We start from the raw sequence: 72089 nt of genomic DNA, 5'->3' as shown, positions 1-72089 counted from the left end.
TAGTCTGGGTTACGTCTTAGGTTTGTTAATATGTGTGTTTCAATGTAAGTTTGACCAAGTCAACCATCCTCCTGGTTTGACTTGGCCAAACAGTTAACACACAGACTGTAAGTTTGTTGTGTCGAAGGATGTCATCGAAGGATTGTTTGTATCCTTCGATGAGCTCGAAAGATAGCCTTCGATGGATATGGATGGACCTCGAAGGATATATCATCCTTCGAGGTATATGTGGATCTTTCGGTGAGATTCTGGTCGATAGATGATCTTTCGACCAGACATTCTGATCCTTCGACCAGTGTATCTGTCATGGGTATATATAAACCCATGTAGTGTGTTTATCACAGCAAGACAGAAACACACAAGAGACAGAACATAGACACTCGAGAGATAGAGAGAGTATTCTGTCAAGAACATACACACACTTAGAGAGTTTGCAAAACAGATTTGTGAACATTGAGCTTGTAACCGAACCTTTCATTCGTATTAATACAAGTGGTGTTAATCGGTGAATATTGTGTGTCTTGTGTTTGCGCTTGTTTCATCTCGGTTTGCACTCTAGCTTGGATTCCGCACTCGCTGGTGTGTTTCACATAAAAAGGTTAAGGTTTGACCTCATCCTCCGAGGGACCTACAAGTGGTATCAGAGCCGTGGCTCTTTACCTTGTTAAAAACCGGGTTTGTACAAGACTTTGGAGTGTTTGGACACTTGGTTTAGCACCTGTTTTTAGTGTTTTTCTTGCTTTTCTTGACATAAAAACGTGTTCTAAACCAACCGGGTGTGTTAATAGACGGTTTGGGTAACTTAAAATCTTGTTCTAAAAGGTTTGGTAATTTCCGGCCAAAATTCCGGCTTACTCCGGTGACCGGTTTCTGGATAAGAAGCTTCCTTTTTGGGCAATATTTTAAAAGTCAAATCTGAGTTGGTAGAAAGTTGAGGTCTGAACATACCTTCTGCCGAAAGTTGTCTACCAACCCCATCACCTTTTCACCAACCTGTCTACTTTGTGTCAGTGTGTCAGTTGTGTTCGAAAGATATCCTTCGAAGTCGAAAGATCATCTTTCGATCAAAGGAGGTTCGACAGATATTGATCCTTCGAACATCCTTCGAAGTCTGTGATTTATCTTTCGAGCCAATGAATCTTTCCGAAGGATATATCGTTCGATCTACTGTTACTATTCGAAAGATAAGGATCCTTCGATTGGAAAATCTTTCGAAATCGTTGTTCGAAACTCAACAGTGATCTTTCGAACACTGTTGATCCTTCGAACAAGTACTATCTTTCGACCCTTATCTGTTTAAGTTTAACAGTTTGTGTTTTTCAGGTCTTTCGATCAAGGATCTTTCGGCTGTTTGTTATCATTCAAGTTTTTAACATAGTTTGTGAAAATTAATTTTTCAAATTTTAAATCAATTTTCACTTAATATATTAATTTTCATAAAATGGGAACAAACGGTCAGTGGGATCCAACCGCGTGGACTACAACAACTTTGACTCCACAATCATCAGCTACGCAATCTGCGTCAGATTTTGACAAAGCTGCATGGATGCGAGCTATTGGCCCACCTCAAGCTGCAATGATAACTGCAAATCAATGGGCATTGGTCACAAATCAAAGCAGCAGCATTCAAGCAATGATGCAGAACGACATTGAAACTGGTACAAGCACAAAACCGCCAAAGCTAAATCACATCAATGATTGGGGATGGTGGAAAGAAAGGCTGAGAACTTATGTTCAGGGGCAAGGTCAAGATCTATGGATGTGTTTCTTCACTCCATTTGAAAATGAGTTGGAAGTTGCAGGATCTAATCCAGAAACTTACAGCACTATGTCTAATGATGATAAGAAGAAATATGAGTTAGAAAAGAAAGCATTCATGATTCTGACACAAGCTCTTCACAGAGACATTTACCACCAGTTTGTTTACTGCACGACCACTAAAAGCTTGTGGGATATGCTCACGTTACGATGTGAAGGAAATGCTCAATCTAGAAAGATCAAGCAAGATTTACTGAAGAAAGAGTTTGAAGGATTCACGTGTATGGAGAATGAGACTTTGGCAGAGTTATCTACAAGGTTCCATCACTTGTTGAGCGAGATGTTTGCCTTTAAAGTCACTGCCACTCCACGAGAAATGGTGCAGAGATTCGCTGATAGCTTACCAGCAAAGTGGAGCAGTTTTCTTGAAATTCTCAAAGAAAATGGTGTTCTAGACACAATCACCGTTTATGAGTTAATTCAAAAATTGGAGAACAAGGACGTGGAAGAAAAGCTTAAGGCAGAAAGAACACTAACTCCTCAAAATCCAGAGATGTACTTTGGGATTGCAGGAGGTATCAGTGGAGAAAAACCAGCCTCTCAACACGCGAAACTTCAAACAGCTTTCATCTCAAACACCGGACCTTCCACAACAAATCAGTTTGATCCTTCAGCATACACGAAGATGTATTCAAGACCAGATTCTTCTTCTCAACAACAGTATGTGCAACCGCAACAGCAAGGGTTTTATGGAAGCTCTTCAAACTTTCAAGCCACTTCAAATCCGAACACAGTCAGATTAGACACTTCCAACTTTTCAAAAGTCACTGTCGAAGTAGCCAAGGAGCATATGGAGATGTTGAATACCTTGGTTAGTGCTTATTGTGGATTAGTTGCAGGTCAGATTGGGAATATCAATCTAACCAATGAAGATTATCAGCAAGTGGATAAAGAAGAGTTTGAAATGATGGATATCAAATGGGCTCTTGCTAGTGCAATACGAAGAGCAAAGGAGTTTATGGAAAGGACAGGGAGAACCAACTTGGAAAGCAACAACAACACCAAGTATGGTTTTGATAAGAATGCTGTCACTTGCTTTAACTGTGGTGAAAAGGGTCACTTCAAGCGGGAGTGTCAGAAGCCACCTAAGCAAGGAAATCAGAATCCCTTCAGGAATCAAGGACAGCCACAACAGCAACAGAACAACAATTCTGTCAGATCAATAGTTCCTGTTGGAGGAAATGCATCTGGATCCACAAACACTAATTCCCACAGAGGATTGGTTGTTCAAGCTGATGAAATCTGCAACTGGAATCTTCAGCTTGGAGAAGGAGGAAATGGTGGAACAGCATGCTATGCTAAAGTGGTTGAGAAGGTAGTAGAACCCGTGTCTACTGGTGAATCTTCAGAAGATGAAGATAGTTCGGGTTATAGTGGGAGCATGAATGGGGAATCAAGTGATGCTAGTGATTTGTCAAGTGATGCTTTGGATTTGGAAGTTGAAGAGTTTTTGGCTGAAGCTGAAGCATTATGCAAGAGGAGATCTATTCTCTGCCAGAAATCTGCTGGAACTTCCGAGAAGCTTGCTAAGTTTTTCTCTGAAGATGGATCTTTTTCTTTTCATACAGCCTTTATGGCTCACGTAGAAGGTCAAACTTCTCAGGTATGTGATACTAATTCTGACTCTATTTCTGTTCCTGTTGAATGTGCAAAGTGCTTAAAATATGCAGAAAAGGAAAGTCAGTTTGAAATCACACAGAAACACAATCAAGAATTGATTGTAGATCTTTCTAAAGCAACTGAAGCTAACTTGTTTTTAACCAGAAATGAAAAGGAATTTAAAGAAACAATTGCGTCATTAAGACATGATGTTTCAGAATTACAAAAGGCTGTTTTGCGAAAACAACATGCTAACAATAATCTTATTGACACAATTGAAAAGCAAATGGTAGAGTTAGCAACAGCTCGATGTGAATGTGAGACAATCAAGCAGAAATTGGAAAGCTATTCCAATTCCCGCTATGTATTGGATCACATCATTGATGTTCAAAAGAAAAAGGGGGATACAAAATGTATTGGATTCAACTCATGTCCTCCCCCAATGAATCACAATTACTCCAAATTGCCTGATGACGAGGATATGCCCCGTTTTGAACCTACTGTGCCACTCGGTCTAGATGACTTTGCAGCAGGCCTCGGGTTCACAACTGGTACATCATCCTCCAGTCAATCAGAATCTGAGAATGTGACAGATCCATCGTATGTTAAGGAACAGAGTCCTCCCATTATTGAGGATGCTGATTCTTCGGACGATGAATCTGAAGAAATTGTGAAACAACAGTCTGACTCGGTTACTGTCACACCCCGAAATATCAGAGCATTGGCGTGACTGGACTGGTATCTTCATTGCACAGCGGAAGCAAATAATCTAAGTCTTTCTAGAAACTGAACGCCCACTAAGTACTCGAGTCTCCAATGGTCCTCCTATTCCAACCGTGCCTTGACTTTGAAAAGCAACCTGAGAAAGAACATGCGAAAAAGTCAACATAAAGTTGAGCGAGTTCATAGTTTGTTCGTAAAAGATTTGAGATAAATCTTTTGAGTTCTGAAAGGTTTGAAATAAATCTTTGGTATTGTGAAAGATTTGAAATAAATATTTGAATAACCGGTTTTTGAAATAGTATTGAGAAAATGAATTTAAAAATCATTTTCTTGCCAAGTTATATGGAAATGTTGTGTTTGTAACATGTTATGTTCATAAAACCATGTATTTGTAAAGCCTTGTATTTGTATAAAACATGGTAGTTAATTTGTATGAACAAGAAGTTTCCGTAAGTATAAAATCCCTGGTATGTAGCAGATAAGGAAAAAGAGATGACCAATGGTGTGCAAGGCCATTGATATGTGTGAAGTGCAAGTAGGAAGACTCAAACCTAGCGGATTTATGCGTCGGGCACTAAGTCACCCCGAGGTCCGTTATGCTGGACCTGGGGCTGGGCTCGCTACACCCAGATAGATCTACCGCTCCTGTCCCTCGGTCCTACCATGAGGATTAATGGCCTCAAGTTTCCGCCTACCCACTCACATGATCTAAGTAGTAAACCTCCTTACGCTAACCATACCATGTATAAAGTACTCGTAATTACTGTAACATATATTCCACCCCAGCCACCCTGGCTGAACCTCCCCAGCCACCCTGACTGAGCCTTCCCAGCCACCCTGGCTGAACCTCCCCAGCCACCCTGGCTGAACCTACCCAGCCACCCTGACTGACTCCCTAGTTACGAAAAATCATTCACATTTCGAAAATACGCATTTGTTTTGTGAAAACCGGTATGTTTAGTATAAACCTTTCGTAAATCATTTGAGTTCCTCGAAATCCATTCGTGATATGATTTAGAAATACGAGTTTTACGTTTGTTCAAAACTTTGTATGTTTCTGAAAACCGTGCATGTCTTTCCACCCCGAAAACATTTACAAAAAGAATGTAAAACAGTAAAAAGTGGGGGTTATGAACTCGCCTGAATATTCCTGTGCAAGCTAGCTAATTACGACTTCGTGATGTCGCTTCCAAGACTTGACTTGCTAGCGTGCATTCTACAATATTCCTAACATGGAATATCTAATAAGTTTCTAAATAATGTGGTAACAAATCTACGTGTTACCGAGCTCTACCGAATCGTTGATCGAACGATTTGACGGTAATTTGTCAACTTAAAAGAAGCGAAGGAGTTATACTCGTTAGCTCGTTTTTGAGAGGTCGTATGCAACTAATATATAATAATTTGTATTATATATCACATCTTGTGTATATTTGCCAAAAATATACGTATATGCCGTTTAGGCGTTTTCAATAATGTAAAAAGTTATATTTATTCTGCGAAAGTATGATCGCGTTGTTTGAAGTTTGAAATAAATATACAAACTATATTTATTTTATAAAAGGATTCGTGTCGTATATAACTTCAAATAAATATATAAACTATATTTATTTAGCAAAACAATCGTCGTGTCGTTTGATATTTGGAATAAATATAAACTATATTTATTTTGATGAAACGACTTCGTGTTACGCGATGCTTGAAATAAATATATATACTATATTTATTTATAAAAGATTCGAGTTTGTTTGAAATAAATATAATAATAACTATATTTATTTTTGTTGTCAAAATAATCTTCGTATCGTTGTTCTCGTAGGTTGTAAGTTGTTGATAAAGAAACTTTATATTTGTATCTCGTTTTATAAAAGTCGCTTTATAACAATAATCGTCGTTTTACAACCAAGACGCGTTTTGTTTTATAATAAAAACTCGTTTTATTTTACGGGTTCTCTCGAAAAACGGACAGAGTTTCCTCTGTTTTTGGACGCCCCGGACAACCAAGTTGTTATATTTTCAAGATTCAATTATAATATATCAACTTTGCTAAATATTTCCGCAAATGCAAACTATAATCAGTATGAATCAGTTCGAGCTCGTTATCACGAAATTATATAAAATTATATAAAAGTATTTTAACATAACGAAACCGCATCTTTAAACCATTACCAAAACTCTTGTGTCGAAAAGCTGAGTTGACCGAGTCAGCTCTCGTTGACTGAGTTGGGCCGAGTCGACTCGCTGAGTTGACCGAGTCAACTCAAACCGCTTCTGCCACAACAAATCTGACCGCATCGGACCCGTTCCGAGCTGAACCCGAACCACACCAGATCTGACCCATTGACCCGAGTTGACTCGGTTTGACCGAGTCAAATCGAGTTGAACCGAGTCGAGTCGAAATGCACCGAGTCGAACTGAGTCGAGCACAGATCTGATCCGTTAAATCCCGAACCTGAAAACCGAGTCAAACATAGACCGAACCAAACTTTGAATCACTAAAACTTAACCGAAACAGGTCAAAAGAAAATGGTGGTTAAAGCCTGTTTACCGGTCAGAACCCGTTGGTCCTGCAGCTCCGATTGCCGCCACACCACGCCGTCACGTGCCGCCACGCGCCACCGTCTCTCTCTCTCCGACATCTCTCTCCCTCCGTCTCGTTTCTCTCTCATCTCTTCAGCTCTCTCTCTTGTTTCACCGTCGCACCACCACCAGACGGTGGTGGTGGTTGTTATCGTCCCCGGTTGCACACCAGCGGAGGGGAGAGAAGAAGGGGGGGGGGTTGTTTGCCGTCGTGAAGATCCATCGCCACCGCCGCCGTATGCCGACGGTTCTCCGCCGTCGGGTCGTCATCAGAAGGGGGGGGTACGTGTATATCAGCGGTGGAGGTTGAGTGTCTGCAATTGTGTGTGTCGTCGGAGGGACTCGTCGCCGGTAACACGACCGGCAGCCGGCCGTGTGTTTGTCTGGACAGGAAATCGAGAGAGATGAGAGGGTGAGGTTTGTGTCTGTTGCATCTTTGAGGAGATAAGGTGTGGTCATATGAGTTTTGAGAATTAGGGCTTCTCTTATGTAGGAGATAAAGGAGAGTAGGAAGTGTTTTTATTTGTTCTCTGATGTTAGATCGAGGGAGGGAGATGGGAGTTGTGTGTGTATTGTTCTTGTGTGTAAGTAAATAGGGTGCAACACCCTTTATATAGAGTTTAAGGTTTTTATTGCCTTTTGAGTATTTAAATGACATTTAGGTCTATTGTTTTAACCGTGGAGCTAAGATCTTTTGTATAGATTTTCTATAGATTTGCAAAGATTTTCAAATATTGTAAGATCTAATATGTCATGTGCAGGATTAGGCTTGTGTGCTTTGGGCTTGGGCCCAGGGCCCACAAGCCCATCTCACGTATAAGTGGCCCGTAATTCCTACGGGACCCGATATCGCCAGTCAAACTCCATAAGCTTAAAAATTTTCGTGTAACATCCATATTTGTCGGTGTCGTCAGTATTTTGTACGGTTCAATCCGTTACCGTTTAACGTTTCACAAGCTGCTCTGTAAACCACCGTTCGCTCACTGTAAAGTCGGATAAACGTTCCTGGGCATTCCAAATGCCTAATTACATTAATTTGCTTTGTAAACACTAATTATTATTACGTTAATTACCTATTAATCACGAAATTAAGAGCCGTAAATCACGGGTTGTCACATTCTCCCCCTGTTACAGAAATTTCGTCCTCGAAATTTAGATTATGTTATCTCTTCAGAATTGTGTTTCAAGAGTTGATGTCAAGGGAAACAAGATGTATAGATACAGTCACTAGTGTGACTAAGTTAACAGGATCCAACAATGAACAGGATCTTTGACCAATCGAATTCCATGTGAACGTTTATAACATGTAAACGAGTTCTAGAAGCAATAACATCCACTGGATGAACTTAGGATCACCAATCTCAAATATAATGGTTTGCATGAAACGCTCGATCGTGATCAGCACAAGCTGCAAGTTATACCGACGCCTCAAGGTGTCGTAATGAATGAAATAATTCAATAATACCGGTGATCGAACAAGTATCACCTGTGTTTTGCATGAAATGATCGATCATCATTAGCCCATGCTACAAGTTTGTACTGACACCACAAGGTGTCGTAGTGATTTAAATAATCCAATAATAGCGGTGATCAAACAAATTCACCGTGTTTGAAGTCAAATGAATGCGCAGTAAAGGGAATCTGAAAGTTCGTTTCAAATGACATCATAGAACTTTCAATTGAAAATGAAACATCAAAGAAATAATGTTCTCGATCGAAGATGAAGAAGCAATGAATATCGCAAAACATTCGATCAATGTTGAAAGGACCGTTAGAAGGTACACCGGAACATGAAACGAATTTTGTGTACCCTTGTCTTATCACACGATTGTGTTAAGACTGTTTTAATTATGATAAATCAAAGCGGATTTAAAGCAATCAATAAGTAATATTTAAATCCGTGCATGAGATGCCGAAATGAGTTTAGCGCAAGCTTTAGTTAAGTGAAAACACCACCACAAGGTGTCGAAATCAACAAACAATTTAATGGAGTCGAATGCCAAACAAGTTCACTTCGACTCGGAACAAATGAAACGCTTGTTAATACGAATTTGAATATGATGTTTTCAATACATCATATGGTGTTTTGAATCGAACACGTGTAATGGACAAGTTCAAACAATTGAACCTGGTTTTAGCGCAATCCGACAATAAACATATGTATCAACAAGAAAACTTTCGGCATGGTCACAATGAAAAACCATGTATGTAACTTGCAAAGAAATGATCGTGATACAATGACCATTAAGTGGAGTAGAGATGCGAAAATCTACTCAGTGAGCGTGAAATTCGAAATTTCAATAATAGAAATTTGAGGACTTTACCTGGGGTTTCGTGTGACGACCAATTGTTAGGTGACATTACCGTCGTTAACCGAAATAGGGGGGATGTGGAGACATACGTCTTTTCCTTGGAGTGATTCGTGTCGTTGCAGGATCGCGTGACAAGTTGTCGTTTCCTGGCCGTTAGTTCTCCTGCTGACAGGAATCTAGCGTCATCGTTGAATTGCGCCATCGCGTCTTTTCAAAGGCCTCGCCTCGATAGTCGTATGTGACGTACTTCAACCTCTGTTGATGTAAGCTTAAGTTCCACGTATACCTGTGCGCTAGCGTCGTGTGCCATGTAGAAGGTGATGTACCCCGACATCTGTGGACGTAAAAATTGAGTTCCATGTATTCCCGTGCGCTAGCGTTTTGTTATGCGTAGGCTGCCTGCTCGGGGAGTTAAAATATCATAGACAATGTGGATAATAGTGTGTACCCGAGTTAATATTCGCGATTCCTACGTGATGTCCATGCACAAATAATCGATCATATAATCAAATACGCATGTTAGTCACCAATAAGCAATCAAGTAATTCCCCTAGTCCCACTAGTCTATCCTCCCAGCCTCTCAGACTGAACTTCCTAGTCCCACTAGACTATCCTCCCAGCCTCTCAGACTGAATCTGCTAGTCCCACTAGACTATCCTTCCAGCCTCCCAGACTGAATCTCCTAGTCCCACTAGACTATCCTTCCAGCCTCTCAGACTGAATCTCCTAGTCCTACTAGACTATCCTTCTAGCCTCTCAGACTGAATCTCCTAGTCCCACTAGACTATCCTTCCAGCCTCCCAGACTGAATCTCCTAGTCCCACTAGACTATCCTCCCAGCCTCTCAGACTGAATCTCCTAGTCCCACTAGACTATCCTTCCAGCCTCCCAGACTGAATCTCCTAGTCCCACTAGACTATCCTCCCAGCCTCTCAGACTGAATTCCCTTTTCCGAAGGTTTTAAATGCATGTTTCCTAAACTCTCAGAGTGTTGTGTACTGTATGTAATTGTTTTATGCACCGTGTATGAAACACCATAATAGCGTATGTTTGAAAACAATATTTTGACTGTTTGTTTTTCGGCAACGGTTGGAGACCATATTCGAGTACTAGGCGTTCTATATGTGTTCAACGTCTCAATGATCTAAGTTCCCAGGGGGAAAGGTGAGGTTAGAGCCTAGGTATCACAACAGAAACCTAATTCGCTGTAACCTATAGCTCTGATACCAATCTGTCACACCCCGAAATATCAGAGCATTGGCGTGACTGGACTGGTATCTTCATTGCACAACGGAAGCAAATAATCTAAGTCTTTCTAGAAACTGAACGCCCACTAAGTACTCGAGTCTCCAATGGTCCTCCTATTCCAACCGTGCCTTGACTTTGAAAAGCAACCTGAGAAAGAACATGCGAAAAAGTCAACATAAAGTTGAGCGAGTTCATAGTTTGTTCGTAAAAGATTTGAGATAAATCTTTTGAGTTCTGAAAGGTTTGAAATAAATCTTTGGTATTGTGAAAGATTTGAAATAAATCTTTGAATAACCGGTTTTTGAAATAGTATTGAGAAAATGAATTTAAAAATCATTTTCTTGCCAAGTTATATGGAAATGTTGTGTTTGTAACACGTTATGTTCATAAAACCATGTATTTGTAAAGCCTTTTATTTGTATAAAACATGGTAGTTAATTTGTATGAACAAGAAGTTTCCGTAAGTATAAAATCCCTGGTATGTAGCAGATAAGGAAAAAGAGATCACCAATGGTTTGCAAGGCCATTGATATGTGTGAAGTGCAAGTAGGAAGACTCAAACCTAGCAGATTTATGCGTCGGGCACTAAGTTAACCCGGGGTCCGTTATGCTGGACCTGGGGCTGGGCTCGCTACACCCAGATAGATCTACCGCTCCTGTCCCTCGGTCCTACCATGAGGATTAATGGCCTCAAGTTTCCGCCTACCCACTCACATGATCTAAGTAGTAAACCTCCTTACGCTAACCATACCATGTATAAAGTACTCGTAATTACTGTAACATATATTCCACCCCAGCCACCCTGGCTGAACCTCCCCAGCCACCCTGACTGAGCCTTCCCAGCCACCCTGGCTGAACCTCCCCAGCCACCCTGGCTGAACCTACCCAGCCACCCTGACTGACTCCCTAGTTACGAAAAATCATTCACATTTCGAAAATACGCATTTGTTTTGTGAAAACCGGTATGTTTAGTATAAACCTTTCGTAAATCATTTGAGTTCCTCGAAATCCATTCGTGATATGATTTAGAAATACGAGTTTTACGTTTGTTCAAAACTTTGTATGTTTCTGAAAACCGTGCATGTCTTTCCACCCCGAAAACATTTACAAAAAGAATGTAAAACAGTAAAAAGTGGGGGTTATGAACTCGCCTGAATATTCCTGTGCAAGCTAGCTAATTACGACTTCGTGATGTCGCTTCCAAGACTTGACTTGCTAGCGTGCATTCTACAATATTCCTAACATGGAATATCTAATAAGTTTCTAAATAATGTGGTAACAAATCTACGTGTTACCGAGCTCTACCGAATCGTTGATCGAACGATTTGACGGTAATTTGTCAACTTAAAAGAAGCGAAGGAGTTATACTCGTTAGCTCGTTTTTGAGAGGTCGTATGCAACTAATATATAATAATTTGTATTATATATATCACATCTTGTGTATATTTGCCAAAAATATACGTATATGCCGTTTAGGCGTTTTCAATAATGTAAAAAGTTATATTTATTCTGCGAAAGTATGATCGCGTTGTTTGAAGTTTGAAATAAATATACAAACTATATTTATTTTATAAAAGGATTCGTGTCGTATATAACTTCAAATAAATATATAAACTATATTTATTTAGCAAAACAATCGTCGTGTCGTTTGATATTTGGAATAAATATAAACTATATTTATTTTGATGAAACGACTTCGTGTTACGCGATGCTTGAAATAAATATATATACTATATTTATTTATAAAAGATTCGAGTTTGTTTGAAATAAATATAATAATAACTATATTTATTTTTGTTTTCAAAATAATCTTCGTATCGTTGTTCTCGTAGGTTGTAAGTTGTTGATAAAGAAACTTTATATTTGTATCTCGTTTTATAAAAGTCGCTTTATAACAATAATCGTCGTTTTACAACCAAGACGCGTTTTGTTTTATAATAAAAACTCGTTTTATTTTACGGGTTCTCTCGAAAAACGGACAGAGTTTCCTCTGTTTTTGGACGCCCCGGACAACCAAGTTGTTATATTTTCAAGATTCAATTATAATATATCAACTTTGCTAAATATTTCCGCAAATGCAAACTATAATCAGTATGAATCAGTTCGAGCTCGTTATCACGAAATTATATAAAATTATATAAAAGTATTTTAACATAACGAAACCGCATCTTTAAACCATTACCAAAACTCTTGTGTCGAAAAGCTGAGTTGACCGAGTCAGCTCTCGTTGACTGAGTTGGGCCGAGTCGACTCGCTGAGTTGACCGAGTCAACTCAAACCGCTTCTGCCACAACAAATCTGACCGCATCGGACCCGTTCCGAGCTGAACCCGAACCACACCAGATCTGACCCATTGACCCGAGTTGACTCGGTTTGACCGATTCAAATCGAGTTGAACCGAGTCGAGTCGAAATGCACCGAGTCGAACTGAGTCGAGCACAGATCTGATCCGTTAAATCCCGAACCTGAAAACCGAGTCAAACATAGACCGAACCAAACTTTGAATCACTAAAACTGAATCGAAACAGGTCAAAAGAAAATGGTGGTTAAAGCCTGTTTACCGGTCAGAACCCGTTGGTCCTGCAGCTCCGATTGCCGCCACACCACGCCGTCACGTGCCGCCACGCGCCACCGTCTCTCTCTCTCCGACATCTCTCTCCCTCCGTCTCGTTTCTCTCTCATCTCTTCAGCTCTCTCTCTTGTTTCACCGTCGCACCACCACCAGACGGTGGTGGTGGTTGTTATCGTCCCCGGTTGCACACCAGCGGAGGGGAGAGAAGAAGGGGGGGTTGTTTGCCGTCGTGAAGATCCATCGCCACCGCCGCCGTATGCCGACGGTTCTCTGCCGTCGGGTCGTCATCAGAAGGGGGGTACGTGTATATCAGCGGTGGAGGTTGAGTGTCTGCAATTGTGTGTGTCGTCGGAGGGACTCGTCGCCGGTAACACGACCGGCAGCCGGCCGTGTGTTTGTCTGGACAGGAAATCGAGAGAGATGAGAGGGTGAGGTTTGTGTCTGTTGCATCTTTGAGGAGATAAGGTATGGTCATATGAGTTTTGAGAATTAGGGCTTCTCTTATGTAGGAGATAAAGGAGAGTAGGAAGTGTTTTTATTTGTTCTCTGATGTTAGATCGAGGGAGGGAGATGGGAGTTGTGTGTGTATTGTTCTTGTGTGTAAGTAAATAGGGTGCAACACCCTTTATATAGAGTTTAAGGTTTTTATTGCCTTTTGAGTATTTAAATGACATTCAGGTCTATTGTTTTAACCTTGGAGCTAAGATCTTTTGTATAGATTTTCTATAGATTTGCAAAGATTTTCAAATATTGTAAGATCTAATATGTCATGTGCAGGATTAGGCTTGTGTGCTTTGGGCTTGGGCCCAGGGCCCACAAGCCCATCTCACGTATAAGTGGCCCGTAATTCCTACGGGACCCGATATCGCCAGTCAAACTCCATAAGCTTAAAAATTTTCGTGTAACATCCATATTTGTCGGTGTCGTCAGTATTTTGTACGGTTCAATCCGTTACCGTTTAACGTTTCACAAGCTGCTCTATAAACCACCGTTCGCTCACTGTAAAGTCGGATAAACGTTCCTGGGCATTCCAAATGCCTAATTACATTAATTTGCTTTGTAAACACTAATTATTATTGCGTTAATTACCTGTTAATCACGTAATTAAGAGCCGTAAATCACGGGTTGTCACAGTTACAACAGATATTCCTATCGAGAATCACATTCTGTGTGATCCACCAGTGAAACTGAGTAAGACTGAAATGTCAAAAGCAATGGAATCCCTTGTAGTTAGCTCTGAAGGGAATAACTTGTTGTATACGCTCAAAGGAGATAGCAAAATCTACTCTAACAAAGATTTTCCAATTAAAAATGTAAATCAAGATTTAATTGAGCAAATTTTTGAAGGATGCACTGATAAGTTTTTGGGGAACAAAAGTGGCAAAGTAACAGTCACTCAATGTGATCCAATTCCGTGTGAACAAATTAGAAAACAATACGGAAACCAAAAACTACCAGTTGAGCGAAAACAACAAGTCAATTCAGGAAAGGGTAAGGGTCAGGTACAGGGAAAGAAAGCTCAGAACAAGAATGTTCATGCACCGAAAGTTCAGCAGCCTAAGACTGAACAACCAAAGGTTCAACAACCTAAAGTTGAGCAGTCTAAGGCTTCTCAACCTAAGGCTGCACAACCTAAAATTCAACAATCTAAGGTTGAGCAACCTAAGGTTCAACAGCAAAAGGTGCCAAACAAAAGAGCTCCTGTTAAGAAACGAGAACCGAAAGTGAACTTTGTTGGATCCAAGGGTACAGACAAACTTGAAACATTTCAGAATAAATATAATGTTGATTTTGTAAAACAAGTTAGAATTTTAAAACGAAATGATCAGAACAATTATACCCAACACACCAATGGATGTGACTTAGGTCCAAGCACATCTAGATCACAAAGTTCATTGTCTGGTTCTCCATCTGGTCACCAACATGTTTCTTCAAGGTTTGTAGAGCGGAGAATGTGCTTTGAATGTGGCACAATTGGGCATATTGTAAGATATTGCCCATACCTGCAAAAGCTGAAGTCAAAAACGAGTGCTCCCCAAGAAATCAATTACCAAAAACGACCAGTTTCCCCGGAACAGGACCCACGTGTCTTGAAAGAAAGGGAAAAGAAGCTAAAGCAAAAGAATCAAAAGGTAATTGAAAAGGCCTTAAAATCAGAGGTCAAAGAAGAAAAACCTGCACAAGCAAAACCTGAAACTGTAAAACCAGTAAATGCTAAAACAATAAATTCAAATACTGGTAAACGACAAACAGTTTGGAAGCAAAAGCAGGTAATTCAATCAGGGGGAGCACCACAAGTTCTTTTTCCTAATCATCAAGTGATTGAGATCACTTTCCTTGATGATCAAGGACGACCCAAGTCCACAAAGGCTTGGGTCCCCCTCTCCAACTAATCTCTGAATGAGTGTGCAGGATGTTCCAGGAGAAACTATTGATAGTCTTAGGATTGTTGATAGTGGAGCGTCCATGCACAAGATTGGCGACATAAAGATCCGAAATATTGTTACAAACTAGGAGAATGTTGTTGCCATTGGTGGAGAAAGGGAAAAAGAAAAAGAAGACAAAAATGTCTGATGAAAGAATGCGGTTGAATGAAGTTGCGAAATTCGATCAGATGAAGAAAGTGCCAAAATTTGGTTGTTATGGTTTTTGATCGGGTCCTCAGGAAAGATTCCAATGCAATGTACGCACCTGCACAACGTCTGAAGTTCAAAATCAACAAAATGGATGTGTAGTGTACATTTCTTCGCGGTGTGATTGAAGAAAATGTGTGCCTTGGGGTGGATTGAACATCCGCACACTACTTCTGAAAGAGAAAGACAAAGACCTTCGCTGGTGGAATATGGAAGACCAGCCGGACCCGGAGGTTCTTGATCTTGTTGCTGTCAAGAGTTTTCTCAGTAGCTGCAAATTCGACTTTGAAGTCCACACCGGGTGGATATCCAATTTGGGAGAGCACTCAGATTCCTTGCAATGCATGAAACAGTTGCAGGATACGGTTTTAAATTTCTAATCTCTCCTATGCTTGTCGATATTTAAGCTGCTTTATGAATTATTATCATCTCATACAACACTCTTTGACCTGACACATTGATCTCGAATATCACCTTACACGTGATTGTTTCACTATGAAACTCGTCAATGTTGTCATGGTCCGCACCGCTTACCGACATGCCAACTGATTTTTCCAAAATTCGATAAATCTTTTCTGATAAAAACTTAATTTTGGTAAACGGCATTAAGGTCAAGCAAGAGTAAAACCAACATCGGAAAATCATTTTTGTATATATCTTTGTGTTTTATATTTATCTTAGTTTGTTGATTTTAGGGGGAGTAAATCCAAAATCTGAAAATCCAAAAACATCGAAAAATTTCAAAAACACAAAAACAATAGAAAAACAAAAATGAGTTTCCTGGCGAGCAAAAGAGAAAATGATAGTACATCAGTGGTCTATCCAAACCTCTTTAAACCTTAAATGAAAAACAATAAGCAGCTCTATATAAGATGTATCGGTAGGCTCACAATCATTTTAAAGTGTGCAGGGTGATATAAATCTTAAATCGACTGAAGACCAGGTGGGAACCATTCATTGGCATATGGTCTTAGTACCGAAATTTCATTTGATAGATTGCCGAGGTTCTGAGATATTCGGTCTTTATGCTGCTTATCATCTGGGTATCATGGTTGTATCTTTTACCGAAAAATAACGGGGACGCAAGTCTAGATCTTCCATGATACTATACATACGTGTACATATCTCATACTGCATTCGACCTCAATAAGTGATAAACAATCACATGTCCAAACAAAATAAGTGATAAAATATCACATTTATCCGGGAATCAAGTTCGTCTCTCTGCTGTACGGAAGTACTGACCTGTTCACGGACTTGCTCCTGTGCCCTCATGCATATGAAAATCAAGTTCCTCATCAATAAGTGATTTATCACATAGGGCTTGTTTTCAAATCAAAATAAGTGAGAATCTCACATCATATACGGTCAAACAGATGATAATCGGTATACTCACCGGTAAGATGAACCCTCGTGCATACCTTGATACGGGAATGTGTCGTGATGTGGATGAACACCGGTCGGTAAGTATAAATCATACCTTAACGTATCCCCTCGCCATGATTACATCTGATAAGTTGAGCTTAAGTGGACAACAATACCGATAATTGTTATAGGATGCTTATCTTAATGTTAACTAATTGAACAACAAGAGTGTTTTGGCATGACCGTACACTGATATGATTCTCTTACCCTCGAAACTCGTAAAAAGAATGTCTGTATATATTTATTTACTACTTTCGGTTTTTACATTTGAAAAATTCAAAAATACCAAAAAGATTTTAAGTATGTTTTAATATAACCTTTATAAAAGTCAAAAAGATTTTATGTCTATTTTATTTTCGATCGTACGATGTTGGAACTCGAGTCTTCGTTGCCTGAAACCTGACTGAAAACCGAATTGACTAAATCTTCATAAACGGTCGAAACTTGCAAGTTTTTGAAAGTTAAATCTAAAATTGACAAATTTATTAAACTTTCAAACTGTCGGACGGTGTTTGATTGAAACATGGTCATACGTGTGTCATTTGTTTATGCTAACTATATTCCAAGCAGTTGTTCTCATTACGCGTTTAGATTTCTTGCATGTGCAGATTCTAAAGGCAAGGAGAACATGGTCGATGACAAGCTTCGGAATGAAGACACGACGTGAAGGCACTCAAAGGATGAAGATGATCGAGTTGCCGCTGACCATCATCAACACCACAAGGATCTCAAGCTGTAAAGATCAAGTCATTCACAAGCATAACTCAAGGGGGAGCTTATGTTAAGGGGGAGTTTGTCAACACACTTCCTACATGAAACGGGGAGTTTGTTGATACACTTTCTGCTTTCAAGACGTGAAGACATTGAAGATCCTCCGACATTGAAGACTTGAAAGGACGTCAGAGACTTGAAGACACGAAAATCGAGACAAAGCTACAACCAAGGGGGAGTTTGTTGGTGCACTTATGTCTGTACTTTGTCTGTATTTCGTCATGATACAAAACGATGTCTTCTGTTAGTCTGGGTTACGTCTTAGGTTTGTTAATATGTGTGTTTCAATGTAAGTTTGACCAAGTCAACCATCCTCCTGGTTTGACTTGGCCAAACAGTTAACACACAGACTGTAAGTTTGTTGTGTCGAAGGATGTCATCGAAGGATTGTTTGTATCCTTCGATGAGCTCGAAAGATAGCCTTCGATGGATATGGATGGACCTCGAAGGATATATCATCCTTCGAGGTATATGTGGATCTTTCGGTGAGATTCTGGTCGATAGATGATCTTTCGACCAGACATTCTGATCCTTCGACCAGTGTATCTGTTATGGGTATATATAAACCCATGTAGTGTGTTTATCACAGCAAGACAGAAACACACAAGAGACAGAACATAGACACTCGAGAGATAGAGAGAGTATTCTGTCAAGAACACACACACACTTAGAGAGTATGCAAAACAGATTTGTGAACATTGAGCTTGTAACCGAGCCTTTCATTCGTATTAATACAAGTGGTGTTAATCGGTGAATATTGTATGTCTTGTGTTTGCGCTTGTTTCATCTCGGTTTGCACTCTAGCTTGGATTCCGCACTCGCTAGTGTGTTTCACATAACAAGGTTAAGGTTTGACCTCATCCTCCGAGGGACCTACAACATTAGAACGGATAACCTATTGAACATGCTGATAAAGCCAGCATCAGGCAGACACTGCCTCTAAGGCCTGTATGAGCCAGAAATATTTTACTACACCCATAGTGAGTGTAGGGATACAAGGGTTGTAGAACTGCGTCTCTAGGAATAAGACATAATGACTGGATGTGCCTAAAACGTACTCTAAGCACGAAACACAGCACTTTAATTAATATACTAGCTTCTGGCTAACTAATAAAGTGCCAAAACATGAGGAAAATATTCCTGACACTTTGCAGAATGAGTTGTGTCACTAAAAGTATTATTAACGACACTTAAAAGCTTATTTAAGCACTTTAACGGATTACTATCCAACCGAACAACCGGATTATACCCGGAACATAAAAATATTGACAATAATATTATTGGTCTTTTTCTGAGCCAGTTAGGGTCCCTGAATACCCTAACACCCGCATTAGAACACAACATGTGACTAACCGAGTTAACCCTAAATCTAACCTACTTAACTAAACTAAACTCTAACTATATACTTGAGATCGAACTAGACCCCCCCCCTCATGTAACCGGCCCCAACTAGGGGGAAACACCATGGTACACATCTTGATTATTTAATTGTTTGTGTCTAGTATCAAGAAGACATATAATCCAAGGGTTAATCACTTTCATTTTTGCCTATAAGTAACTAAGTAAGCACACAAGATCACTTACACCATCCAACATCACAACCAACTCTCTCTCTTGCTCCCAACTCTCGGCCGAACCCCCTCCCCCTTCTACATCCATTTTCGGCTCTTGTTCATTCCATTCCAACATCACACAAGTGTTAAAGATCTCGCATAAGGAGTCTTGGAGCTAACGGAAGGCAAAGGACCTCGTTATCTTGCTTTTATCCACCTCTTTTTTGCCTAGAATCTTCCCTAGCCTCGAGCTAGAGGTATAACACTTAAAACTCATACTCGGATCATTCTAAGGTGGTTAATAAGATTTGTAACGGTTAAAATGCGGAAACTTACCTTTTGAAGCTTTAAAGGCTACTAAAACATGAATATTGTTGGATAAAAGCTTAATACTTGTGTGAAAGTTGTAGTACTTGAAAGTGATGATTATTTAGGCCCGATCTACGTTGTGGTAGCTCGGATCATCGTTTAACCCGACTTTGTTAAGATCATAGATCTTGACATAAGCTTGTTTCTATCGGTACAAGGGTTAAAAGGTGAAACTCTACCACACGAGAAGCATGAACTTGTGTAAAAGTATTTTTACTTGTAAAATAGTGTTTAAAACTAGCGGATCTACGTATCTGCAAGTGGTATTTTCAAAGGACCAAGTGTCAAGAAAATCATGTTTTCTAAAAGTCGGATAACACACTAACAAGTGTGATTTTTACAAACCACAAGTGTATAAACACTTGTGAAATGAAAAGTTTCGACAAAATGACGATCTTTGTAAAAGTTGACAAGAAGATGTAAAGATAGATTTATTCTAAAAACGAGGTTTTTACGATAATAAGTTACTTTACACATAGATCCACAAAATATAACGGGATCTACACTATAGTTTCGGAAAAACTACAAGTTCATGTGATTATGCGATTTACATACTTGTCGACTAGTTTGATGTGTCGGAAATTGTTTGATTGAATCAAGAAGTGTTGAAATGATTTTTGTAAAAGAAAATGATACGCTTGAAAGCGTGGCCACCTCCAGTTACAGAGGAAACTCTGGCAAAATTTTTCTAAAACCTAACACTTAGAATTATTTACAAGTGTTAGAATTATTTTCGACATGTTTTCAAAATATATTTCGCCACGACTTTATTTACAAATATTCGGAGGTGGGATTTTCACAAAACTAAACGTGATAAATATATATTTGGTAAATATAATTTTTCACAACACTGTTTATGATTATTTTGTGAAAATACACAAATATTATTTTTAGGGTAAAAATAATATTTGCAAACGTTGACGAATCCAAAATAATACGAACGCTTTCACGATAAACATATAAGTTACAACGGTAATTATTATTACCACACGATTACTAAAACGTAACTTACACATTATACGGAAATAATTATGAACGCGTATTTTATCAACGTATTATTTTTGGAAAATTATGTGAAGTGGAAATATAATATTTTTGAGAAAAATATTTATATTTGGAATGAAGATATATTAAGTGAGACTTAATATTATAAATTGAACGCACATGTATTAAATCCCCCATCCTTGGGAAGGAGATTAACTACCAAGTACATGCAAAATATAGACACGAAATAGTTGTCTAACTATTTCCCAAAAACCCAAACTATAAAGCTAAGGCACGGCCATCCGTCTAATAGAATTAGTACATGTAGGTCGTCGCACAGCTGACATTCGGAGTACTTGGTAGAGACGCACTGACTGTGAGTTCATGTCCCCCTTTTCTCTTAACTGTTTTCAGTTTTCTAAACTGCGGGGGTGAAATACATGTTACAATGTTTATGATTACTTTATACATGGTATGGTTAGCGTAAGGAGGGTTACTTTTTAGATCATGTGAATGGGTAGGCGGAAACTTGAGGTCATTAATCCTCAGGGTAGGACCGAGGGGCAGGAGCGATAGATCTATTTGGGTGTAGCGAGCCCAGTCCCAGGCCCAGCATAACGGACCTCGGGATGACTTTGTACCCGACGCATAAATCTGCTAGGTTTGAGCCTTCCTACTTGCATTTCACACATATCAATGGCCTTGCAAACCATTGGTGATCTCTTTTTCCTTATTTGCTACATACCAGGATTTTGATAACTACAAAGGTTTATTTACTCACTTACACATGAACTCGCTCAACATTATTGTTGATTTTTCAACTTACATGTATTTCAGGGAATTAAAAGATCTGGCACGGTATGGCACGTTTTCCCGCTGCACTAGTTTCCAAGGTCATCCGGGGTTTAGGGAATGTGACTCTTTCTTGGACAAGTCACAATCCTTAAACTGTGTTTATGTTATGTTTAAGTTGTTTTGTTTGGGAAACAATGTTATGGTTATTAGAGTGTTGTTCCGTTTAAACAATGATACTATGTTTGGTTTTAAAAATTTAATGGATGATTCTTGCATGTTTTAAATTCATATAACTTTGTTATGATTAAGCTATGGTATTAAGAAGTCACACCAAATTAACCACGCTTCCGCAAAGCCAGGGTGTGACATTAACAGGTTTGCCAGGCCCTTGAGGAATCCACGGTTGTTCTTACGTTCTTCTTCAAAATCTCGTTCCACCCTGTTTAACCGGTGAAGGATCTCTTCCTGCTCCGGTGGGGAAAAACGTGGCGGCTGTGATAGGTGCTGAGCCGGAGGTCTAGCAGGTACTGGATACCCATGAGTTGAGTATCCCATTCCCCAAGGAGTTCCATAAGGTCCTTCGGGATGAAGGGCGTTGTAGTTTGTCGCTGCTTCTAGGTATGGGTCGACATCAATATAGTTGAGTGAGTGTGAGCTGGCAGCTCAAACGGGTTGTATGTTGTGGAACCGGCGTATGTAGGTATCGGGTTATCATAACCAAATGGTGGCGGAGGTGGTGCAACTGGTGCAGAATTCACCTCTGCAGCTGGGCTAGAAGGTCCACCCATTTGTGGGTCTTCATGCAGTGACGGATAATGACTGCCACTAGAGTGTCGAGGGGTGCTAAAGTGAAAATCCCCTCTTCGTGCGGATATCCGCGCGCCTGTTCTCCTACGCCTTGGTGGTTCTGGAGGTGCTTGATGAACTAGCAGCGGTGGAGGCGGTGGCGTGACTGCCACGAAACGCGAATCCTCGGAGGGATCATGCTGCTGCTGTTGTTGTTGCTCATGAGGCGATAAATGGTGAGAGGGTGTAAAGTACCACTCATACTGGTTGAACCTTGCTTGGTAACTGTCTGGACCCTGATAGGGTGTTTCATGGAAGGATGACCCATCAGAGATCTCGATGGGATGGTTGGGGGTACCTCTTGCAGGCTCGACGGGATCCGTGTCCTCGTCCATGTCCATTGCATTGTCTTCTGAGAAATGTCCTCCGGTCCCAATGGGTTAAAACCCACTGGTTCTTGGATAAAGTTTGCCGGGTTAAACCGACCCTGAAAGACAGGAGTAGGGTCGCCGAAGGAACGGTGCGAAACGAAACGGAACGGAACGCTGGAGAGGTATGAATGAAGGTTGAGGGTTATCGGGCTCGTTTTCCGAGTGCGGCCCAAAAGAGTGACGGTAAGAAGGTGTTGAACTGTGCGAGATAGACCGCCTAGCGGGCTCAAAAAGGTTCCTCCTGTTTCTCTGAGGTTCGGCACTCATTGTAGTGGAAGGAGTTCGCAGGTGAGAAGGCCCGGCCTCGTGATCGTTGTGGGTAGTGATCGGCCCTTTGCCTCTTCCTCCTCTTCTGATTCTTGGTGGCATATTTCCTAATTAAACAATTGAAATAAATAACAAACAATAAAGGACAAACTAAAGCAATAATTTGGATTCGTCCTAAGTTCTTGTCTAGACTCGAGTATGTGCAATTGTGTCATTGAGATTAAACACATAAGGATAGTGTTTAATTCACTCAACGTTGGCTCTGATACCAACCTGTCACACCTCGATATTTGCACGTTTCACCGGTGGGCCCGGTGGGGGATTATCGTGACGTAGTTGGTAACATTACAGTCAAACAACACAATATTTAAATGCACAGCGGAAGCAAAAGATAGATATATTTCAACCGAATATAATTGTAATATCAAGTATCACAAACAGTTGAAAATAATCTACAGGAGGATCAAAATAAATAGGAAACATTGTTCAACAGTTTTGAGATCCAAGCTTGCGAGACTTATTGTGGACGCTAGGAGAAAGCCAGCCTAGTTCGCGTAGTACCTGCACTTAACCTTTTTGGGAAAATACGTCAGTTTACACTGGTAAATACATTCAACCGACTCATTTGAAAAGTTTAATAAAATTGATTTGAATGCACGTGGCACAAACTGTTATAACTTGGGATAATTATTTGAATATAATACTTGTAAACGAATTACATGTTCCTTATGCGTTCAGTAGCCCGATCCGTAGACCGGGTTAAAGATCAATAGACACACCACATTATTTATTCATTTATGCACTGACGGGTATACGCCTACACCCCGTGCTCAGGTCGTGGCCATCTCGTAAGATGATGCCAAGGATATCCGGGACATGGTCATTAACCCCCCCAAAGGCTTTAAGCAAACAAAACATTTCAAAACAGAGCATATCAATGATTTAATCTCTATTTGATAAAAGATTCAATGCCGGACCAAGCGGTATTTTATATACCGTGCCCCAAGCCCGTATAAGGGAAATTAAGTTAAAAGTATTTACTTTTGCAAGTATCAATCACAAATAGCAAGTGTGTGTGGCTTTTACCAGGTCTCCTATTCTGGAACGAAGGTTTAATAATAACCTATTAGAATCCTAACGGGTCTTTAATTTAGCCTAAGCTTAGACCGGTTAGTTTTAACGAAAGATACGGTTCGAACGCACGATTAGGCGAAGACCGGAATAGAATGTGTTTTAGTCCCGACAAGTTTAAAGACTTGTATAATATGGGTGAACTAAACACCTTCTGGATTTTGAGATAAAAACGATAAGGTTTGACCCGTTTCGGCTAATTTATGTAAACTAGTTACATAAACCAAACCGAACGCGTAGGAAGCGTAACGGGTAACCATGAGAGTCATTTACAGGTTTCCTAAGTTAATATGCCCTAAATATGTTGTGATATCAGCAGGATACCTTCCATTATGCCCAAAATGAGTTTAACCTTAATATAAGCCCCGTAGGGGTATTTTGGTCATTTTAAAGATTATAAAAGAGATTAATTAAACTCCTGCGATTTGGGTCTGAATAAATCAGTAAAATAACTTATTTTAACAGGGTAAATCAGTTGGTCTTAAGTCTTATGTGACAAAATGGTTACAAACCCATACTATGCGTTTAATACGCGTATAAAGTCGTTTTTAAGCGATTTCTGAGTTATACAGGAAATCTGATTTTTCTGATCAGGTTACAGGGTTCAAAATACTTTATTTGTTATATAAAATCAGTAGCAATTGGATTTGTGTCAAAATACTATGTAGAACTCATTTTATGCCCGAAAAGGGTATAATCGGTATTTACCGAATCAACGCCATAACCTTAGGTTATGAGCAGGTTAAAAATAATTAAAAATCTCAAAATATTATATTACCTCAGTGGGTAAAAGGTTTGGTGTCAAAAATTGGGTTTAGATAGGCTTTATGCTAAGTGCGCCGCTTAATTAACGAAAGCTTTTTTAATTGCGCTATTTAGCATAACTCCTATTCTAGACCTCTAACTGTTATGAAACTTTAGGGACATGTTTATAAATCAGTAACAAAGATTTTTGCTCTCTCACATTCCCAAAATTCTCGTTTTATGATCAAAAGGGCATTATGGTCAACTTTTAAGCATTTAACGGAAATGTGCAAATGACTCGGACAAACAACGAACCAGTCACAGAGGGTTATAGTATCATGTAACCTGGTCCTAAGGAAGTCCTAAGTCATTTCTAGACTCTACTAAAACGGGTCAGAACTGATGTCAAAGCAAAAGTCAAAGTTTTGCGACTTTCGGTTCCGAATCGGGTCTAAATAGTAAATTGTCGGATCAAACAAGCTTAGACCAGTTCTTATACTTATTACCAAGTTATATGAGTGATAAAATAGGTTACATACCTTCTACATTGTTAATTACATGTTAATTCAAAAATTAAGCTCTTGTTGACTTTTTCTAAACAACTTTGACCCGACATTTGATCTAGTTAGAGTGGGAATCAGAGGGTGCCCTTTCAAGGGTTTAAAGCCCACATGATTACCAACTTATAACTACCTTTGATTCGACTAATCACTTGACCATTAATGATTAATCGTTAAGTCAACCGTTAATTACGACGGTTTGACTTTTAAGCTAAAACTAAGTAAAAACTCAACTAAGAAAGGTTAAGCATACTTACTGAAGTCCTATGCACGATTTGGGATACTTTGAAAAGGCACTTGTGCTCCAGAAAGCTCCACAATTGCAGATGAAATGAATGATCACAAGGTTGTAACATGAAGGCCTTTTATAGTGATTAAATCACCTTAGATCATTGCCAAACAAGTCTACTACTGATCATGGATCATCCACAAGTGTCCCTAAGGTCTAAAAAGCATGTAGGGGGCGCCCATGCTGCTGAAAAGATCGTTCTAAGTCGGTTAAAAGGCTGAACAGTGCTGCTGTCCACGTTTTCTGTATCTGGGCGTCTCACGCGGCCCGCCTGAATCATTCTGACAGATTTCAAATCTTTCAATAATTGCATGTTGGCTCTTGGCTCTTCGGAAGAGTATTTCTTGCATTATGAGCCCTTCTTATTTACGTACAAGGGCCTCGAGACTTTTACCCATCTTGTTAAGTCCTTGGTCACCTTGTTATTACCCGAAAGGTCAAAACTTTTAACGTTTACGCTTTAACCCCTCTTAAACGAATTTGATCATAATTTTCTCATATGGCAACGAAACTTTATGAAATTTTTTATCGTGCATTCTAGTGAGCATAATTAATCGTTACAAAGCTTCGGGTTTGCTAAAAGGTCACTCAGAGGTATAACTTAAACATGTTGACACATTTAACCCCTGTAGTTTGTAATCTCGCACTTTCTTTCATATTTAGTCTCGTATGATCCATGATTTATTCGTTTGAAGGTATATACATTTTGTAGGACCATTCTAGAATATATTTATCCATCGTTGACATTTTGAACCCTTATCTTCACATACTTCCCATGTTTGTCAACTTTAGTCCCTCTAAAGTATTCTTTCTCACGATCAAGCTTATGACACGTGTCAATACATTATAGGACGTAAATTTTCGAGGTGTTACATTATGAACGCGGCTAAGGTCATCATGGCGGGTGATGAAGCGTCGTCCCAAAGGCTAACTAGACGACCAAAATTAAACCGAGACGAAGAAGGTATTTTAGTATTTTTTTTCGTTATGTTTTATATAGATTTGAAAATGTATTTTATAATTAATTTCATTTATGTTTCGTTTTAAATTTATAGCCGCCACAATAAACTAGTAGCCGATTATTTTGCCGACGAACCCGTGTACCCAGCCGATATTTTTCGACGTCGGTTCCGCATGAGTCGTCCACTGTTTTTACGTATTGCAGGCGACATGGCCCAGTCTGATCCATTTTTTACACTACGAAACGACGCTAGGGGGCAAAGGGATTTCAGTAATTTACAAAAATGTACGTCGGCCATTCGACAACTGGCATACGGTTTCGCACCCGATGCATTAGACGAGTATATAAGGATGTCTGAAAGAACCGCACGTTTATGTTTGCTCAAGTTTTGTCAATGGGTTATCAAATTGTATAGCAAGCGATACCTGCGGAAGCCGAACGCACACGACGTTCAAAAGTTATATCAAGCATACGAACAGAGATATGGTTTCCTAGGAATGCTCGGGAGCATTGATTGCATGCACTGGGCGTGGCAGAACTGCCCAGTTTCCTGGCAAGGTCAGTATACTAGGGGAGATCATGGACATCCGACTATTATTCTAGAGGCTGTTGCGTCACAGGATCTCTGGATCTGGCATGCTTTTTTTGGTCTACCTGGTTCGCTCAACGACCTTAACATCATATACCAGTCACAGATATTTGAGGATGTAGTGGCGGGCACAGGTCCAGACACAAGCTTTATGGTTTCGGGTGTGGAATACAGGCGAGGTTACTACCTAGCCGATGGGATATACCCAACGTACTCGACAATTGTTAAAATTATTCCGTACCCGACGGACGATAAAAGAAAAAAGTTTGCGAAGTTTCAAGAGGGTGCGAGGAAAGATATTGAACGAGCTTTTGGTGTTCTACAAAAAAAAATGGCAAATCATTGAACATCCAGCACGTTCGGCTACACCAAAGCGGTTACGAAACATTATGTACGCTTGTATCATCCTTCATAACATGGTCATTGAAGACGAAGGTAGAACGATATGCGAGTACGAGGAAAACGCGTCTACTAGAAATTCTGTTCCAGTTAGTGGGGAACAACAAGATTTGAACATGTTCGTTCTACGTAACGAGTACACACATCATAACCTATAAGCGGACTTGGTGGAATACATTTGGAACAACGCTCAAAACGAACCCGACAACGACATGGAAGACGAAGACTAGTAGCTTATTTTAATATATTAGGATTTAAGTTTATCTTTTTTTTTTAAGCTTATGTTTTTTTTTATTTTTTTTTAAGTTTATGTAATGTTTTTTAATAATAATGAAAATATTTTGTTAGTTTATTTGTTAAATGTTAAAAAAAAACTAGAAGATTAATAAAAAAAACATTAAAATGGTGGGAGGACTATGACTAGGACCATCCTCCCATACCCTCTAGTTTTGGGGGATGGAACATCATTGGGAGGACTGTGACGTGGCGCCTACGTGGCAGATGGTACTCCAAAAATGAGATGTCACCATACCCTCCACTGATGAGTGATGACTCATGAGATCCTATCCTTAAACTTTAGGAATGTAGGTGACGTGGAATTCAATGGAAAGTAGGCAGTTTACTAATATTTGAAAATAAAGATATTATTAAATATGAGTAGCTAGGACTTTAAATGTCTTATTTAGTATTAGATGGCCTACCTAATTTTTGGTCTCTATTGGATCATGCGTATGTCGAAGTGTTTTGAGACCAAAACCAAAATTAAAAAAATGAGATATAAAACTGCTAATTAAGATGGTTATTATAATATTTTATTATAAGAAACACAAACTTGGGTTGTAAACCACTCAAAGATGCATTTTGTGGACTTCCCTCATGTGCCTATATGTCTTTGGGTGTATTCATGCTTTAAATCCTTGTCACACACTCGTTCTCTACCTTGAAAACAACACCGGATCCATATTGAAATATATGAGAAAAAAAACATATAAATATATAATATTTTAACAAAACAACATGAGAGTATCTTTATTTTTAAAAGGTAACATGATTTCAAACTTTATAGTATGAAAAAGTATGATATGGTCTCTTGAGTAAAGCACGGTCCACCAACCATGTGCAAACCTTGTATACACATTGTTTTTTTTTTTTCTCTTATTAGAGAGGTACATAATATAAGTTTAGGATTATGATATTGCATGTATAATTAAAACCCCTTATTTTACAAGAGTGTGTCCTATTTATAGCGAAAAAAGATGATTTAAACGGGTTGTTTTGATAAAAAGTTGTGTTCATTACAAATTAATCATTTACGATTAATTTCTAAAAAACTAGGCCAAAATATGAAATCATACTTACCACATAAAGCACTGTCATTTAACCTGTAACCAATTATAAAATCTCGCACTTTTTACGATTTCTTTTTATAATTTTAAGAATTAATTACACGCTTAGTATCTGTGTTTTACCCATTTCACCATTTTCATACATATTAATTGAAAATTACAACAATGATACCACTTTTTTACAAATGGTTTCACATACACTACAAATACTAATTGTGTAATTAATTCTACAAATTGTTTTATCATTCGTACGCCACAAGTACTAAGGGGACTAGGGGTGGTTCACTAGTGATAGAATTTATCACTCACAAGCACCAATCAAGTTTCGCCATGTCATTGACCATTTTTCCATCACTCACAAGCATTTTTAGTAGGGGTGGTCATCACTCACCACCACACCCAACAATTTCCACCCAACCAACAAATACCCTCACAAACCAAAATCATAACGCGTGAAGGAAATAACGGAAAATGGATTTCGTTAATGTATAACGCGTTACCGCATGTACCGGTGGCCGGCCATCACGCGTCAAACTTTGTTCCCGTGATAATATCACGGAGTGCCCCGGGTTCCCTAATGATGTAATTTCTTATCTTATAATAAATAAGTATGAGAATGAAAAAGTGAATAAACCATATATATTAATGATGTAATTAATTCTATATTGAATAAGGCACACTTTATAAAACATAACATTTATTTCTACCACTTTACAACTTTACCACTTTGAAAAAGGAAAACACATAATTTTTTAAGGATGAGTCGAATCAGTAAGTGGTCTGAACCATTAAGTGCTGAACCGGTAAAATGTCTGAACCCTTAAGAGGCAGTATAATGCTTAATCATCTAGAGGCAAATGTCTGACCAATTCAAATAAGAGGTCTTAACCATTCAGATTCAGTTTAATGCCTAGCCATTCAGTGCCAAATGTTTGAACCATTTAAATATCTACTCGCAAAACAAACACGTAAGTGCTGAACCCGTAAGAAGTCTAACCCATAAAAAAAAAAAAAAAAAAAAAAGCTAACTTTACCACTTTGAAATTTAATTGAAAAGAGTAAATTGTCGTCGGCCGTTTCCTTTGACGCATTCATTCATTCCATTAATGGAGTCAACAATCCGCCACCGGTAGCTGTCTCATTCACCTTCCTTTCCTTTTAGAGAGAGAAAACAAAACAATCACCAACAAACTCACACACAGAATCATCATCATCATCATGCATGTCGTACATCCACCGAAGCTATCCGATGCCGCCGCCGCCGACCACTCGCCGGAGCTTCTCCGCACCTACCAGACATGGAAAGGAAGCAACGTATGTTATCCTTCACTCACTTCGTTTCAATTTTTTAGCGTTTTCGCTTTCAATCGTTATAATTGTTGTTAGAGATCGCAGATGTTGAATCCATGAATTGTGGTTTATACTTGACTGATCTAGTTTTTGAATCTACGGTTTTATGATTTCACGGCTCGATTTTAGTATTTTAGGTCTAGCGGTTTCGAATCTAGGGTTTTGGTTTGAGCGTGTGAGATGAATAATGAAGTAGGATGAGGAAATTGAGTAAATGAGGATGTAATAGGTGCTGATTGACAGATGAGGACAATGGATTGTTATGTGTGCCCTAGATTTTAGGCGATTTTGTCGTCTGTGAACAGTGATTGCTTGTGTAGGAGACTAAAAGGTGTTCTTATTGTTTAGAAATGAGGTGTCTCATATGTGAATAGTTTGTTTAAGGAGAAAAGTAACTAGAGCTTTGAATGTCATGAATTGTGATTTATCGTGGACTGATCTAGTTTCTGAATTTACGTTTTTACGATTTACGGCTCGATTTTAGTGTTTTGGTGGTTTTAAATCTAGGGTTTTGGTTCGAATGTGTGAGATGAATGATGAATTAGGATGATGAAATTGAGTAAATGAGGATTTTAAATTAGAGATAGGATGTACTAGATGCTGATTGACAGATGAGGATAATGAATTGTTAAGTGTGTACTTAGTTTTAGGTGATTTTGTCGTTGGCGAAAGGTGATTGCTTGTGTAGGAGACTAAGGGGTTGTTTGTTTAGCTCTTAATGGGGCTCTTCATGGTTCAGACCTCTTACTGGTTCAGACTGTTTGTTTTGCGAGCAAATTTCTAAATGGTTCAAACATTTGCCTCTGAATGGTTAAGACCTCTAATCTGAATTGGTCAGACATTTGCCTCTGAACGTTTAAGCATTATACTCGTTCTTAATGGTTTAGACCCTCTTACTGGTTCAACACTTAATGGTTCAGACCTCTTACTGGTTCAGCACTTAACCATTTAGAAGTTGTCAAACAGCCCCTAAAAGGTGTTGTTATTGTGAATAGTTTTTTAAAGGAAAAAAGTAATTAGAGCTTTGAGCGTCATAGATTGTGATTTATTATTGACTGATCTAGTTTCTGAATCTACGGTTTTATGATTTTATGGCTGGATCTAGTGTTTTTTAGCGGTTTCGAATCTAGGGTTTTGGTTCGAAATTGATGAGTGTAGATTGGTGAAAGGACGTAATAGATGCTGATTGACAGATAAGGACAATGGAATATTATGTATGCACATAGTTTTAGGTGATTTTGTCGTCCGTGAACTGTAATCACGTGTGTAGGAGATTAAAAGGTGTTCTTATTTTTTAGGAATGATGTGCTTCATATGTGAATGGTTTGTTAAAAGAAAAAAAGTAATTAGAGCTTTTGAGTGTCATGAATTGTGATTTATCATTGACTGATGTAGTATTGATATTATAATTTTATGGCTCGATTTTAGTATTTTATTATAGTGGTTTTGAATCTAGGGTTTTGATTTGAACATATGAGATGAATAAATAATGAATTAGGATAATGAAGTTGATGATTAGAGATGCTGATTGACAGATAAGGACAATGAATTGTTATGTATGTACTTAGTTTTAGGCGAGTTTGTCGTTCGTGAACTGTAATCGCGTGTGTAGGAGTCTAAAAGGTGTTCTTATTGTTTAGAAATGATGTGCTTCATATGTGAATAGTTTGTTAAAGGAAAAAAAGTAATTAGAGCTTTGAGTGTTATAAATATGTGCGTTTTTCTCAATCAGCTGCTTTGTTTTCTCCTGTGCAGATATTTTTTCTTGGCGGAAGGTTTATATTTGGACCGGACGTGGGATCTGTTTTCCTATCGATGTTTCTAATAGTTGCCCCTGTTGCTGTTTTCTGTGCATTTGTTGCAAGAAAGTTGATTGATGATTTTTCTCATAATCTGGGAGTTTTGATTTTGGTGGTGGCAATTGTATTCACATGTTATGTAAGTGTTCTGAACTTTCTAAGATATTTGTTGTTACATTAATGCTTGTTAGTGGTATGGAAATGCTGGGTATGGTGTCTGCCCCTATAATTACTATAGTCGAAGCCTTTATACCATAGTTACCTAATTCGCGGTTCACTCTGACGGGTATGAGTTAAATCAGAGAGTATGTGATTCGCTAGAGGGGACGTATTTGGTATGGAGGGGATTAGGTTTGTTTCGGTACGAATCAGTATGGTGTACCATGGAGTCCAGTTCGGTCTACCCAAATTAAAACAAAAATTACCAAATTCATTAATCCAAATTACGAAATTCCAAAATTCAAATTACCAAACAGAAAACATAAACATGAACATAAAAGTTTTTCCCATTTCAGAAATTGAAGATAAAATACTGAAGTAGAAGACTAGAAATAGAATTTGATGATCTAATTTGGTAGAAACTGGAAGGTAGTTATACATATTCCTGGATTCAATTGGTGCAATGTGAAAACGAATTTGGAAAAGTTGTATGGAATCAAAGAGACGTCGCAAATTACTGGATGCGCTTTCCCGCCAAAATCAGTGATCGGCACGCCCTAAAAACGATCCAGCCGGCGTATTTCAAATCAATTGGAAGGGTTTTAAAATTCGATCAGAAGGATTGGATCTCTTACCTGGAGGCCGATCGGAATCACTGAATTGGCGAATTGGATCGAAATCGAATTCCGTATGGTACAGTTCGTACCAATTCGAAATTCGTGGCTCTTGGAGCGAATTTGGTAATTATGTTTATACAATTACATAAGTTGATTATTGATGATGGAACAAATTACAGTTGGAAATTAGTAATATGATCAGGCTGCGTAGTATTGTGGGCCACGCTTGCTAAATGCTAAACTTGAGGATGGGAATATAAAAATCTTGGTTAACAGTTAAAGACATTGCTAACACTATCACTATTAATGATATACATATTACAAAATTGTAGACCAGGAGAAGTTGGGTATCATGTAGGGCTGTAAATGAACCGAACAAACACGAACAATGCCTTGTTCGTGCTCGTTCGTTAAGGATATAATGTGTTCACGAAGGGTTCATGAACACTTACTAAACGAGATTTCCTGTTCGTGTTCGTTCATTAAGGAAATGAACGTGTTCACGAACGGTTCACGAACACAGATAAAATCGGCGAAGACGACAGTGGCTAGAGGTGGATGGTGCGAGGGAGTGGCGCTAGACCTTGAAGCTATGAAGCACGGGGACGGCTTGGATCATTGAGTACCCGTCCCGGGGACGGTTTGGGGAGGGAAACGCCATGGGGACACCATGGGAACGTCCCCCAAACGTTTCCAGGAAAATGGAGACGGCATCGAAACGATTCCGGAAAGTGGGGACGCCTGTTTGACGTTTCGGGGACGCTTCCTCTGATTTTCACCATAGAAGAAAGAAAATAGAAGAGAAGAAGGTAAGCTGGCCATGATATTCTTCTCCGGTGGTTTGCAGCGCTTGCTCATTGTGCTGTTCTGTTAGGTTTGGAAGATGCACTGATGATGAACGAAAGTGAAGCCCTATTTTTCTATTGGTGGGCCTTTTATGTTTTGGTCTATGGCCCACTTAAAATCCTAATAAAAAAATCTATTTGAACACTCCTTGAAAAACATGACAACATCATCGAATTGTTTTGTATAACTTTAACATCATAAACATTAAAATAAATTTCAACTTCTAAATATTTGTTTATTTTATGTATATTTTAAAAATAACATTATTTTTTATATATTGTATACATCAATATATATCTATTTGGGTCTTTGTTTAATATATTTTTATTTTTTTATAATTTTTTTTGCCATATCTTTGCCGTACCCGTATCTTGGATTTTTAATTTTTGCCGTTCCCCGTACCCGTATCGTCCCCGTACCCCAGTCCCGTACCCGTTCCCGTGCTACATAGCCTTGAAGCTTTAATCGTTGAACGAAGGTCGATAGTATTTTTCGTTGTGAATAATGAGAAGGAAAGTGGAGCGGTGCATAAAGAAGGTGTACATGAACGAATGTTCACGAACACATTACCGAACATTCACGAACACAATTGAACGAACGAGACATCTGCCCGTGTTCGTTCATTTAACTAACCGAACATAATTTCTTGTTCATCTCCATTAATTAAATGAACGAACGTAAACAAACTTCCCGCCGAACAGTTCACGAACTGTTCGCTGAACATTCAGTTTGTTTACAGCCCTAGTACCATGTGAGCTTAAATTTGGTGTAAATGATGATTTCACTTATGACTCAGTAATATACTAGGATGGGCCCTTCTTTTTTGCCACTAAGCAAGCATGTTGTAAAACCATCCTCAATCTGAATAGGGGCTTGTACTTTCAATCAAATATAACTTTTTGTTTGAAGTAATTTGTCTTTCATGTGTCATACTGTCATTGTTTAGTAAACTTTTTATTCTATCAGAAAAAATCTTGTGCTATGAGAGTATGATACATCTTTGAATCGGCTAAGTTCACGAGTTGGTGCTATGAGAGTATGATACATCTTTGAATCGGCTAAGTTCACGAGTTGGAGATAGACGGACTCGAATCGCTGACATCCACCGTAGGATAAATCACTGCCTCTTAGGCATAGTTGTTAATAGCAAATAGCGACAAGGGACCTATATGCTACATAGCGAATAGCGACCACTATTTTATAAATAGCGATACACTAGAAAAAGAATTTTGAAAATTTTTATATGTATATTATATCAAAATACCCTCGTGTATATGCTATTTTACGTGTATCTTTAACAAAAACCTATAATCCAGCTATTTTATAGCTATACCTAATTGCTATTTATATAAAAAAAAAATTAATTGTCGTTATTCTCGCTATCAGTCGTTATAACCCTAATAGCAACACTACACCGCTTTGCTACGTAGCGCGCTATAGCGATCCCTATAGCCGCTATTGACAACTATGCTCTTAGGTCCTCCGGCTTTTTAGCTTTTTCTTTTTTTATGAGTTTGGCTTTCATAGATGATCCTTTGTAGGCTCTGTCTGTGTCGTGTTTCGAAGTTTAGGATTTCTTTTTGTGATGAGTTTCTTACTTATTTAATTGAATTCTGTCGTCTTGGATACTATACAACTAATACTCAAGAAGAAGTTATTAAAATTAAAGATATAGGAAGCAGAAATAAAGACTTCATAAATTGTGTTAAACTTTTGTTTTAAACAATACCGAGGCGAGCACATTAGTTTTGTTTCCTAGCCGCTTATATGAGTTGTAAACAAATCAGTAGTTCATATGCACTTTTTCTTGTTTTGGAAAATTGCGGTCAAGAGCATTCATGGAAAATTTTGCAAGCTACAAGAGACACAATGTTCTTAGTTTATAATTTTATACTTCTAGAGTATCCATGTGTAACAATTAAATGCTATAGAAAGTCTTTTTGAATTAAATGGCATAGCTCATGTGGTAACCTATTATACTCCACAAAAGTTCATGTATAAAAGATATGCTGCATGGTTTTGCAGGTAATAATCCTTCTTCTAATGACCTCTGGAAGAGACCCAGGTATAATTCCTAGAAATGCACACCCTCCACAACCAGAAACTACAGATCAGGGTATAGAAGTCGGGCCTGGTCAAACTCCACAGTTACGTTTGCCTAGGGTTAAAGAAGTAGTGGTCAACGGGATGACCGTTAAAGTCAAATACTGTGATACTTGCATGTTGTATCGACCTCCACGTTGTTCTCATTGTTCAATATGTGACAACTGTGTGGAAAGATTCGATCATCACTGTCCATGGGTTGGACAGTGCATTGGACGGGTAAACAGCATTCTTCTTCTTCTTCTTCTTCTTCTTTTATTTGTGTCGGCTTCTCTTGTTTCCATGTAAATCTCATGGTACATGTGGCAACACGGGTGGGTTGGGTAATGGGTCAAAGTGGTTATTTTTGTTGTCATGAAGATACCAGTTGGGCCTAGTTGCCAGAGATACTTTTTGTCAAACATTTTAAAGTTTTTTAATAGTTGGTGTCAAATAGACTAAGCAACATAGTCGGTCTGTTTGGTTGCACGGAATGAAGTAACAAAGCATTTCATTATCATGTTTATCCTACTTCTGTCATTTTATTCTCGTTACCATCGGGCATGACAAGACATGTTCAGAAAAAAATGATATGTTTCTTTTATTGTTTTTTTCATGTTTTTATATCAGGTTTTCATGTTAGATTTATATCAAGATATATTACATACTTTTAGAAATAACACAACATATTATGTCATAAAAATAAAAAAGTAAACAGAAAAGATTAAAAAAATCTCAAATAAGAATATGGTAATAAACGATTAAGAAATATCAAATAATAAAATAGTAATAAAATAGTTTGTTCTAAAAGTTTAAAAGTTATTTTAAGTAAACTTAATTTTATATAAAAAGGGTCATAATTTTAAAATAAAAAATATATATATTTTTTAAATTGATTAGACTTTAAATTGTCATTCGTTCATTTTGTTTTAGAAAAGAAGTTAAACCATTCTAAAGGAATGAGTTAAAGGAATGAGTAAAAACACCCGTTTTCTAAGGAATTAAAATTCCAAAAAGGGAAGGAATCACATTCTTTCCTTTAATATATGGTTAACAAACACAATTTCGTCGTTCTGTCGGAATGGTTCATTCCGTTCTGTGTTGCCTTCCAGCATACTATACACTGCCATTATTTCAGTGATAACCTAATTTGTTGATTAAAATGGTTTATGAGGTCGCTTGTAGGTGACTTGACAACTATTTGACTTGCTTCTTTTTAGTGTTTCTTTCTTATTTTTTTATTTCACCCGTTTTCCCTCTAAGTATGTTCCGACTTATTGATTTTCGTAACCATGGTTTGTGGTGCTAAGCTTTCGGAACAACAGTTGAACTTGCTAAAAGTACTTGTAGAAGATGATTTTTTTGGACAACTTTTTGAGTTATGACTCGAATAAATGCATTTAATTCATCTTGTTTATCTGGCAAACATGGGACCGATTTTTGGTAATCATGCTTTTGGTTCCAAAGTAATTGTTTCACTTTTAAATTTACCAAAAGAGAACCATAGGAAACTATAATATGCAATATTTCTGATTGCTATATCGAGTAGTTAAATGATGATGCATTGGGCTGAATCAAAAGTTGTCCAAACTTCCATGTATACTGACTTATAATAGTTGTTCTATAAATCTCAGATTCTCAGGTCATGTTCAAATACACAATTAACATTTGTTAACAAGCATTATGTTTCTGGATGCAGCGTAACTACCGGTTCTTCTTCATGTTTGTCTCCTCGGCAACTCTGCTGTGCATTTACGTGTTCTCCTTTTGCTGGGTGTATGCCATAAGGATCATGCACAGTGAAAACACTTCAATTTGGAGAGCATTAATCAAGACTCCTGCATCAATCGTGCTAATAATTTACACTTTTTTAGCAGTTTGGTTTGTTGGTGGCCTCACCATCTTTCATCTTTATCTCATCAGCACAAACCAGGTATGAACTAGTTTTCTTTAGGTCTGTGCTATCCAAACTTCCAACATTTTAAAAGGCTGTTAACATCTATTCTTGCAGTCAACATATGAAAACTTTAGATATCGATACGACAGATCCGAAAATCCATACAACAGGGGCATTTTTGGAAACTTCATGGAGGTCTTCTGGACCAGCATTCCTCCATCTAAGAACAATTTCAGGGCATTGGTACCTAGAGAGCCTAAGCCTCCAACTAGAGTCAGCGGTGGCAGTTTTGTAAATTCAGACATACAGAAGGTTCCGAGCGACGTTGAAATGGGTAGCATGAAGCCTATCCGAAAGAACGAGGCCACAGGCGGAGATGACGGCGGCGCTGGTGGCGGCAGGCGGGCTAGCTTGGGGCGGAGCGGAAGCTGGGACCTGCAAAGTGAGATTGCTTCAATTACAGGTATTGGGTACTCAGACCGGTTCAGCCGTGGTGGAAGTAGTGGCAGCTTAGGTGGCAGTGTGGAGGTGCCAGTCAAATGACAGGTCAGCTTTGACTGTAAGAAGATATTAAGCGAGTTTGGTTTGTGTATACCCTTTAAAATTGGGGTATAGTTATAGTGGAGGCCTTTTATTGTGTATATTTTTTAACCATTATAATTTATGGAGATGATTAAACTTAGTATCCAATATTTTTTATATCTTCAAAGGAAATGCAGTTAAAAAAAAAGTAAATAACTTACTATGGGCGTATGTGTGTGCACGGTCATGGTGTGTTTAATTTAGAACAATTTATAACTAATGTTAAGAATTTATAACTAAAATTATCTTGGGAACATATCATTTTTAGTGGTTCTTGATCTACGTAAAACACATTCGATAACAATGTGAATGTCCCCGTTGCATCGCTTGGGTTTACGTCAAGGTTTAATATCGGTACTAGTACTAGTAGTCATTTTTATCTCTTTTAGCTACTATACCAAGTGCCGGTAAGATAATAAAACGAACAATGCTCAATCAAATTCTAGTCGTAACGCGTGAGGTAAAAATACAATTTTATTATAGAAATCAACTGAAATGGACGTGAATTTTAATATGTTTTGAGAGTTAATCGAAAAGTATGATATATTGTTCATGAGCCGATCCGATCCGATCGAGGGTCTGCTCGTGCTCGGATTGAATTACAACCGATCCGATCCGATCGGATCGAATTTGCAAACCGAGCACAAAAGTGATGCTCATGCTCGGATTGAATTTGAATCGAGCAGATCGTTTTCACTCGGTTTTTCTTAGCACCGAAATTAGAACATGTGTAGCAAAACGAAAAAAAAAAAAAAAATGAAATCAAGACTATTATAAGGCTGCGTTCAACAAAAACAAATCCTAACTTAATTAAAACATGTCCAACACCTTACTAACAAAAACAATACATAACTAAAATCATGATTCTAAAAATGTTGTTAACGATATCAAGAAGCACAAAATAAAGTGTGAAATACAAATTGTCATTTAGCTCAAAAGCCATAAACTTCTTCAAGCTTGATCATCTCCATATGCAGATGAGAACGAACAATCAAATTATGAGATTATTTTAGGAATTAGGAATTTAGGGTTAGATTTTGGTGTGTGACAGCGGCGATATGCAGATCGAACATTCAAACAATCAGTTTATGTGATTGTTTTAGGAATTAGGGATTTAGGTTTAGATTTTGTTATTAACTATTAAGTTGGGCTAGTATATTTTTTGGGCTTTTAATTTTTTCTTGGGCTATTATATTTTTTGGGCTTTTAATCTTTAAAATCTATTATATATATATATATAGAGTAGGGTTCGCACGGAAAGTATGTTTTTCCTAGAAAGTCTAGGAAGCGATCTGGTCCATCCGATTGGTGTGTTTAGAGATTAAATCAATGGCAATCTTGTAATATTTGAGTTTAATTAATTGATTGTTTTAAATGAGTAGGGGCAATTTTGTCAATGGCCGTGTTTTAAATCAATTAGATAACCACCCAGTTCCTAAATTCAAGCGATTTTCCCTCTCTCTCTCTCTCTCTCCAAACCCATCTTGGAAACCCCAATCCCTACCAAAAATAACTACAATCATGGAAGAAGATAACTTTAGAATCGATGGAGAGCACCGGATCAAATTAAAACACTTCTCCAATCTCCACCATCTCCGAGTTCATCATCACCATTCAAATATTGTTCTTATCATCTCCGTTTTCTTGACGATGTGTTTTAACAGCAAGCAAATTAATACAGTTGTGTTTTAGCAGCAAGCAGATTCATACAGTTGTGGTTTAGCATCCAGATTCATACAGATGTGTTTTAACAACAAGCAGATTCATACAGTTGTGTTTTAGCATTCAGATTCATACAGATGTGTTTTAACAGCAAGCAGATTCATACAGATGTGTTTTAACAGCAAGCAGATTCATACTGTTGTGTTTTAGCATTCAGATTCATACATATGTGTTTTAACAGCAAACAGATTCATACAGTTGTGTTTTAACAGCAAGCAGATTCATACAGATGTGTTTTAACAGCAAGCAGATTCATACTGTTGTGTTTTAGCATTCAGATTCATACAGTTGTGTTTTAGCATCCAGATTCATACGGATGTGTTTTAACAGCAAGCAGATTCATACAGTTGTGTTTTAGCATTCAGATTCATACAGTTGTGTTTTAACAGCAAACAGATTCATACAGTTGTGTTTTAACAGCAAGCAGATTCATACACTTGTGTTTTAGCATTCAGATTCATACAGTTGTGTTTTAACAGCAATCAGATTCATACAGTTGTGTTTTAGCATTCAGATTCATACAGTTGTGTTCTAACAGCAATCAGATTCATACCCTGTGTTTTAGCATCTTCATATTGTGGGATTTATAAAAAAATTGACTTTAGCCCTGTAAACTGTTAAAACACAGCACCAAGAACATGCTGATAAATTCCAGTAATCTTCTGAAAAATGGAATATGCGATGTAATGTGACATGGAATTTTAGTTAATGAACACATTGACTTCCAGATTTGAATTCGAAAATAATAAAAATTCCGAAAATCATGGAATTTTAGTTAATGAAGATACATTCCAAAATAAAATTAAAATGTGAAATTACATGATAGCCCTTCTACTTAAAATCCCTCAATGACACATGTCCAATTCTTATTCCTTCCTAGACTTTCTAGGAAAAATAGACTTTTCACCCAACTCCTACTCTATATATATATATGTATATTAATTATTTAATAAAAATAATTCGAGCGAAACCGAGTGATCGACGGGCGAGCGGACCTTTGCTCATGCTTGGGTTGAATTTGAATCGAACCGATCCAAGCGGTTCATTTACAAACTGAGGAGGAATCGAACGAACATTTTTCAGGCATTTTTCAAACGATTGTTAAGCGATTCTCGTCGAGCAATTTGGAAAGCTATATTGATGTCAATATGCTCCCTTCTCTCTCTATATGTGTACACACATACCTCACCGCCAGATGAGATAAAGTCAAAGAAATAGGGAGGAAAAAATCAACCAACTTTTTATATTTTTTTATTAAAGCATTATTTACATCTGCTTATTCAGTTTTTACAGTTTTTAACATAGTATTAGTTCTTAACCGTACACAAACAATATTATACATTTACCTTTTGCTTTAAGTGTATTTGTATAGGACACTCACATAACTATCTACACCAGTATCTTTCTTTCTCTTATTAAGTTGTCAATGCGGTTATCTTCTTAACATAATAGTGACTGTGAAAAGAACGCGTCGTTGTTATATATGTGTGTATGGGTTGATGTTCATTACATTTCCTTATATTTTTAGGTAAATAAAGCAAACAAACTTGAAAAGTTTAGTTCTTTTATCAATAATTTATTTTTTTAAATTTTGCATATTTTACATACAAAAAGAACCAATAATTTATTTTTTTAAATTTTGCATATTTTACATACAAATGCATATGTTTATGTATATAAAATTTCTATTTATTTATATATATGTGTAGGTAACATAAGTTACACATGACTTTTACATGTCTAGGTTATAAGTAATAACGAAACTTTTTCATATTTGTTTACGAATTTCATAAAGACGAATAAATATTGCATGTATATCATATTCTTACGTTTTAAAAGCTTTCAAGATTAAAAAAATAAATGATTTATTTTGTTTTATTTTGCATATTCTCAAAATATATAGTGTTTACTTATACACACTAAATGAAAAATTATGAAAAACAACTTAATACATTTGTATGAAAATGCTTTGCTGACTTGAAGAGAAAAAATGGAGTAGGCTATATAGCTAAAACAAAAGTAACATTTTTTATGTAGTTCTCTATTTATTTATTTAATATCCTTCTCTACACACTAGCACATATCTAAATCATGCTATTTTGCTTCTAGAAGCATGCTATTTTCAAAATGCTAATATTGAAAACTTTTTAGAGCACTAAAAAAATTCGGTGAATGGATGGTGATAGGAAAGAATCTTTAGGGCTTGAAGTTTGAAGCTGTGGAGTTGCTTGAGATTGAAGTATTCTTCCAATGTGATGAGATATGTTGCTTGAAATTGAAGTTCTCTTCAAAACATTTATATTTTTTAAATTGTTATAGTTGAAAAATTACCAACTAATTTATTAAAAGAATATAGAAAAGTTACTTCTCAAGCAAGGAAAGCACCTATGCTCCATAACCCAATTGACAAGATCAATTCCTCATGCTTATGCTTCCATTACTTGCTAATCCCCCATTGCTCTTAAAGTCTTTCATGTTTTTCTTTCCTTTATATTTTAAGATACAAACCAAAGTTCATCAAGTCTTTTAGAAAAGATTTTGGGTCTTATTTTTTTGAATTAAAAAAAAACATATAATGGGAAAGAAGTCTTTGTTGGATAGATGCCCTTTTATGTCATATATCCATTAGTCGAAAAGTCTTTTATGTTAAAAAGCTATTCAAAGAAAAAATCATAGCACAATCCGAGAAGTAAGAATTTGTCAAAAGGACATGTGAAAACTTGTTTTTCTTGTTTATAATAATTTTAAAACTCTAGAGTTTTTAATTAGAACAAAGAAACTACCCTTTATAGCTTATAGTATATGTAGTTTTCTTGATATTCTATGTAAATTCATTCCATTTGCTTAGAAACAGTATCTGAATTGATGTAACAATGCATGTATTAGATACGATTTCAGATGTAATTTAAAACCACAAAGTTTATTCAAGAATCGCACTAGACTGTCTTGTTTGTTGTCCGTTTGCTTGTTTCTTTCCGTATATATGTATCTAAAAGCTTGTTTTACGACGAAAATGTCAATTTTTTTTTTATAAAGTTAGTTTTAAACTTTAAAGCACTAAATCTTTTACATTAAAAATGAAGAAAAAATCTAGGTAGAATCAAGAGCCAAAAGCCTAGAAATCAATTGGGTGTGTAGGACAAAGGCAATTGCAATTGCATTTGTGAGACATGTTTAATGTAAATGACTCAACCTACTAAAAGGATGCTTTTAATTACAAAATAACAATCCCAAAGTTAAGTTAAAAGTAAAGTTAAACTTCCACTTTTTCTTTAATGTCCATATATAGATAATAATTCAAATTAGTTACATTTCTTAAAACACAGTTGGTAACATTTTACCAAAGTTTATAAAAAAAATAGGTTTACTATGCGCATAATATGCTTATCCAACTTAAGTGACAAGTATCATATGGTATATGTTCCAAAATGATAAAAAGAAAAGGCTTTTAGTTTGATTCTAAGAGCATCTAGTATAAAAAGGACACTCATATGTTCACTACTTCAACTTATGACTTAAAACTTTTTTTTCTTCTTATTCTTTAAAGCTCTCTAATAGGGATTATTATAATTCTGATGTCAATCCATCAAAATAAGCATGGAGAAAAGGTTAACATGGAGGTATCAAAGCTAAATTTTATTAAAGATGGAGCCATTAGATTACCACCCGGGTTCAGGTTCCAACCAACGGATCAAGAGATCGTGTTTCAGTATCTGATCCGTAAAGTTTTCTCATGTTCTCTTCCCGCTGCAATCGTTCCTGAAATCATCAACATTTGCAAGTTGAATCCTTGGGACTTGCCTGGTTAGTAATTTTATTGAAACCATTTTAGCAAAACAAGAATTTTTTAGTATGTATACCTATTATTATTATTCTTATTGTAACTTGTTAGTCTATCCAAGTCTAATCATGAACATTATGCAATGTCTAATGTAGTATAAAAGAACGTGCATGCTACGTTTACACGTGTTGTAACTTGTTTACAACCCTAATAACTTTCATGCACGTTATTAAGTTTACATTTTGTTAAGTTTAAATTTAATGTTCAATAGGGGATTGGGAGCAAGACAGGTACTTTTTCAGCAAGAATGAAGCTAAGTATGGCCATGGATCAACTAGACCAAGCGGTGACGGGTATTGGAAAGAAACTGGTTTCGACAAACAGATCACAAGGTGCTGTAATAACAATTTGATCACTAGAAAGAAAGAGATCATTATGGGGATGAAGAAAACACTTGTTTTCTACAAAGGCAAGCCTGTGAACCCGGGATCAACCACGAGGACTTGTTGGATTATGCACGAATATCGCCTTGTTCATTCCACTTACTCGCCAAAGATGAGCTCCAATGATAAGGTAATGATGTCAATGTATTATACTCCATCGTTTGCGGTGAATTAGACCTTACAACACCTTCTGAAATCCATTATAAAAGGAGAAAGCTTAATTTGATTTACGATATATACACGCAAATTCTAATCGAATTCTTTGGTTTATTCGTGCCTTGTTTATGTTAGGACTTAAAAGATATTAGAGAGAATACATCAGATAGCACTTGTTTATGTTAGGACTTAAAAGGATATTAGAGAGAATATATCAGATAGCATTTAATGTCTATATAATATTTATCATAAATTGGAGATATCATTTGATTAGATTATGCTTTGTGATTATCCTCATGTTACTTCTATATATATAATAATAATTATTATTACTATTATTATTATGGTTTTATTTTTCATACGTTACTGTAGAGAACTTGGATGCAATTGGGAAACTGGGTTCTATGTCACATATTCTTGAACAAAAGAAGTAGTAAAGCAAGAGTTGCAGATGAGAAGCTGGTATCAAGTGGTTTAACTCCACAGACAGAGCTTCTGCATCATGATTTTACAATGAGAAATGATGATCAGATGAATGTCCTACATGAACCGCCATCATCTTCGTCGGTGTCATCATCTTCATCGTCTTGTGGCTCTAGTGACGTGACTCAAGAAATTTCTTCAAGTAGAAAGTTGTTGCATCATGAAGTTAAGTAATTTTTTTTTGTGCCAATCACCGTGACACTAGGTACAGTGGTCAAGGTCGACTACTCGACGCCGCCAGCCCCTTGGTTTTTTTTTTTTTTTTTTTTTTTGTATTCAAATATGGTATTCTGTGCTTCGCAAGATTAGTATTGTAATAATATTCGCTTGGAATATTTAGGGTATTAAATGAAATGTATTTTGTTTCTAGTAAATTAATTTAATTTAATTTCATGATTTTTTTTGAACAACAAAAGATTCTATGAAATATAGAAAACGGACCAGCTATTCTGTAAAACCCACAAACAAAGAACAAAAGAAGAACGACATGCTAAAAGAAAAACAACAAAAACTACACTATTACATCTCTTATATTAAAATCACACCATCTTCCTCACACCACATCTGGAACATATAACATTCTGACAGTTTACACCTCTCTTTTTCAGTTCAACCTTTGTCGCGATCTTACCTAGAGATGCTCTCCACACAAATATTTGATCTTTGGAGGCACCCAGTGATTCCATTCATCCCACACAAAATAATTTAATGATCTATATGTTAATGTGGATAACTCACTTGATAGAAGATGTAAAGGAGTAACATTTGTGGTTGAAAATTCTTAATGAATCATATGTACGAAAGTATTGACATTTTAAGTCCAAATAAAAAAAATCTCGGTATAAAACCAAAAAAAAAGCCTATAATCTCCTTCTTTTTTTTTAACATTAACTTTCAATAAGAACCGGCTAGCCCTCAAAGCAAGGACCGCCACCAATTACACATACATATACAATGGGTATTTAGCCCAATCCTCCCACACAATACAAGAAAAATTCGCTCTATTTTGCAACCAAAGAAAAGCCATTGATTTCACTTTTGCCAACACCTCCCGAGCGAGCTTATTCTTGTCTTGAAATATTTTCTCGTTCCTTGCTTTCCATATCGCCCATATAGTAATCCCAACAATACCTCTCACAATCTTTTTTCTCCATTTACCACAATGGACATTCTTATAAAGTAAAAGTAAATCCTCAAAATCATATGTAAAAAAGGGAGATAACTTGCACCAGTTCATAATATGGTTCCATACTTCAAAAGCAAAGCTGCAGCCAATGAAAATGTGTTTGACGTCTTCATAATCTCCTCCACACAAAACACAAGAGGCGTCTGGAATAGTCATTCTCCTTCTAATAAGCGCATCCCTGGTTGGTAACAAGCTCTGCTCTCCAAACCACCAGGTTCACTTTCAACAGAACCCACTTGTCCCATTTCAGCTTGCTTTCTCGAGAAACGCCTCTATCTTGTCGTAGTAACTTTTTAAAGTTTGCCACTGAGAAGGTCCCATCTTTCCCATCATTCCAGACCCACGAATCAGCCAACCCCCAAGCAGCGAAGGTGTTCAGCAATCTGTCCATATCTTGCATTTCAGAGATCGCCTCTACCGAAACTGGGAATCTTCTCCACTGAGCCGTGAACTGAATCCCATCAGCGATCCATCTAATTCTCTCATTTATTGCATAGCCCTTATTACTATCATGTTTGTACAGACATGGCCACCGTTTCTTTAGGACCTCCGACCCAATCCACAAGTCTGTCCAAAAACGAGCTGACTCCCCTGACCCAACTTTGCATCTAACCAATTGTTGAATCTGCATCCCCTGAATCTTCATGTTTTCCACAAAATTCACAATAGTTTTCCAGCATCCAGAGATGCCCCTTTTAACAGGAAGCATATCCCAATTCCCTCTACCCTCGTGAATCTGTTCTACCACATTGCGCCACAAAGCATCTTTCTCTACCTTGAATCTCCAAACCCACTTAGCTATAAGAGCCGCATTCACATCTTTAAGCCTGGACACCCCCAATCCACCATCTTTTTTTGTCGTACACACCGTCTCCCATGCTACCCAATAGACCTTGTTACCATTACTCGAACCGGCCCATAAAATTTTTTTCATCATGCTTTCAATCTTATCAATGACTTTAACCGGAGCCTTATATAATGAAAGGTAATAAATTGGGATACTTGACAAAACCGACTTTAAAAGCGTCAACCTCCCTCCCATTGAAAGAGTATTAGCCTTCCAAGTACTAAGTCTGTTTTGGATAGCTTCAACCACCGAGTTCCAATGACATACTCGATTCATGTTGGCGCCGACCCGAATACCCAAGTATTCGAACGGGATAGAACCCACCCGGTAACCAAGAACCGAAGCCATACTAACCACTTCACCCTCATTCACCCCAATACCAAACAAATGGGATTTGTGAATATAGATTTTGAGGCCCGAACAAAGATGAAACACCCGCAAAACTCTAGCCACTTTATTTATATTTTCCTCCGACCAAACCCCCATAATAATGGCATCATCGGCGTAGAATAAATGAGAGAGAGCCGCCACCCCGTTATCCACTCTAATACCCTCGAATTCCCTTAGCTCCACCGCTTTCGAAATCATACAATGAAGCGATTCCATAACAATAAGGAAAAGGAACGGCGATAGCGGATCCCCTTGACGAACCCCCTTTTGGCATTGGAACTCGAAGGTGGGGGACCCATTGACCAAATAGACGATCTAGCCGACTCCAAGACTCCTTTCACCCATAAACACCACCTCCCGGGAATCCCATTTGTTCTAAAATCGAAATCAAAAAAGCCCAATCTACGTTGTCATAAGCTTTCTCGAAGTCAATCTTTAACATAAAAGCCTTCCTCTTTGTCTTCTTAATCCACCCAATAGTTTCATTTATCAAAAGTGGACCGTCTAGAATGAAACGGCCTTTAAGAAAAGCCTATAATCTCCTTCTGTATACGAAAGTATTGACATTTTAAGTTCAAATAAAAAAAAATCTCGGTATAAAACCAGAAAAAAAAAAAACCCAATAATCTCCTTTTGTTTGGGTTAACACCATCTTCAAAATGTTTATAACCGTGCTTAGTCACCAGCAATATACCAGGGCCGTCTCCGAAAAAGATAAAAAACTTTTGGGCCCCGTGCGAGACAAAAACTTTGGGCCCCTTTCCTATAATATAAATTCATTAATCATATATAAAAAAACCACAATACGATGATAATTATTGTAAAATAAACAAAACAAAAGTAGTGTAGCAAAATGAACAAAATTACTTACTTAAGCGAATCATGAGCCTTTTTTAGCATTTTGAAAGTAAAGTTCTAGATCAAGTATTTATAATTCATGCCATTTTTTCTCTATATTTCAATGTACCATTTCTATGTTCATAGAGGGAATGCTAGCATCGATTAAAAACAATAAATCCTAGTTTTATGTTACAAATAAATTAATACACATAACATTAGTTTCAACACTCTCCGGATAAGCAAAAAATAACTAACAATTGAATCCTTTACGCAAAAAGAATTGTAATATGTGTAAACATATCCAAACTAATTTGGCAACACGAATCTTTTCATACAAAAAAAAAAGATAAATCGAGCAAGATATTGAGTTCCTCTAAGTTTATATTGTAGATGGTTAAATAAGAAATTAGAAACCTACAAATTTAAACAAGAAAACATGTAAAGTTTATTATGTAAATGGTTAAATGAGAAGGAAAAAAATTGAAGAAGTTTACAAATTTATTGAGGCCCAAATTTAAAATGTGGCTATATGGGGCCTTTCCCCTTGTTTTATAATCAGCCATTAAGGCCAAAGAAAAACATAACATTACATAAAACATAAAGAAAATAAGAAAACAAAAGTGACAAGCGTGGGATTCGAACCCGGGATTGCCGATTCAATAGAAAGTAGCCGCATCCACTGAACCACATGGTGACTTTGTTTATACGTTCTACACTAATTATATATATATATATATATATATATATATATATATATATATATATTTATATTTATATATTTTAAACAATTTTGGGCCTTTAGATATTTTGGCCCTGTGCGGTGGCACCTCCCGCACAGGCTCAAAACCGGCCCTGCAATATACACAAACTATCTACAAATTTTCCCCAAGCAATGAATCTATAAAAAAACGTATTTACATTTTAACATCATTATACTTTTTTTACATATTTATTCTTTTAACAACAAACTACCGTATTACTAAATACTCCAGATAGCTAGATTATCGGATTTTATGCATTCCGGATTTGATTTATAAATATTTGGATTTCGGCTTTCAAAAAATAAATAATAAATATTAAATATATGAATAAACTCTATAAAATTTATATTGTATTCGTTTTAAATTTTTATAAGCTATATAACATAAACTCCTTAAAAACATACAAAAAATAGATAATATAACTCACTAATATTTATATTTGTTAGATTTTTCAAATATTATAAATAGATAATATTACAACCGCTGTAAAAACCTGATAACATCATCATGACATCAAAGTTTTATACCTTTTATGGCTGTTATAAATGAAAGTTTTTTTTGAGGGGGGGGGGGGGAGTTGTTTAATTTTTAAAGATTTTTGGTTATTTTATTTTTTTTGAAAAAACTCTTCGTAAGGCAGAGTTCTCTTAGTTCTCACAACATGTATAAGTTTTCATTTACTTTCTCTCTCTCTCTCTCTAAATATATATATATATATAGAGTTAATTACACAAATAGGTCCTGTGGTTTATACATAATTTCGCCTTTGGGTACTAACTTTATTTTTTAACAGATTTAGGTTCTATGGTTTCAATTTTGTAACACCTTTGGGTACTAACACCAAAATTAGTTAATTAATGACTAAAATACCCTTGCATTTTTTTAAGTTTATCAATGTAACACATTTGGGTACTAACACCTAATTTTATTTAAGTTTAAATCAATTTTACAAAATCTATTTTTTTTTATTTTCATCTTTTTATTATATCTCTTAATTAACATAAAGTCTATTTATTTTTTTTATTTTCATATTTTTATTAAATTTCTTATTTAACATAAAATCTACTTGTTACACCAGTATTTTTTTAAATAAAATCTACTAGCTATATAGTTTTACGAAAATTAAATTTCTTACTAGTTTTAAATAATGTAAACCTTAATTATTTTCAATTTTGGATATATATGATTGATAATAATAATAATAATAAATATCTTTCACGTAAAAAAAATTAAGCCATTTTTAACTTGTTTTTTTTGTTCATTTACATTTTACTATTTTAGAAAGATATTTAATTTACATAAAATCTACTAGTTGCACCAGTAAAATCTACTAGCTATATAGTTTTATGTAATTAAATATCTTTTTTACAAAAAACGAGTTAAAAAAAGGCTTAATTTTTTTTAGTTTTATCTAAAATACCTAGCTATATAGTTTTATCTAAAATATCTAGCTATATAGTTTTATGTAAATTAAATATCTTTCTAAAATAGTAAAATGTAAATGAAAAAAAAAAACGAGTTAAAAAAGGCTTAAACTTTTTTACATGAAAGATATTTATTATTATCAATCATTTCAATCAAAAATTGAAAACGAGTAAGGTTTACATTATTTAAAACGAGGAAGAAATTTAATTTACAAAAAACTATATAGCTAGTAGATTTTATTTAAAAAAAATACTGGTGTAACAAATAGATTTTATGTTAAATAAGAAATTTAATAAAAATATGAAAATAAAAAAAATAAATAGAGTTTATGTTAATTAAGAGATATAATAAAAAGATGTAAATAAAAAAATAAATAGATTTTGTAAAATTGATTTAAACTTAAATAAAATTAGGTGTTAGTACCCAAATGTGTTACATTGATAAACTTAAAAAAATGCAAGGGTATTTTAGTCATTAATTAACTAATTTTGGTGTTAGTACCCAAAGGTGTTACAAAATTGAAACCATAGAACCTAAACATGTTAAAAAATAAAGTTAGTACCCAAAGGCGAAATTAAGTATAAACCACAGGACCCATTTGTGTAATTAACTCATATATATATATATATATATATATATATATATATATATATATATATATATATATATATATATATATATATATATATAGAGTAGGGTTCGCACGGAAAGTGTGTTTTTCCTAGAAAGTCTAGGAAGCGATCTGGTCCATCCGATTGGTGTGTTTAAGGGTTGAGATTAAATCAATGGCAATCTTGTAATATTTGAGTTTAATTAATTGATTGTTTTAAATGAATAAGGGCAATTTTGTCAAATGTCCGTTTTTTTAAATCAAATAGATAACTGCAATCCCTACTTTCATGGAATTTTCCCTCTCTCTCTCTCCATTATTGATTTGATTTTCTCTCTTTCTCTCTCCAATCCAACCCTAAACATAATAAAACCTGCGATCTCTACTCCCCCTTGATGTTGGCGACGCAAAACAGGACCCAAAAAGCATTCAGATTTCGGTTCCAAGGCTTGTTGATACCCCTTTTCTTCACTAGGTATTCATATCTTGTGTTGTGATTAACGTTCTTGAAGTGCATATACGTTTTCGGTCATAATCTGCTTGTAACTTGGCTGTGTTTTTTTCTGTTTTAATTGATGATTGTAGAGAGGCATGTAAAAAACAACGTCAAGAATCTGCTTGCTGTTAAAACACAGCGTCAAGAATCTGCTTGCTGTTAAAACACAGCGTCAAGAATCTGCTTGCTGTTAAAACACAGCGTCAAGAATCTGCTTGCTGTTAAAACACAGCGTCAAGAATCTGCTTGCTGTTATAACACAGCGTCAAGAATCTGCTTGCTGTTAAAACACAGCGTCAAGAATCTGCTTGCTGTTAAAACACAGCTGTATGAATCTGAATGATAAAACACATTTGTATGAATCTGCTTGCTGTTAAAACACAACTGTATGAATCTGAATTGCTGTTAAAACACAGTTGTATGAATCTGAATGATAAAACACATTTGTATGAATCTGCTTGCTGTTAAAACACAGTTGTATGAATCTGAATGCTAAAACACAACTGTATGAATCTTCTTGCTGTTAACACACAACTGTATGAATCTGAATGCTAAAACACAACTGTATGCATCTGCTTGCTGTTAAAACACAACTGTTTGAATCTGAATGCTAAAACACAACTATATGAATCTGCTTGCTGTTAAAACACAGCTGTATGAATCTGAATGTTAAAACACAGTACCAAGAACATGCTGATAGATTCCAGCAAGAAAACGTAGGAATGATTGATATTAAGTGAGATCAAAAATCGAAAACAAAAAATTCCGAAATTTATGGATAGTTAGTTATTAAAGATAATTTCCTAAAATAAAAATAAATTGTGAAAGTACATAAATGCCCTTTTAGATAAAATCCTTCAATGCCACATGCTGCGTTCTTATTGCTTCCTAGACTTTCTAGGAAAAACACACTTTCCACCCAACTCCTACTCTATATATATATATATATATATATATATATATATATATATATATATATATATATATATATATATATATATATATATATATATATATATAAAGGTACGGGATAAGAAGAAAACGCCCAAAAGTGTGAGAACGCATCCTGGCCCAACACGTGGCACGGGATATGATCAGCGCGTGAGGGGTTTTTGTCTTTTCAATCTTCTTTTATTTTCTTAATTTATGCTGCTTCATTTTTGGCCTCTAAGATTATTTTGGCGTTAATTGTATTCATTAACTAATTGGCGTTGAATTAATTGTTTTTGTGTCATATAGTTAATTTTTTTGGCGTTGTAGCGTTTCTCTGGTCAATTTTTTTTGGCGTTTTGTGGCGTTGTATAATAATTCACTACGAGTCATTAATATTTTCAGAAGATTACAATAAGACCAAATGTTTTTTATGGCGTTTAGTCAATTTTTTTGGCGTTTAATACATTGACAAGGTGGTTTGCCAGCACCTGTTCTCACAGTTTTCATACTACTAGCGTTTTGGTGTTTGTAGTTTTTGGCGTTTTATATAATAATGTATTTTATTTGTAGAGAATTAGATAACAAACAACAGATAATTTGATAACAAAACAATATAAAATGAAAAAGAAAAAAAATAAAAATTGTAATCTAATTTCGCATCCGAATCTTCACTCTCATCAGCTTCTTCTTCTTGAATTTGTTTTGGCGTTTTGAACCTTTGAATACCTTAGCTAGATGCCAACTTTCCTACATAAACCCCGTCTTTTTTAGACGAACCTTCTTAGTGGCATCATGTTTTCTTGTGTGATATTCTTGTTTGGTGGCATGTCATTAAAGATCAACTCTTGCTTGAATGCTATTTATAATAATGAAGTCCAAAATAGCATTTTACACTTATGTTGATCCCTTCATGCCATGCATATAGTCATCAAGAACAAAGCTCACATGATGACATATCACTGTCACGAGTCTCTTTTTCTTGAATATTTGTCCATCTCATTCAGCAAAAGATTATAGAGATAACCCCCTCAGAGAAGAATGCATTCAGTGAAAGCTTTGCCATCTATGGCTTTTTTAACTAACTTTTTGGCATTTTAAAGTGAGTGGTTTCTAGGGAACATAGCGTTTGTTTTTCTGGGTGTCATCAATTCATTGTGTAGAGACCCCTCACTTATAGGAGTTTTTTGGCGCGTAGTTTAGGCGGGATTTTTTATTATAATAAATTATAGTAATAAATTACAGTACAGTTTTATCAGTTTCTAGGGTGATAGACGTCCAATCTTCCAAGTTTGACGTTTTTTTAAACGGCGTTATGCAGACCAAGATGACAAAATACAATAACGGAGAAAATATTAAGCAGGAAAAATATTTTTTATTATTTTTGGCGTTTTGTAAACAATAACTTTTTGTTGTATTTTTTTGGCGTTTTGCAAAGAAATAGAGAAATATATCATTTAATTATCTTTAGAAAAAAAAAAGATTACATAGAAGAAAACTAACAAAAAAAAAAAAAAACTTTTCGTCAGAAGGTACTTTATTCGAGAAGTATCCATCACCTGCGTCATCTTCTTCCTCGTAGTCTTCATCTAGACCTTCATCCATGTCCTTACCTTCACTTTCATCGGCTTCTTGTTCCTGAAGATTCTGAAGCCTCCATTTGAACATGTCTTGCATTAATGCCATTTTTGAGTCAATGTCTGTGTTCAAACAAGTGGCGTTATACAATTCTTCCATCAACCCAAACCCCTGCTTTGTCATGTTGTTTTCAAGCAGGTAGTCTTCCTGCTCTCCGCTGTCGTATATAACGGTCACCATGTCTGTTTCATCATCAAAATGCCATGATGTCATGACAGGGTCCGGCTTTACATCTGCTTTGATTGGTCCAAATTTCCTTATTAATGCTTTCATAAGCATATGTGCTTCATAACATTCGTTATCCAGAGCGATGCTAAGAGATATGATACCCCTCTGTACCTCTTCTTCCATCTTCAAAATTGCCTTGATCGTCCTAACATACACCCTCCTTCTGTTGTCAAAACGCAGGACGAATCGCCTGATTATCAGAGTTTATCCCCACCAAACGATGGTTGCCATTTTTGGCGTTTTGGTTAAATTGGCGTTTTTGGTAAAAGATGTTTTTGCAGAAATGATAGATTGAAGTGATTATGGAAGCGATGTTTTACATCGTTTATACAATGATGTTTTTGGCGCGTAATTTAGGAGGGAATTTCTTCTAATAAATGTTAATAACTGAATTTCAGTTACTGTGTTGTTTCCTCTTCCTGTAATCTCCAACGCGTTTTATCACTAACTTTTGGCGTTTTATTTTTTTTGAATGGCGTGTTATCATTTTTGTTGGTGTTTTGAATTTGAGCGGTAAAAGACCCTTTTACCCTTAATGAAGCGCGTCCCACATAATAAAATTGATGTTATTTACGAAAACGCCACCGCGCAATCTAGTCAATGGATTGTTTTGATTTGACGATCCATAACCGTTCTCACACTTTCCCCTGTTTTCTCTAAATTCTACCCCTATATATATATATATATATATATATATATATTAGACACCATATTCAAACCCTCATAGTCCATAAAACCTCAAAAACACTATCGTAAATCTATGAATATAAAACACAACATGCTAATCAGTATAAAACACATTAATGTTTGTCATTCCATAATCAGAGTCTTATCATCCAAAACACGACACAAAACCTATCGATATGTTGTTTTAGTAATCTTAATTGTATTATTTGTGGGTTTTTGTGTGTTTTATGGTTGACATTATAATGTTTTATGACTTTTTTAGACTTTTTAGGAAATTTGGACTTTGTAGCCAACTCCTATAATTTGGACTTTGTAGCCAACTCCTATATATAGGAGTTGGCTACAACGTCCAAATTTCCTAAAAAGTCTAAAAAGTCATAAAACACTATAATGTCAACCATAAAACACACAAAAACCCACAAATAATACAATTAAGATTACTAAAACAACATATCGATAGGTTTTGTGTCGTGTTTTGGATGATAAGACTCTGATTATGGAATGACAAACATTAATGTGTTTTATACTGATTAGCATGTTGTGTTTTATATTCATAGTTTTACGATAGTGTTTTTGAGGTTTTATGGACTATGAGGGTTTGAATATGGTGTCTAATATTCACTATGTTATTTGTGGGTTTTCGTTGTGTTTTATGGCTGAAATTATAGTATTTTATGATTTTCTACACTTTTTAGGAAATTTGGACTTTATAGCCGAACCCCACCCTAAATATATATACATATATATTGACAATTAAACTTCATTAAACACGCCTCCGATCTAAATGGGCAAAAGCCAAAAAACATACACGAGTGCTCTCGACCCAAACAGGCAAAAGGCAAGAAATTACAACATATATAAAGGATATTACACCAATCATTCCAACTAAGGTATTGGAACGAAGACCTATTCTTAAACCAAATGAAACTTCTAGATTTGACTTCTCCTAACACCTCATGCGGACTATGTTTTATACTTTGAAAAGCTATCTCGTTTCTTCTTTTCCAAATACACCAACATGTGATAATAATAATGCCATGAATAATCTTCATTGCTTTATTTCCCAGATTTATAAATTTGTACGCTTCCATCAGCACTAAAGCTCATCCAAACCAGATTCGAGAAAAAACAAGCCGTAAATAAATGTTCTGCTATCACCTCATGCTCCTCACAAAAAACACACAAATACGATGGAATGTTCATGTTTCTTTATATGGGATTGAAAACTTTTACAATACCTCGCATTTAATTAATAGCTCTAAATATATTTTCTTTACAATACTGATAACAATTAAAGTTTAAACATCGATAAGCATTTCGTCATACGATTATTAATTAATAATAAATATTAATAGACAAAAGGAAATGAATAGTGATTTACTTCGTGGTTTCTTCTGATTGCCCTATTTGGGCGGTCATCTCCCTGGTTTCTTCTGATTGTCTTATTTGGGTGGTCATCACCCTGGTTTCTTCTTATCACCTACTGTTTAAACTGGTTCTGAAGAGAGAGAAAGGGAAAGGGGCGGTCGCCGGAGGGTTACCGCCGTTACCAACACCGTGACACCACCACCGTCGCAATAGTGTTTTTGATTTTTGGGTTTTTTTTTACCAAAGAGAGAGAACGTGAAGAGAGAGAAAGGGAAAAGGTAGAGAGAAGAGGGTGTGGTGGTGGTCGGAGGCTCACCACCGTGGTGTTTCTGTTTTGTTGGGGGTGTTAGATCTCCATACCACCGCTTTTTTTTCTCTCTCTACAAATCTCTCTTATTTCTCTTGACGGCCAGGAAGTGAACAATCTTTTTTATTCGTGGTGTGTTCCGATTGACCTATTTAGGTGGTCATCCCCCCTGAGACGTGTCTTCCAACTTTATATTTTACCCTCTTTAAAGAAGAGATAGGGGCGGGTCACCACCGGCGGATTCGATTCGTTATGGCGACGACAGTTTTCAAACCCGACGATGATGTTGGCTTGCTACCTTGTAGGGTAACTCCGGTTGCAACCATAGCGCCACTGAGCGGGTTCAACGACTATGATGATCCTTTAGGAGCTGAGTCGATTTGTATAGTTTCGATGCGTTTTTTGGTATACATGTGTATAGTTTCTGCTTCTGCAATTTTGAATGATACGGATGTGTATGGGTTGTTGAATCCATTAGTTTCTACTTCTTTATGAAGATCATTCACAACTACTGTCAACCCCACAGTTTTTTTAATGATACGGATGTATATGGGTTGTGAATGACCGGAAAAGAAGAAAATAAGTCAATTTAAAAAGTCCAAGAGTAAACTGCAATTTTACCCCCTGGAGTTTAGGCCAATTGGCACTCTGACCCCCTCTAACGAAATAATTGCAATCCCCCCCCAACGTTGTTGTTATGTCGCACATCTACCCCCCCGGCGTCAATTATGATTAACAGTCAACATATCTATGTAAAGGTCAAAGGGTAAAAAGATAATTTCCAACAAACCATTGTTTAGCTTATACAATACAACACCCTATAAGTAATCGATCAAAGCACATTTACCCCCCCCCCCACCTTCCCACCGATCATCCACTCCTTCTAAAATCGATCAACCTCCGGCGACACCACTTTCTCCGGCGACACTCCTTTCTCCGACGACACCTTCAGACCTTCAGATCGACACCTTCTCCGGCGACAGCTTCAGACCTTCAGCTACAATGCCGCTTCTTTGTTGGCTGATCCGATAAGTGATCCGCCATACCGCAGGTACAATCGCCCAATGTTAGTTAATCAGGGTCGGATTTGTGTCACTGTTAGTTATTATCATGTTATAAACAGGGTTAGGGTCGGATTTGTGTCTGATTGAGTCTCATGTTAAACAGGCTATTAACAATTAGTCTGATTGAGTCTGATTACCATGTTAATTTTGTGATGTTTCGTGTTTTTTTTTACAGTTGACCTGACGATAAGCCTATCAAGCTCATCAGTGGTGCTCCACCTGGTGGTCTCCATGTTTGGTAGGCCTGTCCTCAACTTCCATTATCCACCAGAGAGTTGAGCGGATGTTTACTCTAGTAGTTAATTAGGTTTTGTGTAATATGTAGGTTAACTTAACTTAATGGAAGCCTTTATGTATATGTAGGTTAAACATGCATTTTGTGTAAAATGATGAATGTTCCTTATGTCAGTGTTGTTGGAAGCCTTAATGCATTTTGTGTAAAATGATGATTTTGGGCATGTTGTTAGTTTGGGTATGTTATAAGATATTGTATATAGTTAATATATGCTTGATCAATAGATTGATGTGCTTTGCCAAACATTAATATATGCTTGATCAGCAGATTATAAGAACAGCAGATTGATCAGCATGTCTGTTTGAATAACAGCCACAAGCTAACAGCAGGCTTGATTTGGGTTTTCCCTCTCTTTTCTGTTTTCTCGAATTAGGCTAACATGTATACTACAACCAGGTATTTGTTTAAACTGATTTTTACCATAAATTGATCTTGCAAATACCTGCAGCCAAACAGCTGCATACAGCTGCAGCCAGGTATGTTGTGAATACATTTTGAGCGTGCATACATGTTTTGAATGCTGCAGCCAGGTATAACAAATGATAGTTGGTAGTTATAGGTGGTTATATGTCGCAACCCCCGATCCCTAATTCCCGGGAACGGACGGCCGCAAGCCTGTTTCGGTGGTATCGCGTTATTGTCTAATTTGGCAGCGGAATTTTCATCAGGACCGTAGTTAGGAGATATTTTATCAGAGTAAAATACCACATTTTATATAAATAACACATTGGGATAAAACCCAAGTTTTCATTACAAACTTAATTTATAGGGATAAATCCCATTTTATTTAAATAAAACGCCTTCTTTTATTTAGGTAACTTTTATAGCCACTATTCCAAGCCTTCAGTGCTGTCCAGCTGGCTTCTAATTGGCTTTCACATTGGGTTACCTGAAACACGTTTTAAAAACATTTGTCAGTGGGAAATACTGGTGTGTGAATCCCAGTTTAATCAAGAAACATTAATTTAATTTAAACAGTATTGAGAGCGATTACAATGTTTATATCTACAAAATTACTCATTCAGTACTTGCCACTCGACCGGATCTGTGGCTATGGTCATACCACACATTGGCTAACCCGTTGTCCAATTGTGAAGATTATCAAGTAATGTATACAAAACCCCATAATACCGGCAGTAACTGAAGAATTACAAAGACCCAATCACTGCTAAATTGCATTGTAAAATATTTAAGGTTTTGTAAAAACAGTTTGTAAAAAGGAGATTACTCACATTGCTGTCTTAGGGTTTTCAGTAAGGATTTCCTGGGAAAAATCTATAAATTACACAAATACACGTGTGTTAGTATAATAACCCATTTTAACATTAGTAATACCCTCCCCGAGACGGCATTCCAACGACTACGTCGGACAGAAGCACGACAGCCGTTACGGAACCCTAGATCAATCGGGCAGAGTATCTAATACGTCTCCAGGGGTTATGATACTTACATCATAGCAGAACCTCGCTATTTAGGGGGTATATTAGACTCGGGTATAATGCCCACAATTCAGAAATTGAGATTGAGGAAAAGAAAATGAACAAGCAGACTGAAGATCCGATAGCTCCTTTATATAGGGCTGAAATCTGACTTTTACGCGGCCCGCGTAAGAGAAGGAAGGGCCTACACGGCCCGTGTCAAACTCGGGTCAACGCGTAGCTTGTCCGGATCACCATCTAGACTTGACACGATGATGACACGTATCATCACCGGGCTGCGCCACATTTTGGGGCTCTCGCGGCCTGCGTTAACTTAATGAGGGTCTCACGCGGCCCGCCTGAACTAAAGAAATCAGCGAAATCAGGTTCTAACCTTCATACTGCCCGCGTGAGTGTTGAGGTGGGTTCTACGCGGCCCGCCTCAGCTTAATTAAATTTGTTTTTAATTTATTTTTAATACTATATTGTATTTAGGGCTCGGTTTTCACATACCGGGTGTATTAAAGACATATTGGGACATTTTAAAATATATTAGGGTGTCGAAAAAATTATGAGGGTGTCAGTTCGGGATTGTTACATCCTCCCCACCTTGTTTTAGAGCTCGTCCTCGAGATCTACTAGAACAAGTGCAGATATTTCTTTTGCATTTCAGATTCAAGCTCCCATGTGTATTCCGGTCCTCTTTTGGAGTCCCACTTCACTTTGACCAGAACTAATCTCTTATGCTTGAGATTCTTGACTTTTCTATCTTTAATTTGTAGAGGCCTCTCTATAAACTTAAGTTGTTCATTTACCTCTATATCCTTAAGAGGTACTACAAGTGATTCATCAGCTAAGCACTTTTTGAGATTAGATACATGAAATACATCATGTATACCTGCCATTTCCTCTGGCAGTTGTAGCTGATAGGCTACATGTCCTATTCTTTTAATAATCTCAAAAGGTCCAACATACCTGGGACTTAGCTTTCCTCGTTTGATGAATCTTACCACTCCTTTCCAAGGAGCGACTTTTAATAATACCTTATCACCTATCTGGAATTCTAATGGCTTACGTCTGTTATCAGCGTAGCTCTTCTGTCGATCACGTGCGGCTTTCAGTTGTTCCTTGACTTGCATAATCTTATCGGTTGTTTCCTACACTATCTCAGGTCCAGATAGTTGCTTTTCCCCAATTTCTGCCCAACAGACTAGGGTTCTGCACTTTCCTCCATAAAGTGCTTCGAATGGTGCAACATTGATACTTGTGTGATAACTATTATTATAAGAAAATCTATTAAATGTAAGTGATCGTCCCATTTACCTCCGAAATCAATTACACAAGCTCTAAGCATGTCCTCCATTGTCTGAATTGTTCTTTCGCTTTGTCCGTCCGTTTGAGGATGATAAGCTATGCTTAGATTTAGCTTAGTTCCCATTGCTTTTTGGAAACTTGCCCAAAAATGAGAGGTAAAACGGCTATCCCTATCAGAAACAACTGATAAACGTATTCCATGTAATGAAACAATTTCATTTACATACAATTTGGCTAACTGTTCCATACTGAAAGTTTCCTTCATTGGTAAGAAATGAGCTGACTTGGTTAGCCTATCTACAATTACCCAGATTGTATCATTACCTTTTCTTGTTTTGGGTAATTTGATAACAAAATCCATGGTTATCAATTCCCATTTCCAAACTGGCATTTCTAATTGTTGTAACAGACCTGAGGGTTTCTAGTGTTCAGCTTTGACTTATGAACAAGTTAAACACTTAGAAACGTAGGCTGCTATATCCTTTTTCATTCCTATCCACCAGAATTTTTTTTCCTTAAATCCTGGTACATTTTATCACTTCCTGGATGCATCGTATATTTAGACTTATGGGCTTCTTCTAATATACGGTGACGTAGGTTTCCTAATTTAGGTATCCATATTCTGTTTTTATGGAATCTCCAAATTCCATCTATTCCTTGTTCTAATTCTTTTATCATTCCTTTTAATTTTTCAGTATCATCCTTGATTACTGATTCTTGTGCTTTTCTAATCTGATCATTTAAATCTACTTGTAGATTTAATTTAAGAGAACGTACCCTTTTTGGCTTTTCATGACATTTTCGACTTAAAGCATCTGCCACTACATTGGCTTTTCCTTCATGATACTGGATATCACAGTCGTAATCACTAAGCAATTCCATCCAACGTCTTTGTCTCATATTCAACTCCTTTTACCCGAAAACATACCTTAAACTTTTATGATAAGTGAATATGGTAAACTTACTACCATAAAGTTAATGTCTCCAAATTTTAAGGGCAAAAATTATGGCTCCTAATTACAAATCATGGGTTGAATAATTCTCTTCATGATTCTTAAGCTGTCTAGAGGCGTAAGCTATAACCTTTTGACGTTGCATCAACACACATCCAAAACCTAACTTAGAAGCATCACAAAAGACTACAAAGTCTTCAGCTCCTTCTGGTAACGCTAGGATGGGTGCATGGGTTAATCTTTGCTTAAGGATTCTAAAGGCTTCTTCTTGTTTTGGTCCCCATTCAAACTTAATGGATTTACAGGTTAACTTGGTTAAAGGAATGGCTATTCTAGAAAAATCTTGAATAAACCTTCTATAATACCCGGCCAATCCTAAGAAACTTCTAACCTCGGTTGGCGACTCAGGGGCTTTCCATTTGATAATTGCTTCGATCTTTGCTGGATCCACATGAATTCCTTCATGGTTAACTAAATGTCCAAGAAACTGTACCTGCTCTAACCAAAACTCGTACTTTGAAAACTTAGCGTAAAGCTTTTCCTTTCTTAATAAACTTAAAAGTAAGTGCAAGTGCTTTGCATGATCCTCTTTACTCTTAGAGTAAATTAGAATATCATCTATGAAGACAATTATGAATTTATCCAAATATGGCTTACATATTCGGTTCATCATGTCCATAAATGCGGCTGGGGCATTGGTTAAACCAAATGGCATGACAGTAAATTCATAATGACCATACCTTGTTTTGAATGCAGTTTTAGGAATAACCTCTTCCTGTACCTTTAATTGATGATATCCTGATCTTAAATCGATTTTAGAGAAAAATCGAGCTCCTTGCATTGATCGAACAGATCATCGATTCTTGGTAATGGATACCGGTTCTTAATCATGACCTTGTTCAATTCACGGTAGTCAATGCACATACGCATTGATCCGTCCTTCTTCTTGACAAACAGTATCGGTGCTCCCCATGGTGATGAGCTTGGTTGTATGAATCATTTCTCTAACAATTCGTCTAATTGTTTCTTCAGTTCTTGCATTTCAGCGGGTGTCAAACGGTAAGGTGCTTTAGCAATCGGTGCTGTCCCTGGTAGCAGGTGGATTCTGAATTCAACTTCCCTATCTGGCGGTAGCCCTGGCAATTCTTCTGGGAATATATCTGAAAACTGAGATACTACTAGAATGTCTTTTAGTTCTTTTCCTTTAGTGTTAGTGATTATAGAGATCAAATACACTATAGATCCTTTTCTTATATAACTTGCAGTTTTCATCACAGAGATGAATTTAGTGGATCTAGATGGCTTATCTCCTTTAATTGTGATCTTTTCACCCCTTGGTGAATTTACTTGAATTGACTTTTGATCACACAGAATACTGGCTTTATTGGCTATTAACCAATCCATTCCTAATACAACATCAAATCCTGCCAGATTCATTGGGTAAAGGTTTGCAATAAATTTTTGATTAAGAATTTCTATTCTTGCTCCCAGCAAGATTTTAGAAATTTTAATGATTTCTCCATTTGCAGTTTCTACTAGACATTCTTGTGGTATTTTAGTTAATGATTGATTTAGATGTTTGCAAAACGAAGTATTGATAAAAGTTTGGTTTGCACCAGAGTCAAATAATACTTTAGCAAAAATATCATTAACTAAAAACGTACCAGCTATGACATCCGGGATTATCTTGGCTTCATCTGCAGTTAGAACAAATGCTCTAGCATTTTTAGTGTTCTTGTTGTTTGCAGCTAGAGCCAATTTCGGACAGTTTGGCTTGATGTGTCCTTGTTCTCCACAATTGTAGCATATCCTGTTGTTGGCTTTCTTCCTGCAGTCTTCTTCCTTGTGACCTAATATTTTGCAGAAATTGCAATATATGGAGTATCTTCCAGAATGCTTCCTTTTGCAATACTTGCAATAAGTTGCAGATGTAGATCCTATATTTTTCCCATGGTTGAAATTTCCAGAACGGAATTCTTGGGGTAAGCTTTTGGGTTAGGTTCCTCCTCTGGTCTTCTTCTCTAGTACGGATTAACTCATCTGTCAAGGTATTGGCTAGTTCTACAGCTTCTTCTATGGTTTGGGGTCTAGCTGCCTTGACTACATGTCTAATTTCCCTGATTAATCCCCAGATGTAACGGGAGATTAATACCGGTTCGGGTGATGCAAGGGTTGACACTATTCTAGCATATTCAAAGAATGTAGTAGTGGTGTGTCCCTTACTATCCACCCCGGTCATTCTAAGGTTCAGAAACTTATTTGCTATCTGCTCCTTTTTATTGGGAGGGCATAACTTCCTTTCTACCATATTTTTGAATTCCTCCCATTCTATGTTATAAACACTATCACTTCTTTGATTGGAGGATAGTATTCCACCATTCTAGGGCTGAATTCTTAAATAGATTAGAAGCAAACATTATCTTATCTTCTTCAGCACATTTGCTTATTTTCAGAACAGCCTCAGTCTTCTCTATCCAGCGTAGAGCTGCAATGGGTTCTTCATTGCCCGAGAATTCTATTGGTTTGCAGGACCAGAATTCTTTGTAAGAACAACCATATGGCATGGTTCTTCTTCTTTTAGGAATGGGCACTTGAAGTACAGGTCCATTGTTTACGCTGTGTTCTGGTTCAGTTGGTCGCTTACTGCTATGCTTGCTTTTATTTTCGGCTTCCTTAACATTTTGGATAATAAATGGCATTGCATCTATGATTCCTTGTGCCACTATATGTTGAAGGGCACTATTATTCACTTGGTTTACATTGTTATTGTTGTTCGGATTTTCGTTATTCAGATTATCGTTATTCGAGTGGTTGTCGTTCTGAATATTATCATTCTGGTTTTCCTGATTCACTTCATTGTCCATCTGAATTTTAAACATTTATCACATATTAATATCATCAATAATATCTGAATATAGCCAATCACATGACACGCACTTTTGGTCAAAAGCGTCGAGCATTGCGACTTACTCTATTCATATAGTATGCATCTATTACATACCAGTACTGAAATAAAATTACAATACCGACTGAAATTTAAAACTACACTACTAGTAATAGGCATCTGTAGTTTTTTTTTCATACGCATACACACATATATTATTATTATTATGTTATATTATTATTATTCTACCATCTCCACCATCGATTCAAGGATATGGATTCATCCAAAAATCCATATTGCGTTCATCGTATTTCCATACGCTCTTCCACCTGTCGCATTCTTTCACTGCTTTCTAAAATTTCCTCACCGAAAGTCCTAAGTTCTTGTACGTTTTCTGCACTCATTGGGGGTGCAGGTTCTAGGACTGGGTTCGGAATCTGAGGTACGAGTTCCTGGTACGGGGCCTGGTATGGGTAAGGATTTTCTAAAATCTCCCTAATGTATGTATCGTTATCAAAATAGGGATCTAGAGTATCTAACCCTGGGTAGGCTCCTAGATTTAGCATGGGCAAATCTTCATGGATAGGGTAATGTTGCGCATAATCCATGTTGTCGTCCCACCATGGGTCGTAATTTGGGTCTAGGGGATTTGGTGCAGGTACCCTAGGTATCTTCTCCAGGTTGAAATAATGCATTTCTACTTGGTTTCCAAGGTTTTCTATTTCCATGGGTTGATCAGGAATTGATGGTTGTGGTTGGGGTGCTAGCATTTGCTCCAGGTTTGGGTCAGCCGCAGTGGTTGCTAAAATATGGATATTGGCTATACCCCTATAAATTACACAAATGCACGTGTGTTACTCAATCACTGCTAAATTGCATTGTAAAATATTTAAGGTTTTGTAAAAACAGTTTGTAAAAAGGAGATTACTCATATTGTTGTCTTAGGGTTTTCAGTAAGGATTTCCTGGGAAAAATCTATAAATTACACAAATGCACGTCTGTTAGTATAATAACCCAATTTAGCATTAGTAATACCCTCCCCGAGACGGCATTCCAACGACTACGTCGGGCAGAACCACGACAGCCGTTACGGAACCTAGATCAATCGAGCAGAGTATCTAATACGTCTCCAGGGGTTATGATACTTACATCGTAGCAGAACCTCGCTATTTAGGGGGTATATTAGACTCGGGTATAATGCCCACTATTCAGAAATTGAGATTGAGGAAAAGAAAATGAACGAGCAGACTGAAGATCCGATGGCTCCTTTATATAGGGCTGAAATCTGACTTTTACGCGGCCCGCGTAAGAGTAGGCAAGGGCCTACACGACCCGCGTCAAACTCGGGTCAACGCGTAGCTCGTCCGGATCACCATCTAGACTTGACACGATGATGACACGTGTCATTACCGGGCTGCGCCACATTTTGGGGCTCTCGCGGCCCGGGTTAACTTAATGAGGGTCTCACGCGGCCCGCCTGAACTAAAGAAATCAGCGAAACCAGGTTCTAACCTTCATACTGCCCGCGTGAGTGTTGAGGTGGGTTCTACGCGTGTAACACCCTTGCTTTAATTAATACAATACTTTATATAAATTTCGTAAAAATACATGTTTATACGATTACACGTAGTATGACAATACGAGTTTACTAAAACTTTTACAATTTAAAAGTTAATAAACAATTTAATGTAATTGAATTCGTCGTTTAAAAGATACGATGAAATGTCGCGCGGAAGCTTTTAACTTTATCGTGTTCCGTTCTTCTTCGAGCTTGATCTTCATCCGGGCACTCTTGGCAATCACCTATGATCAAAACCAACTTAAAAGTTAGTTTTGATAGTTAAATAACAAGTTTAAACAAGTTATATGGGTCAAACAAACAAAATTAAACATTTTTCAAGTTCAGAGGGGGCTAGGCGTCACGCCTAGGGGCTAGACGCCCCACCTAGCCCCCTTTTGGCAGACTGTTCATATTATGTTACTGTACATACCCAGCATGACCTGATTTCACGGAAACGAGCATAACTCTCTCGTTTTTAATCCGTTTTACCCGATTCTTTTTCCTACGCGTCCGTAATTTAATTATCCATCTAATGGAGTTAAAATCCAACATCCAACATAATAAAATTTCAGACTTTTAACTCTTCGGCTTATTACCCTTTTTACCAACTTTTTACCCGATCGTGATTTCATCGAACAAACTTGTTTGCGGCCCTTGTTTCTTTTGTAAACATATTATTATGATTATTTCCTATTGTGCAAGGTTCAAATCACGGGTTATTACACATTCTTAACCCATTTCGCTAATACTTCTATTTTGACCCGTTAAGGGTATTTACGCATTTTAGTCTAGAACTTGTGCTTTTCTTTTGATACTACAAAATTCCCATGTCTAATTAGCTACAAATATTCCACCACAACTATTTTGTGGTGGATTTAACATATGAACCCCTTTTTCCCAATTTTACCCATCGGTTGGTCATTTTTCGAAATTGACTATTCCTAGGCGTTCGAGCCACGAATGTTTTTGCCTAGAACTTTTATACACATCTAAGGGTTACAAACTCATAATATAAGTTTCTAAACAACCTCTAAGGGTCGTTTACACTGTTTACCTATTAAGGGCTCTTTGGTCACATTTAATCCTTCATTTTTGAAATGAAGGATTTCGGCTAGATATTTGACCTTCTTCTCACTTTTAACTATAAATCCACATATGCGTACCTGGCTCGGGTCATAGCATTGACCCGTTTACATACCTCTTGCTTTAAATTTTCTAATTAAAGTAACGCAACACATGTTATTACCTGTAATCACAAAACTCAACAAGTAGTCGTCAATTATTAATGTCAAATGGTATTAACACACCATTTGACCCGTTTAGTCGACATGACCATTTATCAACGTATGATGGTATATTAATTTCATCATGCTCCTTGAACCAATTCCGGTTCGCGCCGTGAGTTTTACTACATAAAAGACATTTTCTTAATGTGTCCGACCCGTTATAACTTTTACCAAATGGTGTCTTTATTTTCTTTTGTTTTCACTATTATTTTAACTAATAGTTTGACCCGTTTGGTTGTCGAGTGAATTCCATCACCTCATTGATATACCAACTCACCCATTTTCGCTATATCACTTTAAACATATTTTAACTAAGCTTGTCTGTATAAATGTAACGAGACGACAAGTCGCGTACCTTTAAAGCGTTCCCTTCAAGCGCATGTCCACTCCGGTTTGTCCGCTTGAAAACTCGACTCCTTTGTCTATAGAGTTCAATAAACGATGTGTTTAGAACTCCATTCATGATGTATAACGCATATTTCACAATGTCATTCGAATATGCATTTTTATTCGAAACTTAACATCTTAGCTTTCTCTTACGCGTTTTAACAAACACCTTATAGGCAGAAATTTACATGATTCATTATCAAGTTCATAACTTGTCATATAGCCAAATTTAACATCAATCGGTCTATTTTATATAAAGGTTAACATCAATAAATCAGAAATCGCTTCATAAATATCAAATTACACTAGAACAACATTTGAAATCCTAGTGGTCATCAAATTCTACATAACCCACTAATCACCTACAATGGTGTTCATGGATTTTACTAAAATTTCACATGATTTCAACTTGTATTTGTCTAGGGTTTGTCCCAATTTCATGAGAATTTCAGATTTTCCCAATTTCATGAGAATTTCAGATTTTCCCAATTTCATAAAACATGCAACCATGAATTTCAGATTTTCCCAATTTCATGAGAATTTCGAGTTGAGAGTTTTCATCAAATTTTACATACCTTGTAATCCTCTTGTGATGAGGATCAATAATCCATGCTCGATTTTTGATTTTAACTTGGTTTGAGCCTTCAATTTGTGAGATTATTGAGTTGTTAGGGTATTGAGAGTGGGGGTCGCCCTCCTCCTGTTGATCGAACCAGGCACCTAAATGGTGTGTTTGGTTTTATTTATTTTTATTAAACTTAATAATATAAGTTTAGATTTTAACAACATAGGCCCCTCTACTTTATTTAGTTTATAACTTGATATTTTGTTCTTTCATGTAATAACAAGACTTGTACTAGGTTATTTATTACCTAGTTACTTTATCTTGTTCTCGACCCGTTTTATTTTAAGTCCCGTTAAATCTCGGGGCCTTTTATATAATTTGCTTTCTCAAAGTATTTCTCATCCTTTTAATAAATATTAGATTTATTTAATTAAATCCTAAATTTTACTGGGTAAGTTTTACCACTAACTGTATTTTGCCCGTCCTGTAGTATTAACGGAGTTTGATTACCAAACCCGTTTTCGGGATGTTACAAGTCTACCCCCTTAAAGAGGTTTCGTCCTCGAAACCTTTCTTACATAGTTCATCGAGTTTTAAACTTAATGCATTTGACCTGGGTAATCTTTTAAGCATTACTCATGCCTTAACCAATTGCTAGTATTACCCGAAAAAATACGGTAATATCTTTTTGGTTACGAAACATCTACGTACCTCATACGACATAATGTAACTTGAAATAACGTGTTTCCGTTATTTCTACTAGTTTAGTTAACTTAGCGATATTCATCGCTTTTATATATTATCAAACTATTTGTGAATCCGTTACCTTGACCCGTTTAAAGGTCTTTTAGTGAAATCTTTCACTTTTAGCAACTATTTCTTTTGTTTTCAAATTCATTTATTCGGTTCAGATATACCGAATCCATCGCTTACAAGCAACTAAATTTATTTAAATGACCTTAACCGGTCTCACTAACTAGACTTATTAGTCCAGTTACTTTTTACCGCTTACTCGGGCTACAATGTGATTATACTCCACATTACCTTTCTTGGCCATGATCACGTCACGCCATGTTTAGGTTTATATTAACCTTTCATCATCGAAAATCCTCTTTTCGAATGTATTGTTTTTACACCTATCGGTGTCTAGACCTAAATCCTTTAATATTAACCTTTTCTTAACTTCTCTCATAATACTTATATATTTGTTAAAACGTCATTTCTTACTAAAACTAAATTTTAGTTTAACGTTTTCTCTTCACCTTGTCTTATATCCTTTTATTACTTCTAGGAATTTTAAGTCTGATGATTCATTCCTTTCCGATATTATTTAATTCGTGGAATTAAAATTAGTTCCCACACTTAACTCAACCGACCCATAGGTTCTTTTACTTAGCATCGTAGGCTATTCCTTTAGATTTTTGCACCTTTTTAAGGTGAGATGTTAGCAGTTCGTTTCTTTCTACTTATGACCCAAGGGTCTTCTCGGTCCCGTAGTCCTTAATGCTATGTTTAATCCCGTAGGTTATGATGATCCCGTAGATCATCTTTTATTCGTATTTATTTTCAAATGTATATATACCTATATAGCTTCAAGGCATCCCTTGTTATGTTTGGAATCATTTGTTTTCGCGTTTTGAACTTTAGTTGGTCTTGACCGTAGTCTAAGGCTTCATTCGTTTACTTTCGGACTAACCTTCCGACTTATGACTTCTGATGTTGCTTACGCGTCAGTTTGTCCTACGCTCACCGTTTCCCCGATTTCTAATTATATTTCTTTTAAACCCATTATATAGGTTCATTAGTATTTCACACTTTTATTTATTCGATTCACGCTCACTTACATTAGCAAGCGTCATCATTTATTTAATTCTTTTGACTTGTTCGTATGAAATTCCTTTGCTTATGAATGAAAATTTTCATTCTTTATTCAACCCTTTCAACTTTAAAATAGTTTAACGTAATTTATCAAAATTTCAATTTACAGCATCTTATCGTCTTTTAGTCATGACCCGAAACCCGAGTCTTTTGAGTTTCCATCCGCGTTCCTGTTTCTCAGTCTACATATGTGTTTAAATCCTTACCCATCAACCGGGTATTTTACCGAAGTCTTTATTATTGCAACCCTCCCGGTATGCATTAAGACTTCATTTCGATTTACTTAGTCATCTTAGCGAAATCCGTCGCTTTTATTCGACCATGTCTTTTATTCTTTACGTGACCACCATTGGCGGCCTTATTAATTATGAGTGATGATTATCATCGTTATCCTTTCTTTACTACGACTAAAGTTAACAACCTTGATTATCTTTTTCGTGTGCGCAACACCTTTGTTTTTATGACCCGGCGGATCATCTATACTTTGGTTTTACTTGCCCATTTTGTTCACCATGGCCCTTTCGTCCAAGATGACTTATTTTCGTGAATTTTCTTTTGATCATTCATTTATATCATCATTTACATTAATCCTTGTCCCTTCTCTCGGGCTCATTTTCCTAATGTAATACGCTTCCGTCACCCGGCTGTGCGTTTACATTATTATCAACTATTTTGTTCATTTGTTTCATTTGGGTACTTTTTAATTTGTCCCATTCACCCTGTCCTTACTACATCGGATGTAAATGTGCTCGCCATAAGAAGTTCATGGTATCATATGCCACTACTTACTTGGCCAGAGTAAGCGATTAACACATGACACGCATGACCTTTTTATAGTTTTCACATCACGCCCTATGTAAGTAATGCCTCTATTTGTTTCTCTTGGAAACAATATCCCGAATACATTTTCTATTCGGGTTTTTTTCCAAGGTTTTAATCTACATATGCAACTTTCAATTTCTACATATGTGTTGCATATTACTATTTGTGCAATTGAATTTAAAATGTGCACCTGGTAATGCTTGCCCTCACAGGCTTCTCTTTCCATTATCCTTGTTTGCTATCACCTCGCGATTTAGGTCCTTGGTGAGCATGTTCTTTGGACCGTTCCTTGTCAAATCCGCGATTTGTTAACTCTCGCTATCTCCATATGCGAGTGTCCTTCAACTAAAACATTTACAACATTAAGTAATTTCGATATTAATGAATGCCCATATTATAATACAAGGCTTTTCTACTATACGCATCAACGCGCGCAATTTCGTCAACTATATTTATCATTTAATTGAGGTAACGTGTATCACACGATAGCCCTATGTGTTGTTTACAACACTTTAGCATGCTAAACTATTAACATACATGTACTTACCGGATTTGCGATTAAGCCTCGAACCGAACACTTTATTCTTTTTAACCTTGAGCTCTGATTACCAACTTGTAACACCCTTGCTTTAATTAATACAATACTTTATATAAATTTCGTAAAAATACATGTTTATACGATTACACGTATTATGACAATACGAGTTTACTAAAATTTATACAATTTAAAAGTTAATAAACAATTTAATGTAATTGAATTCGTCGTTTAAAAGATACGATGAAACGTCACGCGGAAGCTTTTAACTTTATAGTGTTCGGTTCTTCTTCGAGTTTGATCTTCATCCGGGCACTCTTGGCAATCACCTATGATCAAAACCAACTTAAAAGTTAGTTTTGATAGTTAAATAACAAGTTTAAACAAGTTATATGGGTCGAACAAACAAAATTAAACATTTTTCAAGTTCAGGGGGGGATAGGCGTCACGCCTAGGGGCTAGACGCCCCACCTAGCCCCCTTTTTGGCAGACTGTTCATATTATGTTTCTGTACATACCCAGCATGACCCGATTTCACGGAAACGAGCATAACTCTCTCGTTTTTAATCCGTTTTACCCGATTCTTTTTCCTACGCGTCCGTAATTTACTTC

General features: G+C 36.8%; 4 protein-coding genes and 1 long non-coding RNA gene across 5 annotated transcripts; 2 read left to right on the top strand and 3 right to left on the bottom strand.

The window, feature by feature from the left end:
* The first annotated feature begins 29967 nt into the window (after positions 1-29967).
* Positions 29968-38344, top strand: LOC110941768 (probable protein S-acyltransferase 7). Its single transcript, XM_022183429.2, has 5 exons — positions 29968-30199; positions 31991-32173; positions 35682-35978; positions 37438-37671; positions 37750-38344. The coding sequence occupies exons 1-5, from the start codon at positions 30104-30106 to the stop codon at positions 38176-38178; spliced, it is 1239 nt and encodes a 412-aa protein (XP_022039121.1). The 5' UTR covers positions 29968-30103; the 3' UTR covers positions 38179-38344.
* A 5106-nt stretch (positions 38345-43450) lies between these two features.
* Positions 43451-45198, top strand: LOC110941767 (NAC domain-containing protein 83). Its single transcript, XM_022183428.2, has 3 exons — positions 43451-43743; positions 43992-44293; positions 44692-45198. Exons 1-3 carry the CDS (start codon positions 43515-43517, stop codon positions 44974-44976), a joined length of 816 nt encoding a protein of 271 aa, XP_022039120.1. The 5' UTR covers positions 43451-43514; the 3' UTR covers positions 44977-45198.
* A 541-nt stretch (positions 45199-45739) lies between these two features.
* On the bottom strand, positions 45740-46144 carry LOC110943894. The gene has a single exon (XM_022185624.1). It carries the CDS (start codon positions 46142-46144, stop codon positions 45740-45742), a length of 405 nt encoding a protein of 134 aa, XP_022041316.1.
* A 7-nt stretch (positions 46145-46151) lies between these two features.
* LOC110943892 lies at positions 46152-47441 on the bottom strand. Its single transcript, XM_022185623.1, has one exon. It carries the CDS (start codon positions 47439-47441, stop codon positions 46152-46154), a length of 1290 nt encoding a protein of 429 aa, XP_022041315.1.
* An 18699-nt stretch (positions 47442-66140) lies between these two features.
* Positions 66141-68337, bottom strand: LOC110939363. The gene is made up of 3 exons (XR_002592201.1): positions 68253-68337; positions 67646-67712; positions 66141-66246 (listed from the first exon to the last, which is right to left on the bottom strand). It is a non-coding gene; the product is annotated as an uncharacterized LOC110939363 (long non-coding RNA).
* Positions 68338-72089: the final 3752 nt, after the last annotated feature.

This window comes from Helianthus annuus, chromosome 5, assembly GCF_002127325.2.
Source record: "Helianthus annuus cultivar XRQ/B chromosome 5, HanXRQr2.0-SUNRISE, whole genome shotgun sequence".
Taxonomy (NCBI): domain Eukaryota; kingdom Viridiplantae; phylum Streptophyta; class Magnoliopsida; order Asterales; family Asteraceae; genus Helianthus; species Helianthus annuus.
This window is presented reverse-complemented; position numbering and strand designations above follow the sequence as displayed.

Excerpts from the sequence above, each read along its gene's own strand:
- LOC110941768 (XM_022183429.2), top strand. The coding sequence starts at position 30,104 with ATGCATGTCGTACATCCACCGAAGCTATCCGATGCCGCCGCCGCCGAC. Across the intron at positions 35,979-37,437 it reads TTGGACAGTGCATTGGACGG|CGTAACTACCGGTTCTTCTT; the intron begins GTAAACAGCATT and ends TTCTGGATGCAG. Across the intron at positions 37,672-37,749 it reads ATCTCATCAGCACAAACCAG|TCAACATATGAAAACTTTAG; the intron begins GTATGAACTAGT and ends CTATTCTTGCAG.
- LOC110941767 (XM_022183428.2), top strand. The coding sequence starts at position 43,515 with ATGTCAATCCATCAAAATAAGCATGGAGAAAAGGTTAACATGGAGGTA. Across the intron at positions 43,744-43,991 it reads GAATCCTTGGGACTTGCCTG|GGGATTGGGAGCAAGACAGG; the intron begins GTTAGTAATTTT and ends AATGTTCAATAG. Across the intron at positions 44,294-44,691 it reads AGATGAGCTCCAATGATAAG|AGAACTTGGATGCAATTGGG; the intron begins GTAATGATGTCA and ends ACGTTACTGTAG.
- LOC110943894 (XM_022185624.1), bottom strand. The coding sequence starts at position 46,144 with ATGACTATTCCAGACGCCTCTTGTGTTTTGTGTGGAGGAGATTATGAA.
- LOC110943892 (XM_022185623.1), bottom strand. The coding sequence starts at position 47,441 with ATGGAATCGCTTCATTGTATGATTTCGAAAGCGGTGGAGCTAAGGGAA.